This window comes from Equus asinus, chromosome 28 (assembly GCF_041296235.1).
Source record: "Equus asinus isolate D_3611 breed Donkey chromosome 28, EquAss-T2T_v2, whole genome shotgun sequence".
Lineage (NCBI taxonomy): Eukaryota > Metazoa > Chordata > Mammalia > Perissodactyla > Equidae > Equus > Equus asinus.
In genome coordinates this window covers 34,282,186-34,343,133 of record NC_091817.1, presented here as the reverse complement: position 1 = coordinate 34,343,133, position 60,948 = coordinate 34,282,186, and the positions used below count along the sequence as shown (strand labels likewise).

Sequence of the window (60,948 nt, the reverse complement as noted above, 5' to 3'; positions counted from 1 at the left end):
TCTGGTAACCACTTTCTCCGCTTGCCCTGCCAGGCCCGGGTGGTAATGGCTGCCATCTGTTGCCAACCCTGAAGTGCCTCACCATCCCTTCACCAGGGATCTCTTAACCCTGCCCACACTTCTGCAAACAGTCCCTTCATTAAATTCTCCTCAACGGTCCCTCTGGAAGGTGCCACTTGTTGCCCGACAGAAGTTCTGACCAATACGGGAGCCACGTCTAACTCACTGACCAGCTTCCCCAACAATGTGCTAAAGAATGTCTGGCATGTCTTAGGTACTCACTACATGTATTCTGAATAAATGAATGAATGACAAGGATACTGTGTTTTTATTTACATTTTTATTAAGATATAATTCATATACCGTAAGATTCACCCTTCTAAGGTATACAATTCAGTGGTTTTTAGTATATTCACAAACTTGTGAGACCATCATCACTATCTAATTCCAGAATATTTTCATTACCTCAAAAAGGAACCCTGTACCCATTAGGGTCGCTGCCCATTTCTCCCTTCCCCTAGCACCTGGTAACTACTAATCCACTTTCTGGCTCTATGAATTTGCCTGTTCTGGACATTTCATATAAGTGGAATTATACAATATGTGGTTTTCTGTGCCTGGCTTCTTTCACTTAGCATAATGTCATAGCATGTATCAGTGTTTCATTCTTTTTTATGCTAAACAATATTCCACTGAGTGGATACACCACGTTTTGTTTACCCATCCATCAGTGGTTGGACATTTGGGCTGTTTCTACCTTTTGGCTATTATGGATGATGCAATTATAAATATTCGTGTACAGGTTTTTGTGTGAATGTATGTTTTCCATTCTCTTGGGTATATACTGAAGAATGGAGTTGCTAGGTCACTGGTAGCTCTAGGTTGAATTTTTTGAGGAAGAATACTGTGTTTTAAATCCCCAGCACTACACAGTACTTTGTTTATCTTGTGGCCTCAAGTATTGGCATCTGCATGGGAAAGAACCCAAACTGACAAGGATGTGGAGCAAAGGAAGTCTCAAACACTGCAGCTCCACTCCTAGTCATTACCCAGGAGACGTTCTTGCACATACGCACCAGGATATACAAACAAGGATGCTCATAGTAATACTGTTGGCCCCAAATTGGAAATAATCTAATGTCCATTGACAGCAGCTTGGATAAATACATGGTGGACTATACATCAAAGAAAATAAATGAACTACAGCTACACATAACAGCATGATGGGCCTCTCATAGTGTTGAAAGAAACAAGTCACAAAAGAATAAGTATAGTACAGTTTCATTTACATAAAGTTCCAAAACAAGTAAAACTAAACCACGGAGTTTAGAAATGCAAATGCAGGTGGAAAAACTATTAAAAAATTATTTCAACAAAAAAACAGGATATTGGTTACCTCTGGCAGGGAGCGAGGGAGATGTGTCAGGGAGGGACACAGGGAGGTCTGAGCTGCAGCCAGTTTTCTAGTTCTTGTCCTGGGGGATGGACACAGTGGGGTTCACTCTGAATTATTTTCACTCTACATAGGTACTTACTGACTCACGTACTATTCTGAAAGTTCTGTTTCACAACTAAAGAACAGACAGACAGAACCCAGGTTTAGGTGTCAGGAGCACTGGATTCCAGGTCAGGTTTACCACTAAAGAGCTGTGTGACACAAGACAAATTACTTAAGCTCTCTGCCTCAACTTTTTTATCCCTAAAATGAGGATGATAATAACAACTGCCATTTATTCAGGGCTTACTATTCCTAGGCACCATGCTAAGTACTTTGACATGTTATCAGTAGTCATTGTGTGTCCCTTGGGCACAAGGAACACGTAACTAAAGCCAGCTTAAGTAAAAAGTATTACAAGGATACAGAAACGGCCTACAGACCCTCAGGTCAGGGTCAGCCGGGGAACAGACTCTGGGAACTTTCTCTTGTTGCTGCTTTTCTCTCTGAAATGGTTGCATTCTTCTCTTTTGCTATAAGCCGGTTGTCTTTGCATCTTGGTCCACGTGTGAGTAAATGACCACCCACAACTCCGAGGTTTGTATCTTGTCCACTCAGGACAGCAGCCAGACTGAGCCTGGAACCTCTCAGTACAAATTACAAAGCTCCTTGGGGGAAAGAGTTCTCACTGCTGTTGTTTGGATCCAGTGCCCACCCCTGATCCAATCAACTGTGGCAAAGCGGCAGAGTCATGCGAGCCAAAAGACCATGAACCAAGTGGGGACTGCGAATGGTTGGCAGTCACCCATGGAAATCTAATGCTGTAGAGAAGGATAGCCCCAAAAAGGCAGCTCCTAGAATGGGGGCAAGGGAGAGTGGAAGGACAGACAACCCAATATCAACTGTTATTTAATCTACTGTTTACAGCAACCCATCGAGGTAATGTCTATATCCCCATTTTATAGATGAAGAGACTGAGATTCAGACAAGACCCAGTTTTTCTCAATAGCAGCACTATTGACATTTTGAGCTGAACAATACTTTGTGGTGGGGGCTGTCTAGTGCATTGTAGAATCGTTAGCAGTATCCCTGGCCTCTACCCACTAGATGCTAATGGCACTCCTCCAGTTGCGACAATCAAAAACGTCTCCATATATTGCCAAATGTCCCGTGCAGTTGACAGCCACTGACACAGGCTAAGTAAATTGCACACCCCACTCCACTAAGACAGAGACAGGATTCAAACCCAGGTCTGTTGGCTTCTAAAGCCTGTTCTCTTAGTCGCTGTCTCTCTTATGGTCCTATCTAACTTACCTACCTCATAAGGTTGTAATGAGGATATGCTGAATGTAAAAGCACCTTGAAGAGTTAGGCAGGACATAAATAAGTCTCCACATTCTTCTGATGAGCTCCCACTGCTGTGGATCCATGTGGGTGCTCAAACAGGACAGAGCTCGACATCTCTAAGAAAGTTGAATTCCATGGACCTGGCCACCAACTAACCGCATTTCCCATTTAGTTTCGTGATGTGATTACTCTCTAAATCCTCTCCCTCATGAAGATTGATATTCCCAGGGTCTTGCTGCCGCAAGTCCAATTCCACTCTGTGAGCTACGATTTATGGTAACTTTCCTTAGCTGGCTTTCCTCTAGTGGAGGCAAGTCTTTCTCCAGATAATTTGGTCCCCAAAACCCATAGATTCTTCCACAAACAACTGACTAAGCAAGTTACACCTCTTCCTTCCTGAACTAGAAGCCTCAACAAGCTAGGCTGCGCGAGGTTCATGGTTCCATTATTCCAAACCCAGTGGTTTCCTTGGAGAGGACCATCCCATAACTAAAATGCCTCTCTGAGAATATTGCTTGGCGAAGCTCTACATGAACAGACTCCAATCTGTTAGTTTTTATTCTGGTTTTCAATCTTTGCTGTGACTGGATTCTAAAAAATGATCAAATCCTTCATTTGTCGGGCTTTGAGGCCTCCCATCCGAACAATAAGGGAAAACATTTTGGCTAAGGTTAGGGTGGGTTGGCCACACACTACTGACAGGAGGTCTTTACAACAATCTTCTGGAAGTTTATAAAAGCATATCCCTATAGGTTAATTTGGCTGCCTAATAAAGTGACCATGACATGTCATTCATATCCTTCCAGTCATAAAGATATAAACAGTTTGTATGGAGGTCTGGTTACAATATAATACATATGTATTCGTTTTGATGAGGAAGATTGGCTCTGAGCTAACATCTGTTGCCAGTCCTGCTCTTTTTTTCACCCCCAAACCCCAGTGCATAGTTGTATATCCTAGTTGTAAGTCCTTCTAGTTCTTCTATGTGGGATGCTGCCGCAACATGGCTTGATGAGCGGTGTGTGTGTCCGCACCCAGGGTCCAAACCAGTGAACCCTGGGCCGCCAAAGCAGAGTGTGTGAACTTAACCACTATGCCACCAGGCCAGCTTCACAACATAATATTTTTTAGTAAACTTTTTTTTATTGAAGCATAACTTAGATGCAGAAAAGTACACAAATCATAAGTACACAACTCAATGAATTTATCCCAAAGTAAACACACTCATATAACCACCCCCCAGATCAGGAAATTACCAGCATTCCAGAAGCCCCCCTCAGGCCCTCTTCCAGTCACTATCCCCACCCTCTCCCTAGACATAACCACTATAATTTTAATCTTACGACCCCCATATTTTTTATGTATCTGATGGCCCAGATAATTATCCCTGGAGGCCAGAGTTAATCAGAAGCTGAGAGGATTGTTTCCCCATGAGTCACTCCTTTAAAGATTATTTTATCAGTGAGGATGCTTCCAGCTGCAAGTAATAGAAACCCCAACTCAAAGGGCTTAAACAATAAGAAAATTTACAGCCTCCACATAAATGGAAGTCCCACTGTAGGGCGCCCTTCAGGGTTAACTGAATCAGCAGTTTGCATCAACAAAGCCCCATGTTCTTTGCTTCTCTCCACTCAGCCATCTTGGTTTTCCTTCATTCTCAGGCCAGCAGCAGCACAGCCACAGCAGTTCTTTCTGTGACTCCTTCTTTGGAGAGGAAACTTCTTCTAGAGGTCTCATCCCACTGGTGAGAATTGGGTCACGCGTGCAACCAACCAGACCAGGGGGACGAGATTGCCGCAAGTGTCTTAGACATCATCTAGGGTGGGATGGCTGTTGAGAAATCCACTCCAGTACTCCCTACCCATGTAATAAAAATAGAAAATGTCTGGCTCAGCTCATTTATAAACATGCTTTATACTGCTAAATGGTAACAAGGGTTATAAACTGTGGAGATTTGTGGCTGAACATGCTGTTGGAGGTTCAAGGTTAGAGGTAGGTAACGCTCTGTGAGGAAAGAATAAATTGACCATGGCAAAATAAACACAGCAGCTCTCGCCCTCTCTCCTCTAAATGTCAATGATCCTTCCTCTCTGAATTGCCCGTTTGGGCACTGAGTCATAAACATATTTTTGAAAGTTATTGGGATAGTGTCTGTTAGCAGTTATGCTAAGTACAGGACACAATGTTTCAGTATACACTTACGACAAATCCTGCCTCGTTACAAATCACATGATGGCAGGCAGTACACATGGGGCAGGACATTTATTTTTTTATTTTTTTCTATTTAAAGATTGGCACCTGGGCTAACAACTGTTGCCAATCTTCTTTTTTTTTTTAAAGAGTGGCACCTGAGCTAGCAACTGTTGCCAATCCTTTTTTTTCTGCTTTACCTCCCCAACCGTCCCCCCTACCCCCCCACCCCACCCCAGCTTATCAAGCCGTGCTGTGGCAGGCATCCCACATATAAAGTAGAGGAAGATGGGCATGGATGTTAGCTCGGGGCCAGTCTTCCTCAGCAAAAAAGAGGAGGATTGGCAGCAGGTGTTAGCTCAATGCTAATCGTCCTCAAAAAGAAAAAAAATCATAATGATTAGTTTTCTTGCATTACTTCTGTGATAATTTCTTCATTTTTCACTTCTAGATCTCCTATTAATTGGGATAGGTATCTCCTGGTATGAACCTCACATTTTCTATCTTTTCCTTTTGGTTTCACCTTGTGGGAGATTTCCTTGTTTTTATTTTCCAACTCTTCTATTGCTTTATTTCTGCTCTCATTTAACAAAAACCTTTATTTTGAAATAACTTTAGGCTTACAAAACTTGCAAAGATAGTAGAGTTCCCATATATTCATCACTCCACTTCCCTAACGTTAACATCTTACATAACCAAAGTACAATTGTCAAAACTAAGAAGTTTAACATTGCAACAACACCGTTAACTACAGACTTTATTTGAATGTCACCAGTTTTTCCACTAATGTCCTTTTTCTATTTCGGGATCCCACATTGCATTCAGTTGTCATGTCTCCTTTGTCTCCTCCAATCTATGACAGTTTGTTCAGTCTTTCCTTGTCATTCATGACCTTGACACTTTTAACGAATACCAGTCAGTGTTTGCAGAACGTCCACCACTTTGGGTCTGTCTGATGTTTTCTCATGATTAGACTGAGGTTATGAATTGGGGGGAATACAACAGAGGCGATGTGCCTTCTCAGTGTAGCATTTCAATGGTACATGATACCGATGTGTTACTTATTACTGGTGATGTTAACCTTGATCACCTGGTTAAGGTGCTGTCTGTCACCTTTCTTCACCGTAAAATTACTGCTTTTCCCTTTGTAGTTAGTAACTGCTTTAGGGGAAATACTTCGAGGAAATGTAAATATCCTGTTTCTTCTTAAGCTTTTGTCTAACTTTAGCATTCATCGGTAGCCTCAAATTTTGTAATTTCTAGAATTATTATTCTCTGAACATTACTTTTTAAATAGCATCCTATGTTTGTATTCATGTATACAATATCATCTCTCTTAAGTTATCAGGTTTTTTTCTTTTATTCTGCATTCTCTCTTCCTCTGACTTCCTTTTTCCTATTTGTTTTGGTCTCTTTTTCATGTTAAGGGTCAAAATGGTTGATAGCCCTTGGCTATCCACTCAAATTTAACTGTTAAGCAAGCAAGGCACTAAAAACCTTTTCGGATGCTTTGCATCAGCAGAACTCATTGACTGAAGGATTTCACTGCAGAGTGACCATGTGGAAGCTACCAAATGTCAGTATCTGTAGATCTTTTCTCTTGGACTGGTGAGTTTCTCCAGAGAGGAATCTTCCTAGCCCCTGCCTGCAGGTATAATCTTGGCTGCTGGTATTCTAGAAGCCAAGGGGGTGGGCTGGAGGGTGTCTCAGCAACTAGTATGAACTTCCATTTAATATCCATCTTCAGGTCCATACTCACCACTGCCCTCATCTCTGCCTTGTAATCACATCAAGATCCTCTCAGGTTCAACTTCTCCCAGGATTAAACCTCCAGCTTTCATCAGAGGAGAGGGACAGTTGCCTAGCTGCGCAGAGACGTGGGGTGAGAGTGGGGAAGCGAGTTTAACTCACTGTTTACAACACTGCTTACCCTCAGAGCTAACTGGTGCTTCCCATTGTATGAGTTTTTCAGGGATCTGTGGTGTGACTTCATTGTGTTGGCTTTTCCTCGTGTTTTTTCAGGCTTTTCCTCCTGTAGGCATTTAAATTTGTTTTCTATACTCTTCTAGGTTTATTGGCCTTCTATCTTCCAAAAATTTCTTGAGATCTTGCATCAACTGAGGTGTACTCTCATTCACTTTGTCCTTGTGATTTATGTCTTTGTTTATTCCTTACTCTCATCATTGCGTGACTTTTGGAAGGGAGCAGAAATAAACAAGTTTGTTCAAACTGCTATGTTCAATCAGAAACCTCTTACTGTTATTTTATTTAGGATGGTCAAAATCACTCTAAATATTAAGTATAAAGTTCTATAATACAATCTCCCATGCAGAAAAAATTCCAAATGATTTCTGTAAATACTCCATCTCAAGGAGGTGGAGCATAACTCCTTACTCCTTAAATGCGGGCTGCCCATAGTGACTTCCTTCCAGTATGGAACAGTGGGGAAGGTTCCTTCTAAAGAATAACTTCATAGTAGAGAAACCTAATGAACACTATCTCAGCCTGGTGATCAAGGTCAAAATAAACAGTCATAAATCATATTGATAGTATGTACCCTTGAACTGATGTGATAAAAATGGCTATTGACCTCCTGAGCCTCCCCCAACCCCAAACCCACAGCCTCAGTCCAATCACAGCAAAAATATCAAATTCAAATAGGGAGCAGCCTACATTGTACCTGACCACTACTCTTCAAAACTGTCAAGGTCATCAGCAACAAGAGTCCAAGAAACTGTCACAGTCAAGAGGAGCCTAAGGAAACATGATGACTAAATGTAATGTGGTATTTTGGAACAGAAAAGACATTAGGTAAAGACTGAGGAAATATGAATAAAGTATGCACTTTAATAATTTATCAATTTGGTTCATTAATCATAACAAATGTACCATAATAATGTAAGATGTTAATAAAAAAACTGGGTGTCAGGTTTATGGGAACTCCCTGTACTGTCTTCACAATTTTTCTGTAAATTTAAAACTGTTCTAAAAAATAAAGCTTATTAAAAATATTTCTATGAAACCAATAAACACTGACAGCTGAATCTATTTACAGATAAACAGGATCGGTCTGTGGGTGTGCAGGGGTGAAGGGGGTTTGGGGTTGTTAGTGATGCAGGCAACAATGGATGTATCTCATAATTCTACTTGGAAGTCCTAGATGGATCTTCAACAAATTTGGCTACGGTTCTTCATTCAGACACAGCACAATAATCCATACTGAATTAACTTAGTCCTTTCTTATGCCCAGCATAATGAGAGGAAACTCTGAAGGATGCAGAAGACCATTCCTTCAAAGAGTGTATAGTCTATTAGCAGAGACACTTAAATAAAATATACACACACACAAAGTATGTGATTATAGTATCTGCCTTGGGTAATTGCTTCTCCTATGCTCTCCCTCCCTTTCAAACCTGAGGAATGGGTCCCCATGCCCTTGATGGACCAGAAGCGGACACTCTGATGCTATGTGGCCAACCACACTCTCACTTCTAGGAATTAATTCCCATTAGGTGTTTGGACTGGAAACTAACGTAGCCACTTTAATTCCTATTGGTCTTCTGATTCCCAGTCCTAGTTCCTCATGAGGTCCAGCTGTGCTTCCGACCCTTCAGTTCCCTCAGATTCTCATTCATCACTGATTCAAGACAAGTTCCTATGAAAAGTTCCTTTTACCTATGTTAGCTTAAATAGGTTTCTGTATCTTATTCTACGACAAAAATAATGAGAGTGTGTATCTTAAGTAAAGAATATTCTTCTTTCCAAAGATAATTCAACTAGCACGGAATAAAAAACCAGTTTCTGCCCTATGAGAGCTTAGGTATTTGGAGAGGCAGAACCCTTACAAAGATATTAGCAAGGCACGCATTTTAAGGTCAGACAAGTTGCAGAGGCGATAGTAGTCAGGATATGTGTCTCAGAAACCCGAGGTGAACTAGCTTAAGACAAAAAGCAAATTTATTGATTCATACATGAAAGGTCCAGAGGTAGAATATAGCCTTAAATAACAGTCAATGACGATGCTCAAACAGGACTGCCTTAGTTTACATGGATGGTCCAGATTCTAAACAAATCAGCCTTATTTCTTCCAAATGTTTTCCAGGTCAGACCATTAGGTAAATTATTTTACCACAATACTTAAAAATGAGGGGAAGCAAAGCTGAGATGTTGTCATTTGAGTAAAACAGAAGGCACAGTAGTTCAAGAGGGGCAAAAGGGAGGTTGGAGTCAGAGATAAGGAAAAATCCAAAAAATTTTTTAAGAGACACAGAAGGACAAGTGGGTTAGATTGGGAGTCTTGGAAAGCTCACTTCCCTGTGCTATTCATGGTTGAGCTTCTCCCAACTTCTATCTTTATTTGTTCCTGATTAGATTTCATGGGTAATTAAATCAGACTGGGCAAGTTTGTGAGAAGATTCATTTCTATTGCAGACACCATCCTACTGTCCTGTAAGGTAGTGCCACCTCCCTTTCTGAAAAACTTAGGTGAGGAAACTAGAAAAAAGATAACGAAAGTTTAAGCTTCTTTAAGGAAAAACAAAATTCAAGCACCTCGATTTTAAAATTTCTTTTCCCAGGTCCATATGGTTCTAAAGTTAATATCAATGTTTCGGTCACAGAGATTAGGACCAGGGCAAACAATACGAAACTGTTTTGACACTGGCACTGATGGGTCAAAAATGCCATTTGTCACACTTGTAACAGACAGCATTTCTATCTGCATTATGTTGTGCTTCCTCCAGTGAACTTGAACCATCTTTTCATGATATGACAATCTCAAAAGCTGGAAATGACAGTTTCCAAATCTTGCTACATGGCACGAAGTAGATTTCCATTTCTCAAACTTCCACGTGACTTGTAGAGAGAGGTTCAGAAGCAGCGAAGGTCAAGCCAATCAATTAACAATTACTTCCTATTAAAAATTACAGATTTACATATATATATTACCAGGTTAAATCTTATCCAGGATCCTAGAGTGGGTGATGGGATGGGTGAAGTTATGCAAGAACTTCCCATCTACGCTGGCTAAGGCTTTCACTAATAGTCCTCAACTCTCCATCCTTATAGGCTAACTTTTATCAAAAGTCTTTTCTAATAACAATGGTTCAAATCTAAATTCTCAATAAATCGTTTCAAGAGACTGTTTTGCAAGGGACTGAGGGGCATTTTAAATAAGTGGTTTCCACTGAATCAATATGATTCTCTTCAACAACCAAGACTTTTCAGGGACTTCTGAGACAGCAGCTATTTTTAAGTATGAACTTACTTAAGAAAATGATTACGTTATTGATTCCATTTTATTAACCATACACAGAAACATCTAGATATGAGAATTAGTAGCAGACATATCAAGCATATTATTGGAGTACAGCTAGAGCTTAGATTTTATATGGGAACCACCGCAAGTGGAAATTGAGAGTTTTAGGGCTAGATTTGAGTTTAAACTCTAGCTCTCCTCTTAGCTGTGTGGCCCCAGGCAAGTCAAGTCATTGGTAAAATTTGGATACCCCATCTACTGTGTAAGGACACGCTAAGAGTCAGGATCAGAAACGTCTGTAAGCTATCGAAGACACTGCCTAGCACATAGCAGACGGCACCTAAATGATAGTATTACAACTGTCCTCATATTTCATCTGAAAGTGACTCTAGTCTCTCCTGAATGCTTCATAAAAGAATTAAGTTCTTAAAATGCTGGCATATATATGATTAAAAGCTGGGTGGTCCTTGAAATACACAGTATAGATATCTATTAAGCTAATTAATGTCGTTACCAATATTACCTATAATTACCAACAATTTAGTAAATTGTATTGGTATTTCTTACCTTAAATTTACATAGTTGGAATCACAATCTCCTACCTTGGGTTTTCAAGAATCAGCCAGGATTTGTCAAGTACCTGGCAAACACTCAGCATGAGGAAGAGGGCAACGATGTAAGTTATTAGGATTGAAGATTAAACACTAGATTGAAACACAAGTAATAAGAACAGGACCGTCCTTTCCTGTTGGTCATCCTCAACTCATGTGATAGTAAAATAACCAAGCCCTAATGAACGCTGCCTCGTTAGCAATGTTAGAAGGCTATCAGTATGCTTTAAAGGTAATTATCAAAAGGATTTATTTCCCTTGTTTTATTAACACAGTCACTAGAATTTCAATCCCAGTGTTTAATTTTCCCTAACAATTTAGCTATTTCCAAGAAAAACAGTCATTTGAAGACTGGCATTGCAGATAACAAAATATTATCACCCCCGCACTGGCTTCTCTTTACCAGACAGTTTCAGTGAAAACAGAACTCCCGACCTGTGTCCCTAGTTGCCACTTCACACCCATTAATACAGCAAAAGTCTTAATTTTTGCCTCTCACGATTATGAAATGAGCAACTCACTTCAAGGAAAGAGCAGCAGCAAGAATCCTGAAGAACCACAGAACTCCCCATCGAGTTACACTAGGCACAATATTAGCACAGACACAGGCGACTTTCACGCTTCTCAAATCTTTTCTTCCAGAACACCTGAGGATTATACAGCCAACACTTCTACTTTAAAAACAAAACAAAAACCAACTTTTCTTTTAATAACTGTAGTCAGAGCAAGAAAAGGAAAACAGTATCTTTATTGTGTGTAGTTCCAACAAACATTCACTGTGTGCACATTCCAGCAGAAAGAGACAAAGATCTTTGTTCAAAATATGCTGAAATAAAATAGGTAAACAAACTCCATTATTGAATACACAAAAGGAATGTTATTATTACTCGTTCATAGTTGAGGGTGAAGTAAAAAGAAAGGACACCAATAATCACAATTACGTTCTGCCCAAATAGCAAATGTAGAGCCTAAGTGCAGGCAAAGAGCAGCTCCTAAAACTCAAGAGTAAAATGCCAGACACAGGGTAGGTAACCTGACGACTACTTCTCTGCTTCTTGGAAACTCCCTCTGAGATCACCCCAAACTGGGCTCTTTCAGAGCACAGCAGCCAAATGTGACTAAACCTCCCCATTACTTTTGTGATATTTGGCAACAGAATGAGATGGTTAAAGAAAAAAATCAATCTCTTGTTGAGACAAGACATGTCTGAATCCATTTCTCCTGGGGAAGGAAGTAATAAACATTCGTGTTCAGCATTTCAATCTCCTAAAATGGAATTTAACCAGATAGATATCACCTGAGATTTTCAACATGAGATACCGTAAGTAATGACATACCTGGCCTGTAAAGAATTTTTCATTGCTTCATATCGGAACCAAATGAGCATAAACTCAATAATGATCTTATTTCACAACCTATGCATTTATGACAACTTGCTGGAAGAACTTTACAGGCTCATATTACAGGTTCCAATGAATTTTTGTTTCTGCTTAAGTTGTCTGAGAACTAAACACAATATAAACTTTGTCCCCACTGCTTTCTCGTCTTTAGAAACGTGGAAGTCATTCAGAAACCAAAACCAATTCCTGAGAGACAGGAGCTAAAGATTTTGGAGGCCCAGCACGAACACCCCTATTTTGGTGGCATAAGCTTTCCCTCATGCTCTCCTCTGGTGATCTCCAGGCGTTATGTGTACAGTAGGGGTGCAGTCGCAGTCAGTCTTCCTCAGGAATAAACCACCAAACACCCCCGAGACTAGCTCTAGGGGCCGGGGTCAGCCAACAGGGACGGGCTCCACTTGCTCTCCAGAGAGGTTTTCACAACCTACTAATGTGGAGACTGTTTTTCCAGAATTCAAGGCTACCTCCTAAAACAAAAGTCCTTTTTGATGGATTTGGCTAACATACTGTATTACTTTATTGTTTAGAAAAACCTCTGCAAACTCTCATACAAGCTCTACTTGTCACCTGGCTGTTTATGGAGGCAGCAGGATAATAGTAAATGGACCCCAAAGTGGTTTTTATAATACAAAGTGACATCACATCAGCATCAGATCAAAAGACGGCCTGGGTCTTGGATGGGTTTCAGGGAAGGCAGAGACAAAGTCTGAAAGTCTACTTCTCTGGCTCCAGCTATAAACAGAAAAAGACAACCAATATGAAATAGAAAAACATACTTTTTACAGTGGTTTATCTTAAAAATATCAAAAACACCAATTTTACTTAAGACTATCATTCTTTACCGTTTCTTATAAGCCAGATGTTTTCCATTCAGTTTTGGAGCCTACCAGCACACTTTTAATTGGTCCAAGTTATCTTCTGGCTTAGTTTTAGCTTGAATGCTCCCTTTCCAGCTCCTCAATACTCCTTTGTTCTTTATTTCTACTGCAAAATGGCCCCATGTAATCATGCAACCTAATTATTATAGCAATTATATACCACTTCTTATTCAAGGCAACCCTTCCTAGCCTTCAAACAGAGGAGCATCAATAGTCACATCACTTTTCTTATATAATAACCAAAGTTTTTTTTCAATAAATTGTCTTGAAGAGGCATCTTATAATACACACAAAACATTTTCTAAAGGTAAAAGTTTGACTATCACCATATCTGATACATAAAAGTCAGTCAGAAATCCCCTAAAATTACTCCATAATGTCACATTCAAATGTGCAAATACAAGGTTAATATTATTTTGATGAATTCTAAATTCACTCAACTGCTAAATCACAGGATACAAGACCTGGGTTGAACTTTTTCTTAAATAGTTTGCATGGGCAGACACTGGTTTGCTGGGCAGTTTCCCGTCTTGTCAAGTCGCTGGCAAGCTGGAAGCGGGGAGGAAATACTGAGCAGTGCCCGTGGTCCTTCTGGAGCGAAGCTGCTCCCTGCTGCACATGACAACCGCTCACAAGCAGAATGGTAATCCTCAAAGGATGGGGAGAAAAATCACCACAAACAGCTCTTGGCAGAAAACAGCCAGGACACTGAGGTCTCCTCAGGTGCTTCCACAGGAAAAAAAAAAAGTAAAGTCAAATATGCCAGAGAAATTCCTGAGCCAAGAAGAAATAGTAACATAATTTTAAATAATAAGCTACTCCTCAATGAAACACATCCGAGAAAAAAAACTCCGAGTTTTTTATTCTCACGGAAAAACAACAAAACCACAGCAGAATAGTAAATGGACCCCAAAGTGGTTTTTATAATACAAAGTGACATCACATCAGCAGGAGATCAAAAGAAGGCCTGGGTCTAGGATGGGTTTCACGGACGGCAGAGACAAAGTTGGAGCCACAGAGATAAAATACAGATGAAATGCAACACATTCTCTCGTCACAGTCTCCCCCTCTCAAATGCCGCTTTAGTGTGGAGGGTATTTTACTGGAGCAAACAAAAGATCAAATATTGTATCTTTGATCAATTTGAAGTCTCTTAATTTTGTAAAATGGGGAATAAAAAATTTGATAATCGATAAACAAAAAAGCAGCAAAAATCTATGGTAAAGCTCTACAGATATAATTATGAATTTATATTTTACCAGTAAAAGATGGTTGGGGGGGAAGACGGCGAGAAACTGGTGCCAAACAAAAGCAAAGGATGAAATCTTTGGTGCTTTCTCTAAAGCACTACTTTTCACAAGAAAGATTACTACGAATTTGCCCCATCACCTCAATTCACCTCTCCCTTTCCCTGTTTCTCTCTACTCCCCAGAAATAAAAGTGAAGCATGCTTCTGTCCAGCACCACTTGGTGGACCCAGGGGGTGGCGAGAGCTACCTGCCACACTCGCTTGGGAGGGCAAGGTTGATCACATGGTTCTTTCCAATTTCAACAAATAGAAACAAGGAAGACCATTTGGCGGCTGTGTTTTAAGTCTTGACTTCATCAATTTAAACCCCTTATGATAAACAACAGAATTAAGTCAGAATTTTTTTTTTTTTAATTTACTTAAAAGAAAAACGGAAAAAGAAAAGCTTCAAAAGCAGAGAAGGCTGCCCTGTTAAGAATGTCTGATGTGCAATCAAAGTATTGGAAAGCAGGCATTTTTACCAAAGGGCAATGTCACTAGGACATATGGATTGTAATTATAAAAGACAGTTTTGAAATGCAAAGGCGTTCGTGGAAACCAGTGGAGAGAGGAAACAGTGGTAAGGACACAGAACAATGGGCAGGTGCTTTGGGAGGAAGGCTCTGAGAGATGAAGGACACTGGCCCCGGCTCTGAGGTGGATGTGTGGCCAACCGTCTGGGCTCCAAGGGGGAAGAATAAAACTGGCAGGATTCGGGAAGAGGGCACCACTGCAGCCTCCAAACAAGTCTCTAGTTTCCACTTCCACGTGTGTATGCTTCCAGACTCCAACAAGGTCTCCTCAGGAGGATCTGCTTTCCGACGTGTAGTAACGATACAAGAAACCTAAGAGAATGGCGCCGACGATGGGGAAAATCCAATATATCCAGCAACTAGAAGCGGGGGAAAAAGCAGCAAAATCATGAACATTTTATCCCAAACGTTCGCTATCCTTCAACATTCACATTTTCATATTTTTATGAGCAGAGTTCTGATTTATTTGGGGAAATTTAACTGCTTTTATCACAGTAGGTGGAAACAACAACTATTTGGATTGGAGTGACAATATTTAATCAATTTTAAAAAGATTGAAAACAGAATGTATAGTGTGATACCAAAAAAAGATATATATGTATATGCACACCTCCACGCGCATTTTTACAAACCCATTTCTGGGTTCTGGGATTATGGCTATTCACATTTTTCTTCTTTGTGCTTTGTTTTTCAAATATTTTACAATTAACATTTTTTTAAACAGGAAAAAGCCATCATTTTATATATATAATTATAAATTTAGAAGCAATAACATCTAATACAACTATTGGCCATATTATTTCTGTCTCACATGTATTTTTTTAAATTTAATCCTCACAACAACTCTGCAAAATAGGTACTACTATTATTCTCATTTTAGACATAGGAAATGCAAGCTTTGCACCTAAAATCACAAAGTGAAGCAAGTCGAGTGGTTCCAAACCCATCCTCTTAATCTCTGCTTAACAAGGATATACACACACACAGAACACATTGATAGTTCTAATAAAGTAAATGGCAGGTGGCTTCAAAAGTCCTGTAAGTAAGAGACTTTCCTCAGGAGTTTGAGGGCAGTCACCATGGCCCTAAAACAATTCTTCTTCTCAAACAGCGCTTATTAGCACTGCTAGTTCCAAGGCGTCATTCTTCCACGATGCAAGTGACCTGCCTGTTCCTCTACTTAAGACAAATGCAGTCTTGATATTAAAAGACTTTGAAGCCAATAAAACCAGCTGAGGTTCAATAATAAAAATGATTCTTTTTGCCTAAACATGCCTAGCAGTTTGTACACTTAAATATGGCAAAAAGCTGCTCCGGACAAGTTTAGAATGTCAGCCAGGTACCTTTGTTTAAAAAAACAAGCAAGCTGGCATGTACATGAGCAATATGGCACACAAGAACTTTGAAGAAATCTCCCCCGAAGAATAATGAATTCAGATATCTTGGAGAGCAACCACAAGAGACAAAAGAGCTCAAAAGTAGGGTTCTTAAGAAAACACTAAAGAAGAGAAATTCTTCAGTACAAAACACTGAGAACGGCTGACGGTCAATCCTCAAATAATCCTTCACAGTACTGGACTGCCACTGAGAACAGAACCAGAGGAGATGCATTTATACTGTGCCAAAGGAGGCTCAGGATCAACATAACTCCCGGGCCATAGACAGAACTTCCTCTTGGAGATTCATTCAGGTTATTGCATGTAGACGTGATTCACTTATTTTACTGCTTTGTAGTATTCCACTGTATGAATACACCAGAATGAATTCATTCATTTTATTAATGACTGGTTATGTGGGTTGTTTCCAATATTTTAATATCTTGAGTAACGTTGCTATGGACGTTCTTTTTTTTGGAGGAAGATTAGCCCTGAGCTAACATCTGCCACCAATCCTCCTCTTTTTGCTGAGGAAGACTGGCCCTGAGCTCACATCTGTGCCCATCTTCCTCTATTTCATATGTGGGACGCCTGCCACAGTGTGGCTTGAGAAGCGGTGTGTAGGTCCACACCAGGGATCCGAACTAGCGAACCCCAGGCCACTGAAGTGGAACATGCGAACTTAAGGGCTGTGCCACTGAGCTGGCCCCAACAATGGACATTCTTGTGCATGTTTTGTGGTATACACGTGCACACATTTCTCTTGAGTATATCCTGAGAAATGGAATTGCTGGGTCAAAAGTTATTCACATTGTTAGATTTACTAGATAATGCCAAATTGTTTTCCAAAGTGATTGTACCACTTTACATTTCCCTAAGAATCTTGGTGATCCACTTCCTAAACAACTCTTCTTATTTTTGGAATTTTTAATTTTTGCCAATCCCGCAGGTGTGAGAAATACCCTCTAATTTTAATTTGCATCTCTCTGGTGACAAATGAAATTAAACCTTTTTTTCATATGCTTATATTGGTGTTTCCTCTTCTCTAAGGTACTTGTTTAAGTCTTTTTCTCATATTCTACAAAGTTATTTTTTAAAAGTTGATTTGTAGGAATTCTTTAAGCATTCTGCATAATAATTCTTAATAGTTTTATGTGTAGCATAAGTCTACTGCAAAATTCTCTATGGAGCACTTGGGGGAGCACAAGTCCTCAATATTAAGGAAGTTGAATTTACTACCAGCGTCCTTTAAGTTTGCACTTTTTTAACACTCTGTCCATCACCTCAAACAAAAAAGATGGGACACTTTTATGGGGAAAAAAAGACACATTTTTCTCTCTTTCTGAAATGCTTTAAGTGGGATCTCAGAAAGATAAAACAGATAGCTTTATACAATCTCTATAAAGATTTTTTACAAGCCAAAGATTCCACAGTTATCTTTAGTAGAGACACTTAAGGGATGGCAAATTTATACATTTCAGAGCTAATACCTACTGTATTACTAATATTAGTGTAAAGGATATTTGTAAATAAACCTTTGAGAAAACCCAAATTCCTGAAAATGACTGCACTACGTAATTGTTTCTTCCGTAAAAATGCAGTAATAGCACCTACCTTACAGAGCGGTTGTGAGGATTGAACAAGATTAAGTGGCAGTCGCAGAGCTAGGCTGAGCTGCAGAGACGGGCACTTGACTGAACAGTAGTTACCTGTCCACGCATACTGGCCTCTTACTGAGTAGGATTCCAATTTATGTCACAGCAAGATTGAAAAACTACTCAAGGCATGAAATTTTGAGATGACTCAAAAAAGACTGAAATTGTAAAAATTAATTTTGCTAATGCCAAGGAACTACTGAATTCTCAATAATTTTGATCAAAAAAGAATTCACTGTCAAACTGTACTCTTAAGTTATGTTATATATGTATGTTGATGGAAGAACTTCTTACTAGACATTATCTTGAGCATAAGGAAGTCTATTAAGGCAATACTAACCTTTTGCACGTGTTGTTTTTCGAAGGGTCCTGAAGAAAATGCATAATCAAAATTAACAGACAAAAAGAAAGAAGATTAACACAGAGTACATAAATCTTCTTGAATATCTACATAAACTCTGAAGCTAACATAACTTGACCTTTCATGCAATTTGATGCTTACAAAGCTATATGCAATGAGAGGACTGGGAATTCTATTCCTGGTAAGATACTGGTATTCCCTAGTGAAGCACCCTTAATGAAAGCATAGAGAAATGACCTAAACTTTTTTTAGATGTAAAAACAATGCTCTTGGTACCAACTATATTGAAATGGACTAATCTGCAGTCACAATGAGCCGCCTGGTTCAGCTGGGCTTGCCACTGGCAGTAGCTAAGATCACATCTTCTGAAAACATACATAAAAAAATTAAAACTCTCATTTTGTAACATAGGGTCAACTGTGAAATGCTCTAGAGCACGCAGATGATTGCTTCGTGGCTTATAGAAACCAACTAGTTTACTACCTGAAATCATAATAATTATGATTGGAGATGTTATGTCTTATTTTACAATGAAACGGGGAAGAATGGAGTTAAAGGGGAAAAAGGCCAAAATAACCTTAAAAGCAACATTTTGGCAATAAAAAGTAATGATGTACTGATACATGCTACAACATGGATGAACCTTGAAAATATTATGCTAAGTGAAAGAAGCCAGAAACAAAAGACTACATATTATACAAATCCATTTATATAAAATGTTCAGAACAGGCGAATCTATAGAGGCAGAAAGTAGATCAGTGGTTTGTTAGGGCTGTGGGGGAAGGGGAGTTGGAGGGAAATGGAAAATAACTGTTAATGATTATGGAGTTTCTTCTTGGAGTGATGAAAATGTTTCAAAATTGATTGTGATTATGGTTGCACAGCTCTGTGAATGTATTAAAAACCGTTGACATCATAAATACGTGAATTGGATGGTATGTGAATTACATCTTAATAAAGCTATTATTAAAATTTTTTATTCAATTTAAGTAAATATCAAATGAAGTTATTGATTCCATTAACCAGCTGTATAATAAAAAAGGCTTGCTAACTTACTGCCAGAGGACAATAACCCATCAGCATAGGTTACTCCTTCCCAAAATATCACCTTTCCCAATATGCAGAAGTATGCCAGGGTGCGAACACAGAATATCAACTCTGCCTAATCTCCAAGAATTTCCAAAAACTCTACATACTGGCCTAGATACTTTAGAGCAGACCATGAAATGAGTTTTAATTTCATATATCCAGAAATCTGTCATGCAAATGAATACACGCCCCAAACCTGAAAGAAATTAGCCTATAGGCAAAGTAAAACTTCTAATAAAAAGTTTTAGGTAAACCATACTGATATACTACCACACTTTGAGACCTTGATGATTACTGCTATCTGGGACATTTCTACTAGAAAGCATGGATCAGGCTAATTAAAACATATTATTGGTCAATCTTTGAGAAATACAACAAATGTTTTACAGATTTGGAAGGCCCTGGTGGCAGTGATAGCGATGGTGGTGTGTGTATCAAATTAAATTATAATGTTGCCTTTTTAAATATTCCATTACGGTAGCCAAGAAATAATTGAATTCCATCAATAAAATGCCCATGGTCTTTTATACTTTATCCACATATATACCAATGATTTATAGGACAAAAAAAGTAGAGTTAGTATTAAAAACAATGAGATAATTTGAAAGGCTTCATGAGAGCATTATGGAGTAGTATATGTATTATGATGGTTAATCTGTATCACATTAAAAGCCATATAGTTCACATAAATGGATTCTCAAGATTTCAAAGCTGCTAGCCCCTTTTACAACCAAAAGCTCTGGATGTGTGCTAACTTAGAGTGAGCCTCAGACAATGTAGTAAGCAAATGAGAGAAGAAAGAGAGGAGGAGAGAGACCAGAGAGAACCAAGACCACATAATATGCTGAAATTGTAATACTTTCTAATTAATAAAAAGTTAAAAATATACATTTAAAAAAAAAACACTAAATACCTCAACCTCTGTTTTAAGATCAATCCATCCCTGGAGGCAAAAAGATCAACTTCCCTAACACTGGAGGAAAGAGAAGAGAAAGAAGCGTGCCCTCTCTGTAGGATACTGACAGCCAAGTAAATGCCAAACTAGAGCGACGCCACTTTTCATCAACTATAATGAAGGAGTTGTTCAAGGCACTGCTCTCAGTCGCCAAGAATCTCAGCTGAGTTTGGAAAGAAGCCAGTTAGTTATTTTTAAAGTTACAAAATTAAAAAGAAAAAGGTTCTATTAAGAGAAAACCTTCCTTCACCCTCACCCTGCCATACTCTCTATGCAGAGTCCCCCAACTCGCATTTCCACTCCAAAGCTCTGTGCTGAATCTAACGGATGCTTAAGTAAAATTCCTACAGTTTATGACTAACTTTAATTTATCCCTTTGGGTGTTCAGCCATATCTGGCTGGTTATGTTCTTGCCCACATTTTAATTTACAGGCAAGATTTCTGGTCAGGAGAACAGTGACTGTTCTCAATCTTTGGCATGGAAAATAGTGATTGCAATATTATATGATTTCAGTTACAAAAGAGCAGATCAAATCCAGAGATCTTCCCACAAAAGCCCTATCAAGCCATTAATATGCACGCTTCTTTATTCTCCAAGGAGTTTGGAATACACTTCCAAACAACCAAATTGCTTTAAGTCTATTCTGATTTTAGTTGAAAATCAACTGTTTAAATAAACTGGTTCCTAAAGTTTAAAGTTCACTAAGGTTTTAATTCTCTCATAAAATAAATAAATAAATAAATATATTTACATACATATAAATAATTACAGGGGCTTTGTAGGATAAAAGGAAGTATTTCATTATACATGAGCAACCTTTTTATAAAGCTGCTCATAAGGCAAAGTTCAAAGATGAACAATGCCCTCTAAAACAAATTTCTGTATGAGTCTCTCAAGAACACACTATGTTAAGATATATAAGATATCACTGGAGAAAAAAATTAAAACACTCACAGAATAATTTCTACCAGGCCCTAAGAAGTGAAAAACTTGTTATAACATTGAGGGCTGATTTGAAAAGGATGTTACCTTGTCCTTCTGACACCTTATGCTGCACAATTAAATATTTCTAAACAGAGCGTTACAAGAGGATATTAATTCTTGAGATCCCTCAACAAAGGGTAGTCTTTGGAGAGTGACTTTGCCAGACAGTCTATATTTTATTTCAAAAGAGTATGTTACAAGTTAGAAATGCTAGACAAAAACAGGGAACAAAGAAAACACCTGACAAAATTCTTGAGCAAATGGCAATCGCTACTCATCTAAAGGGCATCTGCATCGCTATTCCCAACTTTAAAACTTAGGTCGTAAGTACGACAGGAACATTAAACAACTCTTGAAATTTTTAGTATAATGCAACCAACTAACTATATTACACAATTGTAAATAAGGTATTCTTTTTAGCTTCTCTCCCATAAAAGAGAAAGCAAACTGAATGTTATGTATCTATAATATGTTATGTATGTGTAACAGAAAACTATCTGTGTTGGGGCCGGCCGGGTGGCGCAGCGGTTAAGTTCGCACGTTCCGCTTCTCGGCGGCCCGGGGTTCACTGGTTCGGATCCCGGGTGCGGACATGGCACCGCTTGGCAGCCATGCTGTGGTAGGCGTCCCACATATACAGTAGAGGAAGATGGGCACGGATGTTAGCTCAGAGCCAGGCTTCCTCAGCAAAAAGAGGAGGACTGGCAGTAGTCAGCTGACGGCTAACCTTCCTCAAAAAAAAAAAAAAAAAAAAAACAACAAAAGACTGTAGCATCTGTGAGAAAAAATGTATCTGCCTCTAACTGCAATTTACAGATTGCTTCTAACATATGTGGACTTTACTAGATTTCAAATGTTAAACTTCTTAAGTTAAAAAATGAAGTTTAAAAAACATGTCAAGCCTTTATGGAGACAATCTTATTTGTTTAAAAAAAAGATTAAATCTTGTTGCAGCAAATGTCATCGCATCAAAACTTTAGTCTATGGAATACTAAATATTTATGAAAAAAGAATGAGGAAGATCTTTCTGAACTGATAAGGAACAATCATTAAGATAAAATTTTTAAGTAAAAAGAAGCAAGGTGCAGAACAATACGTACGAGATTTTTTTTAAAGGAAGAGATGGTTGGTCTGCCTATCTATCGACTGACCGATCCATTCAGCCAGCCAGCCATCTATCCATTTATATTTCCGTATCTACAGAATTTCTTTGGAAAAGTAAACAAAATGGTAGCTGGTTACCTCTGGGGAAGGGGAACTGGATGGGAGGAAGTCATCTTTTATCATACACTTTTTTGTACTATTTGAAATTTTTACCATGTACATCCTGTACTACCCATGCAAACTATTTAAATGGGAAAATGGTCAAGTTATTGGGTCTATTCATTGTAATGAGATCTGACTAGTGAAGCAGTTGAACTGTCACCTAGATAATACCTGTTGAATAAATGAATGAAATGGTGCCCACTTTTGTGGTCAGGTTAGCATTTATATGTACCCTATCTCCTGAACTGATGCCAGATTGAGTGATAACAGAAGCAACCTAGAAGCAAGAGCATAATCAAAAGAGAGACTTCATGGACCACAAATGCGTCTAGGATACTTGCAGCACAGTAGGCAGGCGGGCAGGCTGGCACAGGAAACACTAAGTCTGTTTGTAAGGTGAGTTTCCATAACCTAAAGCAGACCAGAAAAATGTGAACTCAAATATGAATAGAAGATTGATGGCTCTCAGCATGGGACTAATCTAGCCAGGAAGAGAATCACAGAGACAAAAAGGGTTTTAATTCTAGTTAATTATCTTTGACTGAAGCAGCTAAGAAAAACATCTGTTGCCAGACCTGTAGTTTCTAAGCTTTCAAGTTTTAGTATTGCAATATTGCAGGCCCTTGAACCTCAGGCATTACCAATCTAACAAGAAAACAATAGTGACTTTCAATTATCTACCTGTGTCATAGCAAAAGCAATATGAAAGGTAGTTTCAAAAAAACTGGGAAAATCTTCCTGATTTATATTCTGGAATAGCATGTTCTGGGGTGTTTTCTTTTTTTAATTTTGAGGAGGAGGAGACAGTTCAGGGAGGGAAGGAAGAGATACGGAGCTGTGGAGGGAGGAGAGCAGAAGTGGAGAAGAAAAGAAAAAAGGAAAGGGGGCCGACCCGGTGGCATAGTGGTTAAATTCGCCTGCTCCACTTCGGCGGCCCAGGGTTTGCCGGTTCAGATCCCGGGTGCAGATCTAGCATCACTCATCAAGCCATGCTGAGGCAGCATCCCACCTAAGAAGAACTAGAAGGACCTACAACTAAGACATACAACTATGTACTGGGTCTTTGGGGAGGAAAAAAAAAAGAAAAGAGGAAGATTGGTGACAGATGTTAGCTCAGGGTCAATCTTCCTCACAAAAAAAATAATAAAGGAAAGGAGATGAGGGAGAAGGGAAATGAAAACTCTGTCCCATAAGGAAGAAGACACCTCTTAATAGGCTTCAAAGAAATCACTTCTTCAGAGAGGTTCAGAAACGCTTAAGCAAAAGAAAGTATTAATGAAATGAACTTTACATCCATTTCTTCACAGTGGATGAAGAAAAATTAACAAGAGAGACACCTACATCCTAGACAGAAGGGCCTATTCAAAACTCTGTAAGAAATAAATCTGAGGGACCAAGAATTTCTTCCTGGAACTGAAATCAGGTTTGACTACAGCTCTATGACAACCTATGCAGGTGGTCTTGAAATTTTCTCCAAAGGTTTTCCTTGCCTAATCTGCCTGGAGTACAGCACTATGACTCGAAACACTCAATAACCAGCTCTCTACTTAATGAAGGCTGTCCTGTGGGTACAACAGCCATGAGGAAAACGGCCTCGACAACACCGCCTTTGATCACTGTTTCACCCAGGCAGGGGCCAAACTGCATTTGGAGACTTCCACATTATTACTGAATTTAGTGAACTAAAAGGGTTTCTTTCTCTATATTTCTTACCGAAAGTCCAAGGCTCAATAGTTTTAATTTAGCTGCCACATTTCTAAGTAATTCTTTGGCCTATAGAAGACAGACAGTGCTTTCCACAGAAGAGAATTAAAATTTCCTAAGTTTTCAAATGAAAAGATGGGCATATCATTCAGCAAAAAAGTCTTTACTTTACTTGAAAAGCAAATTCCCAAGTCCCACCTCCAGAGGTTATGAATCAGTAGCAGTGGAAGCCCAGGAAATACACATTTCAGAAAACATGCCAAGGGATTCCGATATACTATAGGTAAGACGAGGAACAGCTTTTGAAAAATACTGCTCTCCATTTCTAAGAATGGTCCTAACTATCTACTGTGCTACCAAGGAAGAAAAACAGCGACAAGAAGCAATCTGTGGACTTCTAGACATTATAATTCCAAAAATATTTTTTCTGCTTTTTTAATATAAAGGGTGCTCTCACAATTGCTATGCACAAGTGGGTTACGGCTCCGACATACAAGGTGCATCTCTGGTACAGATGGGACTAATCCTTGAATCAAATGTTGACCTCTGAGAGCAATGTCTTCTGGACATGTTCAATATACTAAATGAGGCCATGCTTAGTTCAAATTTTACCTTAATTATACAAGTGAGCATTTAAGAATAGACAGTACCTGTGTTAGAAGGGGCGGATGAACAAATCAACAGGGCTCACAAAGCATTTAAAGAACCATTTCATTTCCTGTCGTAAACAATCCAACCGTTCAGAGTAGCAGAGTGCAGCAAGACGGAAGAGTTAACTTACACAAACACTCTGGATTGCAAGGCAACAGATGGCAGACACTATCAAGCAATCTCTTGAGTTGAAAGAATTCTTGTGTTTAGGCCAACTTTAATTGCTGTGTCAAATGTGTTCAGTAATTCCAGCTCAATGAGAAAAGGAAAGCAAGAAGCCAGAAGGAGGGTAAGGGGAGGAAGCATCACCTCCATGATGTTCCAGGCAGTGACGAAAGTGCTGTCCCTTTAAATCAGAGGGTAACGTAATAGCTTTCTGAAGGACAGAAGTCAAGGAAAACTGTGAGGGAACAGAGGAGAGCAACCACCCAGCTTGTGGGAAGCAAAAAGGCTTTCATATTTTCTTCCTGGTACATTATGCAGTGCACATTAAGGTTTTCAAATATTTAATTTTTTGTTTTTATTCTATCACTGAGTAAATGGGAAGGGTGTAGGCCTATTTGAGCCTACACCATAAAAGGATTCAATTTGGGAATAAGGAAAGAAAGGTCTGTTCTGGTCAATTACTTCAGTCTACAACTCCTTCTAAGACTTCTAAGAGAAAATCAACTTTCCAATTCTTTTTCCAACACAGAAGCAATTATTATCACCTGTACTAATTAATGTAAAAACAAGGAATACTTCTCTACAATTAAACCCATAAACTAATTTCTTTCAAACCCATACAGGGCATGACGTTAGAGTTTCAGTTTTTTCAAAAGCAAACAGAAACATGAACAAAATATTTCCTACTGTTCAAGACTCAGCTGTTCTTTTTTCCTGAGATGGGACTGAGTCCCAATTCCTGAAAAATAGGATTTTTGCTTGGGGGAGAAGTAAACACTTCTTTTGTTAATTTTTTAAAAAAGTAATTCTATTTGAGTAAATAGAAATACAAACACTTGAAACACACAAGAGAAACAGATGTCTTCTTACCTTGCCACCACCTTCAGGTTTAAGGTCATTCTGTTAAAAGCGGAAAATAAATATTTTAAGATATATCCAAACGAACCCTCTCTATGTGCTTGTCTCTAACCTTGGAACATGAGAGCACATTCTGTTAGTAGCAAACGTATCATCAAGGTCCCTTATTAGAATGGTATGGTTTAAAAAGTCCATAGTTAACACCTTTTAGCAAAGAATTTGCAAGAACCACCAAACCACTATTTCAGGTAGAGACGTTATTAACTGCATTACAAAAACCAATCAATTAAAAAAAAAATCCACAATCAGTTCCATTTTCAGAGATATACAAGTTCTATGTTAGCACAGTAAGGCTAGATGATTTTGGAGAAAATTTAGCCTGCTGGCTAGATTGAATGGATTCCCATTTTAATAATTCATCCTCTCATCGCGTTCTGCAGCTGCTGGGTAGCTTACTCTCCATAAGCACTCCTAGCTCGGATAGTTCTTACCGGATGCACGTCACCAATATAGTACTGCTTCAGCATTTCTCTGGCATCAGAGGAGTGGCCCACATCTTCAAAGCTTTCACTTGCATCTGCACCAGCTTGTTCCAGCAGAACCTCTTCTCCTCCAGGATGCTACAAGGAAAGATGATTGACTGAACAGAGGGCTCTCTGAAAAGCAAAGTAATATAAGGTACTTTCCCCTCCCCCCTCTTCCTTTCCCTTTTCTCCCTTTAATGGGAGTAATGGGATGAACCGACATTGTATGCCACCTGATAGCATGCAATGGGAAGAACACAACATAACTTCTGTGACCTTTTGGCCAAAAATGCATAATATGAGTATAATTGTGAGGAAACCTAGGCCAACTGTAAACTGAGAGATATTCTACAACATGACTGGCCTGTGATCTCCAAATACCTCAAGGTCATGAAAGCCAAGGAAAGACTGAAGAATGGTTCCAGATTCAAGGAGGCTGGAAAGACATGAGAAGTGGAAACAACGTGTGCTCCCGACTTGATTCCCTTTGCCAGCATTGCTGAGACTGCTGCAGAAACCTGAATGGAGACTCTGGGCAAAGGGCATATGGAATGCTTTATTCCATTCTTGCAACTTTTCTGTAAGCTTGAAATGGTTTCAAAAGTTAAATAAGTAATACCAAAATAACTGCTCCTACACCTGGGAAGTTGATTCTATCTATAATTTACAAGCTATATGACCCTGGACAAGCTACTAAGAACTCAAAATGTCTTTGTTTCCTTAACTGTAAAATGGAGATAATGTGAGTACCTATCTTAACTACTATTGCGAGTATTAAATGAGATAGGATATGAAATACTTTGTACTCAAGAAAAGAACGGTATAGTTTGTATAACATGCTATCATCTATGATTCTAAAAAGCAGATACATATATGTGTGCATATGCATAAAATCTCTCTGCAAACACTGAAAGCAAACACTGAAGAGAAGCTGGTGGCAAGGAGACAGGGTGGAAGGACGACTTTTCACTGCTACCCTCTTGAAACTGTCTTACCAAGTAAAGTATTACCTACTCAGAAAATAATTTTTTAAAAATTACATTTAGTCCCTGATTTAAAGCAAAAACTCAATAAACATTTACTTATAACTAGTAAATTTAGAACTTAACGTTACTTGACATATGTAAACTTATTTGAAGTAATTTTCTGAAACATCAAGTAATGCTTTTAAGCAGGAATAATATTTTCATCCCTATTTTAAAGCCAAACTCAGCTGATGCACAAACACTCTAAATGTAACCTCCCTGTCAGTCACTTGCCTATGAGCTCCTGAGGATAAGGATGACTTCTATTTTTGTCTCCTAAAAGGTCTCCACCCAATATACGGGTCTCCTATCCCACTATTTAAGCATGCTGTTTTAAAGCAAGAGTAAGATAGCCCCACTCATCTGTCAGTACATCAGAACACGCTCAGGTGTAGTAAGCCATTAGTTTGGGAATTGTGTCCCAATTTGCTTTATGTATCTAAACTATAGAAGATATTTTTTCCATGTGACACACAGCAACTATTATGTTGCCTTTCAGAGTAAAGGAATAACAGAATTTCTTAGCAGCATGAGATATTTCAGGGAATGGCTGAACTTATAACTTTCTACACAGCTCTTTCCACAACTACAAAGTATTTTCATTGTCATCAATCTCTCACCACTTGTAAATAAGAGAAAATGAAACATTTAAAAATGCCTATTTTTTTCCACTGAATTTGGAAAAAACAAGAATAAAGAATCAACTCTAGTTGCATAACAGAAATAAGTAGAGTTAATTAACATTTTGGTGCGTGAAACTCCATTGTTTTTCCTGTACATTCAATCATTTCAATCATTATGCTGCAATTTTTATTGAGTATTTACTATGTTAATGTACTTTCGTTTGCAGTGCCATTGAGTCCATTCCGACTCCTAGCAGTCCTGTGTACAGCAGAGCGGAACCCTACCTGCCCAGTCTTTTTGTGCCACTCTCTCACTTTCTCGCACTATATGAGACAACACTCCACTGCTATTCACAGGGTTTCTCTTTTTTTTTGAGGAAGATTAGCCTTGAGCTAACATCTGCTGCCAATCCTCTGTTTTCTGAGGAAGACTGGCCCTGAGCTAACATCCATGCCCATCTTCCTCCACTTTCTATGTGGGATGCCTAACACAGCATGGCTTGCCAAGCAGTACCATGTCTGCACCCGGGATCCAAACCAGCGAACCCCCGCCTGCCAAAGCAGAATGTGTGAACTTAACCGCTGTGCCACCGGACCAGCCCCTATACATAGGGTTTCCATGGCCAATTTTTTTGGAAGAGGGTGGCCATGTCCTTCCTAGTCTGGCTAGTCTGGAAGTTCTGCTGAAACCTGTCCACCACGGGTGACCCTGCTGGTATTTGAAATACCAGTGGCATAGCGTTCAGCATCACAGCAACACCTAGCCACCACAGTATGACAACTGACAGACAGGTGGTGTGGTTCCCTAACCAGAAACAAACCTGGGCTGAAATGGTGAGAGCGGCAAATCTTAACTACTAGACCACCAGGGCTAGCCATTTTCATGTATTAAGCAGTGATAAATAAAAGTTTTGGTGTTTTTTATGAAAGTGAATTCATATAGTATATTCTGTTTTATAGTCTAGTTTTTTTCATGGAGGCAAGGAGGGTCAGAGTGGTGGAAAAACCCCCTAGGTTTAGTAATTCTTATTCCAAAATGTAGTCTTAAGATAGATGGTTGAGAACAAGCAAAAAGATGTCAGGCATCCTTAGTTTCTGTTTTAGAACTCTATAAACTTCAGATACTATTTAAAATCAAATGGCAGCCCAGATGCAGGCAGTGCACTAGGCCTGAGGCCATAGCAGAGCCCAGGCCAGTCCTGGGCCAAGATAATGCCCAAGCTGAGGGGCAGAAGAATGCCCTGAGAAGAATCCGAAGACGAACCCCAGAACCCCACGGAGGAGAAACCCTGCCACCTTGGCCAGGCTGGCTGTCAGAAAGATGTTGGGAGCTGTGCTCGACTCCAACAGGAGCCTCTGGGTGGTTTTGCCCATCTTTAGCATCACTTCTTTGCAGGTATGACCCACCACTGTGGTCCACAGTGCTGCAGAGTGACAAGAAGCTCACCCGGGAGCAGGTATCTGACAGTTAAGTCTTAATTTGAAGCATAGTCCTCAGGGAAAATGCAAATTATATTCCCAAATAGTCCTTCTTGACATGAAAATATTGCTTCAACAACCCAGAGGATAGATTTTTCAAAAAAAATGAAGCAAAAATAGTACGAACTTCTCCTATGACTGATCCCACTATGCTCACCGACACGATAAAAGGGAGTGCACCAATCTTCCTCCCTATGATTCTTATTGGTGGATAGATCAACACGATATTCTCGGGCTTTGTCACAACCAAAGTCCTATTTCCAATGACCCTGTTTTAAGCCTCTGATACAACAAGGAATCAAACTACTCACATTAGCTGCATCCTAGTGAGTTCTACATCCTAGTACTTCTGCTATGCATTTGGGCTTCAGAGCATTTACTCTCTGATTCTGGGAATGATGCAGGCATAGATGACTGGAGCAGCCATGGCCATGCCTGCAGACACCAACAAAGCTTTCAAGACAATGGGGCAAGTTTTGGAGCTAAGAGATCACCAGTGGGCAACAGATGATGTCAAAGAAGAGCTCATGGCCAAAGCCCTCCACTTTGAAGGCATGTTCAAAAAGGACTTACAGACGTCTATTTTTTGAAGACCAAACAGGGATTAGTCTGTCAGGAACTCAAAGGAGCCTTTAACCTTGTAACATTCTTCTGAGCAGGAGCCTCTCAGAATAAAAAGGACAATGCATGAGCTGGTGAGGGGGGGAAGCAAGGATCACTCTTGCTTGAGCCAGGTTCCCCTTTATGTTTGAAACTAGAGGAAATGAGGACTATGTGCCAGGTGATTTAGAGGGAAAGAGCTATTTCAAAAATGTTTTAAAATTTCCTGCTGGTGACTGTAGAAATGAAAGGCAGAGAAAGGAAAAAACTCAAGCTAGTGATAGTAGACAAAAAACGTAGCAAAAATTCAATCTTTGGAAAAATCATTGCCAGTTATAACTAATTATCATGTACAATCAGCCTGACTTCTAAACCACAGTAAACTCCTGTTTCCTTGGAATCCAAATACTCTGTATTTTTACATTTAATTTATGTGCTAGTATTTTAATAACTTCCTTTATAAAATAAGAAATTTCATTACTGAAAATTTAGAAACTATGTATGAACAAAACAAATCTCCCTATATTGTTCATTTTGAGCCTACAAAATGATATAAAGAGCAAATGTGTCAAAACTTTACTCGAATAAGCTCTTTTTCAAAGGGAATACTAAGGGCCAGGACAGACTTAGCAAACCGCCTATAACTCGTAATACTGTCCAGGGAAAATGGTGACCCTGAGACACTGCTGGATTCTCAAGCGCCTTCAAGATGATCACAGATAGGTTAAATAATGGGATATTCTTGATCTGGAGTCCAGAATACATCAAATCCACCGAAAAATCAATGGTTCTGTACTGTATATGGCCACTCAGTTGAACTCGAAGACACAGTTATTCTAAATAAGAAAGTTTTACATATTGTTATAAGAAGGGAGAGAGAGCACTTGCTGGCAGGTACATAGATAAAGGCTGCCCAGAAATAATTCTGTCTGGATCAAATGTCCCAGGAAAGTGCCAATTTCTGTAGCAAGAGGTAAACGTTAATTTGCATGTTGAGTACTGTAGTCCAGAACAAATGACTCTTGACTCTACCAATTAAACTATCCTGTTTTCTCTTTAAAAGACAAATCAGTTGTATGGAAGTAAAACTGGGGAAGTCAGAGTAAGATCTGTGGATTCTATCAATGTCAATATCCTGGTTGTAATATGGCACTACAGTTTTGTAAAATATTACTTTTGGAGGAAAAGGGGGAAAGTTACAAGAGTTCTATTATTTTTTACAACTGCATATAATCTATCATTATCTCAACAAAAATTTAAATTAAAAAAATCCAATCAGGGGCCAGCCCCACGGCCAAGTGGTTAAAGTTCCGCACGCTCCACTTCGGTGGCCCAGGATTCACAGGTTCAGATCCCAGGTGAGGACCTGCTCATCAGCCATGCTAGGGGGCATCCCACACACAAAGTAGAGGAAGACTGGCACAGATGGTGGTAGCTCAGAGCAAATCTTCCTCATAAAAAAAAAATCAAATCAAATTTCCTAAGTTCACACCCGAGAGAAACGTGCACAAATATATGAACTTATATATACATACCCACATTCAAATGAGTATAGTAGCATTATTTATTACAACCCTGAACTTTAAACAACCCAACGTCCATAAGTAGAATATGAATAAACTGAGGTATAATCATACAATGGAATCGTAATCAGCCATGAAAAACAATGAACCACTGCAACATACACAACACAAAAGAATATAACATACGTATTGAACAAAAGACACCAGACATTAAACAATATATACTGTGACATTTTTATTTGTAAAAAGTTCAAAAACAGGCAAAACAAACCTATAGTGTTAAAGTCAACAGAGTGGGTCCCACTGGTGATGAAGAAGAAAGCAGTGATTTGGGAGGGGGTTCAAGGAGAGGTTCCAGGGTACTATAAGGTTTCACACGGTAGTTATCCAAATGTGTTCACTTACTAGATTGACACCATAAAGCTAAATCTCAGGAGTACACAATCAGTGGGAAAATCAGTTCCAAAATATCACACACACAACTACCCTCAAGTATACAGTCAAATGATCTTCAAGAAGGGTGCCAGGAGCAGTCAATAGGGAAAGGACAATCTCTTCAACAAATGGTGCCGGGAAAACTGAGTATCTGCATGCAAAATAGTGAAGATGGACCCTTATCTTACACCTTAAACAAAAATCAATGCAAAATGCATTAAAGATCTAAAGGTAAAACCCAAAACTATAAAACTCCTAGAAGAAAATAACAGGATAAAAGCTTTATGACATTGGGTTTGATAATGCTTTCTTGGATATGACACCAAAAGCACAAGCAACAAAAGCCAACTTGACAAATGAGACTACATCAAACTTAAAAACTTTTATGCATCAAAGGACACAATCAAGAGAGTGACAAGACAACCTATGGAAAAAGAGAAAAGATATGTAAATCATAAAGGGTTAATTAGGTAGAATATGTAAAGAACTCCTAAAATTCAACAACCATCAAATATCCTGATTAAAAAATGGGCAAAGGGGGCTGGCCCAGTGGTGCAGCGGTTAAGTTCGCATGTTCCTTTTCTTGGTGGCCCGGGGTTTGCCGGTTCGGATCCTGGGTGCCGACATGACACCGCTTGGTACACCATGCTGTGGTAGGGGTCCCACATATAAAGTAGAGGAAGATGGGCATGGATGTTAGCTCAGGGCCAGTCTTCCTCAGCAAAAAGAAGAGGACTGGCAGTAGTTAGCTCAGGGCTAATCTTCCTCAAAAAAAAAAAGGGGAAAGGACGTAAATAGACATTTCTCTGAAAATGATACACAAGTGGTCAAAAAGCATATGAAAGGCTGCTCAACATCAGTAGTCACTGGGGAAATGCAAATCAAAACCACAATGAAATGTGATCTCGTACGTATCAAGCTATCTATTATCGGGGGGAAAAAGTGTTGACGAGGATGAGGATATATTGGAACCCTTGTGCACTCTTGGTGGGAATGTAAAACAGTGCAACTACCAGTACCATCCATCTCCAGAACTCTTTTCACCTTGCAAATCTGAAACCCTATGCCCATTAAAAACCTTTGTTTTTTGCTGAGGAAGATTAGCCCTGAGCTAACTATTGCCAATCATCCTCTCTTTTTGCTTGAGGAAGATTACCCCAGAGCTAATCTTCTTCCACTTTATATATGGGTCACTGCCATAGCATGGCTGACAAGCAGTGTAGGTCCACGCCCGGGATCCAAACCCACAAACTCAGGTTGCCAAAATGGAGCATGTGGAACTTTAACCACTATCTTATGGGGCTCACCCCTAAAAACTGTTTTTTTGATTTAAAGTCTCTCTCGTATGCTATTAGTATGGCCACTGCTGGTCTCTTTTGGTTGCTACTTGCATGAAACAGATTTTTCCATCCTTTCACTGTCAGCCTATTAGCGTCTTTGGATCTAAAGCGAGTCTCCTGTAGACAGCATAGAGTTAGATCATGTCTTTTTATCCATTCTGCCAAGCTCTGTCTTTTGATTGCAGAGTTTAATCTATTTACATTTAAAGTAATTACTGATAAGGAGGGACTTAAAATTAAAAACTATAAAACTAAAAAAACCATAAAAATTAAAAACTTTTGTACATCAAAGGACAAAAAGTGAAAAAACAACCTACACAATGGGAGAAAATATTTGCAAATCATACATCAAATAAAGGACTAATATCCAGAATATATAAAGAAATCCAACTTAACAACAAAAAGACAAACTTTGTCAATTTAAAAAGGGGCAAAGTGTGGCCGGCGGCCCTGTGGGTGAGTGGTTAAGTTCACGCGCTCCGCTTTGGCGGCCCAGGGTTTTGCCGGTTTGAATCCTGGGCGCAGACATGGCACTGATCATCAAGCCATGCTGAGGCAGCATCCCACATAGCACAACTGGAAGGACCCACAACTAAAAATACATAACTATGTACTAGGGTGCTTTGGGGAGAAAAAATAAAATAAAATAAAACGTTTAAAAAAAAATGGGCAAAGAGCTTGAACAGACATTTCTCCAAAGAAGATACACAGAGGACCAATAAGCACAGGAAAAGATGCTCAACATCATTAGTCATTAGGGAAACGCAAATCTAACCACAATGAGATACCACTTTACACCTGCTAGGATGACTATAATGAAAAAAAAAAAGAAAAAGAAGTGTTGGAGACAACTTGAAGAAACTGGAACCCTCATTCATTGCTGGTGGGAATGCAAAAGATTGCAGTTGCTATGGAAAAGTCTGGAGGTTCTTCAAAAAGGTTCTTCACAGAACTACCATATGACCCAGCAACTCCACTCCTACATATACCCAAATGAACTAAAACAACGACTCAGATACTTGTATGCCAGTGTTCACTGCAGCACTGTTCACAATAGCCGAAAGGTAGACACAACCCAAATGACCACTGATGAATGGACAAACAAAATGTGGTGTATACATATAATGGAATATTATTCAACCCTTAAAAGGAATGAAATTCCGATACATGCTACACCGTGGATGAACTGTGAAGACATGATACTAAGTGAAATGAGCCAGATACAAAAGGACAAATATTATGATTCTATTTCTATGTGGTACGTAGAATAGTCAAACTCATAGACAGAAAGCAGAACAGTGATTACCAGGGGCTGGGAGGAGGGGGCAAGGGGCAGTTGTAGTTTAAGGGGTACGGAGTTCCAGTTTGGGATAATGAAAAAGTTATGGAGATGGATGGTGGTAATGGTCACAAAACAACGTGTATGTACTGAATGCCACTGAACTGTATACTTAAAAATGTTAAAATATTAAATTTTATGTATATTTTACCACAATAAAAAAATAAAATAAAAGGGGCTGACCCCGTGGCCGAGTGGTTAAGTTCGCGCACTCCGCTGCAGGCGGCCCAGTGTTTCGTTGGTTTGAATCCTGGGAGCCGACATGGCACTGCTCATCAAACCACGCTGAGGCAGCGTCCCACATACCACAACTAGATGGACCCACAACTAAGAATACACAACTATGTACCGGAGGGGCTTTGGGGAGAAAAAGGAAAAAATAAAATCTTAAAAAAATAAAATAAAAATCCAAAACATTACACTAAGTGAAAGAAGCCAGACACAAAAGGACAAATATCGTATGACTCCACTTACACGATGTACCTAGAATAGGCAAATTCATAGAGACACATAGTAGGTGAGAGGTTACCAGAGGCTTGGGAAGAGCGATGACGAGGGAGTTACTGCCTAGTGATTACAGAGCTTCTGTGTGGGGTGATGGAAAAGTTTTACAAACAGCAGTACTGCTTGCACAACATTGTAAATGCAATTAATGTCACTGAATTCTACAGTTAAAAATGGTTAAAATGGCAGATTTTATGTTATATATATTTTACCACCATAAAAAAAGAATAAAGCTAGGTTTACATAACTATAAGCAATAGAAGCCAAAAAATATACTTTTATTTGAATCACAGCAAAACACAACAAGTAAGATCAAAGCAGTTTGGGGGTTACCCTTATTAATCTAGATTGGTTGCCTACACTATTCAAATCAAATTTCTCCCTATTTTTATTAAGTAAACCTAACACAAGGCAGTGCTTATTTTCCATTTTTTCTAGGACCTGCTTTGCTTTTACATCTCATATGAATTTGCAAAAAAGATTCTTTTAAGCCTTTCTGTTTTAAGACTAATGGACCTTGTCTCAGTTTATATTATGTAAGCAATTACACAATATTACAAGTAAAATGTTTCAAATAAACTATACTGCAATCAAGATCATAAACTTTCAAAAGAAATGAAACCATGACTATGTTTGATTCATTTCTACCTCAGTCCAGCAATAATCAAGTGAAAGGCTTTACAGATACAAAGGGAATTTTGTAATGTCCTCTTGTGAAAGATTTTAGTCAGTTCAACTATCCAAAGAACAGGTGGTAGGCAGCAGGGGAAGCCTTCTGGCTTTTCCTTAAGGTCATCTACTTTACTAAGTATCATTGAAAAGAGGACAGGAAATTCATGTTTCAATATAGAAAAGAAAGAGGACAAATTACTAACAGAAAATAATACTTCCAGATTACTAATTCTCTGGAAAGGATAGGGGACAGATGGGCAGAAAGGAGGAGGACGTGAAGAACAACAAACAGTTACAGAATAAAAATCTTGTTGGGAAAAAATTACACAAATTCTCTGTGAGTGGAAATTCCATACTGATGTAATACAACTAACAAGAGGATATGCTAAAGACCACCTGACTTGGAAAATGAAATCTAGAAACATTAAGTACGATTGCGGAAGCTGCAAAATTAGGCCGGGTGATGAAAAGAGAGACCTCTAGCCAAAGAGATTAGCAGAATACCTCATCAAAACAAGATATGGAGGGTAAAATTTCAGAAAGGATAAAAACCACTTCCTAAGAAACAGTCTGACAGGGCAGAGAAAGATAAGAGACATGAGTGGAGAACAGGAGGAAATGGTGCGTTTGCATTCGGATTAGAAAGAGCCCAGTGAGGCAGGGGTGTCACCTAGGAGAGGAATTTGATGGCTGCCAGAGAGGGTAACGTTGGCAGTCACTATTTCCCAGGGTCTGAATTTCAGGTCTGCAGATCCAAACATAACTTATCCCCACAAGATCAGACAGACACCCTTACCCCCACCAGATTAGGTCCCACTGCTATAGATTCTCACAACTCCTTCGGCACCCTCATGGTATAAATCATAACTGCAATTATTGATCTTATGTTTTTCTTCCCATGCTAGACTCTAAGCTCCATAAGAACAGGGACCATGGTTGTCTCATCCAGAACACAGCATGACACCTGCAACATAGTGACGTATAGGGAGCACTCACACTGCCCTCCTTCCCTCCCACCTGCCTTCTCTCTCTCTCTAGCATGTATGTCAGCATCCATGCCCACATGCAAAATGAATAAATGCAAGTTGATTTGTTGATCAGGGCATCTTAACCTGGACAGTGATGGAGGTTAAATTTTGCCTCATCTTATTTCTAGCCTTCTCTAGGACTAACCACTTGGGACTGCTCAAGGAAAGAAAACATTCCTTCTACAGATGTGTTAATTCTACAAGCTAAATAATGATCAAATTGCACTTTCTTTTGACTAGCCTTGGAGAAATCCAGTAAGAATTGTTATTAGTCAAACTCTGAAGCTTTCGGGGGTACCCTAGGGGTTCACTAAATAAAGCCTGCATTCCCAGTCTTCCTTAAGGCAGGACCACTCTACTTTGCACAACAATTACTTGGGCACAGATCTTATCCTTCCTGCAAATCCAAGGCATCGAATTCAACTTTTAAATCTTCAGAGCACCTGCCACTCAGTAAACACTCAAAAGATGCTGCAGGAAACAATGTCATTCCATTTTCTACCATTAATAAACATAACCACTAACACTTATTGAGCTCTTAATGCCAGGTTCCATGGTAAGTCTTTATGTGCATTATCTAAATTGTCACAACAACCCTGTGGAGTAGGTACTATTATCTCCATTCCACAGATGGGAAAAGGCTTTTACAGAGCTTATTTGCCCAAGATTACACAATTATTAAGTGGTAAAGTAAGAAACTGAACCAGAGACTTGAACCCCAAAGTCAGCACCTAGCCATTAGAATTATATTTCATATATACGTCACCAAAATTCTCTTCAAAAGACACTGTTAAGAAAATGAAAAGACAAAATACAGACTGGGAGAAAATATTCGCAATACATTTGTCTGAAAGGACCTGCATCCAGAATATATAAAGAATGCTTTCAAGTCAATAACAAGAAAACAACCGGATTAAAAATGGGCAAGATTAAACAGACATCTTACAAAAAGACACACAAATGGCCAACTAGCCCATGAAGATACTCAACATCATTAGTCATCAGGGAAATACAAGTTAAAACCATAATTATATACCAGTACATACTCATCAGAATGGCTGAAAGTAAAATGACTGACAAACACCATGTGTCAATGAGGATGTGAAGAAACTGGAAAATTCATGCATTGCTAATGGGAGTGTAAAATGATGTAGACAGCTTGGGGAAAAGTCTGACAGTTGCTTAAAAAGTTAAAGAAACACACGACTCAGCAATCTCACTCCTAGGTATTTGTCCAAGAGGAATGAAACATACGTCCACACAAAGATCTGTACGTGAAAGTTTGAAGCAGCTTTATTCATAATAGCCAAAAAATGGAAACAACTCAAATCTTAATCAACAGGGGAATAGATCCATTTTAGTACAGTCATTAAATCAAATAAAAAGCACTAAGTAGGAATAAATTGCTGATACAGAGAAAAAAAACACAGATGAATCTCACAGATATGTTAAGCGAAAGATGCTAGACACAAGAGTACATACTGTCCTATGGTGTTAGAAACCAAATCAACGGTTGCATGAGGACGGAGGTGGTAGAAATGTTCTATATGTTGATTGTGATGGTGCTTACACAGGTGAGACATTTGTCAAAACTCACTGAACTCTACATATAAAATCTTTACATTTTATTATAGGTACATTAGATCTCAACAGAGTTGACTTAAGGGGAAAAAAAACCCTAGATAGCAAACTAATTACTAACAATCCAAATGTTTATCAATAGGAGACTGCTTAAATAGACTATGATCGATACAACAAATTCCATGAAGAAGGAAGTGTTCCGGGCATGGATATGGAAAGACTCCTGAGATATAGAGTTCAGTGAAAAAAGCAAGGCACGGATCAAGAGTGGAAGGGACTACATTCACTTTTGCTTGTATATGCAAAACAAAACTCTGGAAGGATACCCAAACAAGAGCAGTTAACTTTGGGAGGCAGGAGCACTGGGCAGATGGGAAGAAAGCTTTTGCCGGTATACCCATACGACCTATTCAAAAAATGAAAAAACTACCTGGGTTCCAGGAAAAAAGGCACCTGTTCTAACTTTCCAACAACACATTCCTAGTGCTTCCAAATTATATCTAAAATGTGAAAGAAAGTGGCTGTAAGACAGATCTAATTCTATACTCTGCAGCCATGAAAAAAACTGAGGCAAATCCTAATGTAATGGGCATAGACTACAGGATCAGATTGCCTGAATTCAAACCCCACCTTATACCACCATTTAGCTTTATGACTCTGTGAAAGGCACTTCTATGCTCATCAGTTTTCTCTCTCTAAAATGGGTTGTTGAGAAGGTGGGTTGAAAGAGAAATTACATGTAAAGCACTTAGAATAATAAACATCCAATAAATACTATTATTTCCATTAAACCAAATCAATTAATAGATACTATAATTCAATGAAGGAATATTATGATTCTCTTCCTGTGCATATTTGTATATATTGGTATATATATGGAAGATGTAGAAGGATTCAAAGAGATTCTTGGGATTGAAAGAGTTTTACTTTCTTCCCTTCTGATTGCTTTTCCCTCCGACCTATTCTTGACTCCTCAGCAAAATAATCTACTTGAAAAATAAACTGCTTCGATGTCAGCCCCATCTTAAAAGACTTCTGTAGTTTTCCATTACACTTAGGATCAAATCCGTACTACCTACCCAGCCTTGCCTGTCCTGGCTCCTGCTAAGCCCTCTGGCCATTCTTGTCGTTCCTTCAGTCCACTACAGCCTTCAGTCCCACTAATGTGCAAAATTCTTGCTTGACTCTGAAAATGCTGTTTGAATGCTCTTTTCTCTAGTCTTTCCAAAGCTAGTTTCTTCTCATCAGCTCAATTAAAAGTCATCTTCTTGGGGCTGGCCCAGTGGCATATTGGTTAAGTTTGTGTGCTCCACTTTGGTGGCCTGGGGTTCGTGGGTTCAGATCCCAGGTGCAGACCTACACACCGCTCATCAAGCCATGCTGAGGCGGCGTCCCACATAGCACAACCAGAAGGTCCTACAACTAGAATATACAACTGTGTACAGGGGGGCCTTTGGGAAGAAGGAGGCAAAAAAAAGAAGATGAATGGCAACAGATGTTAGCTCAGGTGCCAATCTTTAAGGAAAAAATTCTATTATCTATGAAAAAAAAATAGAGGCACAGATGTAAGCTCAGGGACAATCTTCCTCACCAAAAAGAAAAAAGTCCTCTTCTCACAGAAGCTCTCCCAGATCATTCCTACTAAAGTAGATCTGCCCGGCCCCCATTTTCCTTTCTCAACTCCTTGTTTGTTTCCTTCATAGAAAGCACCACCATTTAACATTTGTCAGTTTTTGTCTTGTTTTGTCTCTCCTAGAAGGGTAGCTTCAAAAGGGCAGGACTATGTTTATTTTTATACACCACCAGGGCCTAGCACCACAGCACCTGACACAGTCAGCACTTAAATGCTTGTTGAATGACTAAAATGCCATCCCCTCTGTGAGGCAGGTCCTAAAGTAATATTTCCACTTAAGCCAACAGTCACTAAAAAAATACACAGAATGTTTTAAAATATCACAATGTGTTATTTTAAGTCACTCTTTTCAGAAATGGTTATTTATACATGAGACAATGGGCTTCCAAACTTTTGTCATTTATGATACACAGTAAGAAAGCAAGAATATTAATGGAAACAAAGGTTCAGAAAAATCATACTTACCTTTGCTAAGGGAGATGCACTTTGACATTTTCTAGTCAATGGCATAAGATATTGTAAACATTTTTATGTGATTTTTCTAAACTACTAAATAGTGGAAAGACAATGATATGTACTATTGCAAGGTTTTGGGTTTTCATGCATGACTTCAATAAATTAAACCAATACCACTGATGCAAAAATGTAAAATTAATCTGGTAGGGGAAAGATAATTCAATTATATTGTCAATTCTAAATTATCACATTCAAACTCCAGAATAACACTCTAATCATATTCATTAATAAAAAAAAAAAAGCAACCTACAGATGCAGGATAGTCAAATTAGGAAGCCCTTTCTACGGAGGAGCCCCAAAGTGATTTCAGGCTGGAAAGAGAACAATGAAAACTGATGTAAGTCTCCTCCATCTCACCTGACAGCAACCCTATTCTTCCACACCTGCAGGCCCAAAATCTTGGTGTCCGCCTGACTTTTTCTCTCGCTTCTCAAATCCACTGCATTATTAAATCCTGTGGGCTCTACCATCACAACACATTCAAAATCTGACCCTTCTCACTGTCCCCACTCCCACCATCCTGGTCCAAGCCACCACCTCTTGCCTGAATTACTACAGCAGGCCCCTAACTGGGCTCGCGGATTCCGCCCTTGCCCTCCTTCAGTCACTTTTCAAAAGTGTGGTCAGAGTGATTCTATTAAACCATTAAGTCACGTCACGTCACCCTTCTACTCCAGTGTGATTTTCCCTCTCAGAACAAAAGTCAAAATCCTTCCTAAAACCTTCAAAGCTGTACTTCACCTGCCCTCCCCTGTCATGCTGACCTCATCTACTACTATCCAGCCACTATGGCCTCCCTCGCTGTTCCTCAAACACACCAGACACGCTCCCACCTCAAGGCCTTTGAACTTGTTCCCCCTGCCAGGAATGCCCTTCCTTAGCTCCCTTCTGGCCTCTACTCTAGTCATCTTCTTAATAAAGCCATCGCTGGCCATCATATCTAAAATTTCAACCCCTGATCCTCATACCCTCACCCTATACACATCCACAGTTGTCTTTTCTGCTTTATTTTTCTTCTTAGCACTTACCACTACTTAACATAACATACTTTTTATTTACTCTGCTTACTGTCTGTTTCACATAGATTGTAATCTCCATGAGGACAGAAATGTTTAACTGTCCACTGCTGTATCCTCAGCACCTAGAACAGTATCTGGCACATAGTAGACACTTGATAAATATTTGAATGAGTAAGTGAATGAATAGGCTTGGAATGAACAGGAAAACAGAGATCGAGACTATGTGCAAAACAGGTAAGTAAGAACCGCTAAGTGCAGGTAAAGATCTGCAGCTCAAGCTTCAAGGGCATCCTCGACACACCTGTGATACACTCTGGCTCCATGAGCATGTGGTGAACCAGGTTAGCAACCACTACTCAAGACTGAATTAATGTCCACTGCAAGCACTGAGTGTTCCTTCTAAGTTCACTACCTACTCTGAATCAATCAGGAAGAAACCAGGGGGAAATGAAGCCACAAACGAAAAATATTATCTCCTACCCATTATGAACTATGCTTTAACATGCTACAACCCAAAATGTAAACTTATTATGAGGCATACACCAAAGAACACAGCTAAGGCTAGAATTCTGAACTAATGCTATGTAGACAAGAGAACTAAACCAGACTCCGCCGCTAGCCAACTCTATGACCAAAATCTGTCTGAACCTGTTTCTTGCACACCTGTTAAAATAAGGATCACTACTATCCAAGTCACTCTCAATGAGTTATTTTGAGGATGAAATACTGGAAAAGCACTTTTAAAAGCATAAAATGCTATACAAATTCTAAGATGCTAACTTATTGGCCACTAGGAAGATTTATTACAAACAATGTCCCTTTTTTGGAAATTTTACATTTTAAAAGATTTTATAGATTTATCAATCAGGACATAGAGAGTTCTCCCCTAGGCCCCAAATAAATAGAAAAAATATTTTACTAGTGTTTTTGCTTCAGAAAAAGAAGTAATAAAAGTGAACTTTTTTCTCAGTTACAATAAGGTTATGTTACACAAGCATTTTCAAGGAATTAACCATAAGTTTATTAATCTATTACTTAAAATGATACACATCAAAAAATACATGTAACATATATATGTACTATACATAAATATCTCAAAGCCTCAGGGATTGGCGGTGGTGGGAATGACTGTGAAGGAGGAAGAGGGAACTTTTTAGGGGTGGAAATGCCCTTTCCTAATTGGGGTTGTGATTACATGGGTGAATACACTTGTCAAAACTCATCAAACTGTACATTTTAAATGGGCACAACTTACTGTATGTAAATTACACCTCAATAAAGTGACTTTAAACAAATTAAACGTCTCATCTTGCCTCCTTAAGTAAAAACAAAAACCACTCAGTTGCACCATGGCCTCAAGGAGAACGTGGTAATGAGATCTAATGCAACATGCTTGAAGATTTGAGAGGATGCCAGAATCGAGTCAATGGCCCGAAAAAGGTCAACTCGTGACCTTCTGGCCTCAAGGTCAACTCAAATTGGAAAAAACAAAGGCAGCATAATTGGGGGGCAGGAGGAGGAATCTCAGCCTCTCATAAAAAACCGAAAATAGTATTACTTTAGAAGGCATAGTGGAAAGAGCACAGGTGTAGAGGCCTTCAGACCCAGGTTCGAATGGCTCTAGGCTGTTAAATGTGTGACCTTAAGAGTCCTCGGTCTCTCAGAGGCTCAGTTTCTCTTTCTGTAAAATGGAGATAACGATGGGTTCGAGTTCAGAGTTTAGCCTAGCACACAGTAAATGCTCAACACGTGATAAATAATACACAAAACCGCTCAATTCTGGTGCTGGCTGGAAATGCATGCATATACAAGCCACCCTCCCCCGCGTCCCCATGCATAGGACCCCCTCGGAGGGTCGTGGTCCATTTCGCACACCTCATCGCCCTCAGCCACGCCCCATTTCCCTCCTGCACAAACCCCTAGCAGCCTTTCCGGGCGACCACTCCCCACCCCTGCAGCTCCCAGGGGCCACCCACCTCGTTAAGAAAGCGAGTGACATCGTAGACTCGCCCGTGGATCACCAGCCATATCTCCTTCGAGGAGTTGCGCTTGGCCACCTCCTCCAATCGATAATAGGTCACGGAGGTCTCGACCCCTTGCCCTTTCCCATCGCTGCCGCTTGCGTCCACAGCCGCCATTGGGCCTAAGACACCTCTTCTCCACCGGTATCCGAGTTTCCTCCGCTAACTTCCTTGAGGTAGACCTTGCACTCAGCCCTCCCGGCTTCCGTATCCAGGGCGCGTAAGGCCGTCGGCAGGTTCCTGGCAACAGCCAATCATGCGTCCGAATAGTTCCTGGTTCATTTTCTTTCCTCTAATCAGACGAGGGATTCCGTTTTAAACCCCGCCCACTTCTCGCCCGATCCTCGGGGCGTAGGCCTGGTTCGAGTTCTAACTAACCAATCAGGATTGTCCCTCCCCTCCAGTCTCGCCAATCAGATACCGTGATTTTGGAAAGGCGCCCAGTGGAGACTTGTTGACAGGTGTCACGCCGGAGAAGTTTCCCGTTTGCTGGGGGTCCGCGCCTGCAGAGTTCTGGAAGCTGGGCCGAGTCTCCGTTTTCCCCTCCGCCTTGGATCCCTCCTGAGTCACGCGAAGCTCTTGTTCCCTCCCCTCTTGCTCAGCCTGTATTTCGGCCCCCGGTTTACGTCCTTGCTTTTGCAGCCTCCAGGCTGTGACCTGGCGAATGGCGTCCATCTAAGGCTCAGTTTCCTCACCAGTAAGATGGGCATGATAAACTCTACCTTACAGAGAAGTTTGGCTCTTTAAATAAGAAAGTGGATCTGCAGAGCGCTTGACACATAGTAATCAATACATAAATGACAGCGCATGTTAGGAAAGGCAGAGCCACTGGCTTAAGGCCTTGGGACAGAGATTGCAGGTAGGATATGGAGCCTTCCAAGTTTCCGTCACTAGTAAGAATCTGATTTTGTTGCATGTCAATTATATCTTAATAAAGCTTGGGGGAGAGAATCTGATTTTTTCTTTTTTTTTTGAGGAAGATTAGCCTGAGCTAACTTCTGCTGCCAATCCTCCTCTTTTTGCTGAGGAAGATTGGCCCTGAGCTAACATCCATGCCCATCTTCCTCTATTTCATATGTGGGACGCCTGCCACAGCATGGCTTGATAAGCTGCGTATAGGTCCACACCTGGGATCTGAACTGGTGAACCCCAGGCCTCCAAGCAGAATGTGTGAACTTCACTGCTGCCCCACCAGGCTGGCCCCAGGAATCTGATTTTTAAAGCAATTCTTTGGTGATCAGGATATATCTACACTATCGTTTGTATATGTTGTAAAATAGAATTTCCTTCAACTGTCCCCGACTAGAGGTTCCAGCATCTTCGAATTCCAAGTTTGGATAATGTGCAGCATTGTGAACTACCCATTTTTAACTGCCATCACAAATGACAGATTGGTCATGGTATAATGTCATTTTCATCGTGTCACTCCCCGAGACTGTCCATAATCCATACCCAACTTCTTTCGCTAATATTTTCCACCATTCCCTTTTATAAGCCTTGTGCACCAGCCCTGACTCCTACCCCTGCTGGTCACAAACCCACATCTGTGGTCATCCCGGGTCCACCCACTTAAGATATCCTCTTCCTTCCAATGCCTACTCACCTTTCAAGCTCCTCCTCAGGTCCTTCCTTTTTCACAAACTCACCTACCATTCTGAGCCCCAGTGATTCCATCTCCTTATAGTACCTAAGCATATTACTATTTCAGGAAACCCCCTGTATCTGTAAATGTTAGCTTTCTCTATCTTACCTCCCTAATTAGACTGGAGCTATGAGAGCAATCCCATATGATTCCTAGGATATTCCACAAACTCTAAATATTTGCATTCATTTCAGAGATATTTACTGTGCCACAGGTACTGTGATAGGCTCTGGGAATAGAAAGGTAACACAAGAAAGAAAGAAGTCCTCTGAAACAAAAACATTTACATTTATGTATATTTATTTATGTATTTATTTAAGTGCTAGAAATGCAATTTGTACCAAATGTAATGGGACACAGCTCTCAACACATATTTGTTAAATGAAGAATTCACGATTAACATGATGTGCGTGAGTCACCTGAGGAGCCTATGTTAAAAATGCAGTTTCCCTCCCATCCAGACATGGAGTCTCTTCCTCCCCTTGAATCTTGGCTTGCCTTGTTACTTACTTTGACCAATAGGTTGTAGCAGACGTGAAACTGTGCAAGTTATGAAGTCTGGACCTCAAGAGGCCTTGAAGTTTCCATCTTCACCATTTTAGAACACTACCCCGAGATCATGATGCTGTGTAGGCTGGGATTAAACACCAGCCATTTAAGCGGTCTCAGCTGAGCCTACCCCTTAATCAACTTGTCAGCTGAATGCAAACACATGCGTGAGTCCAGGCTCAATCAGCAGAACCACCCAGTCAACCCACAGAATCCTGAGAAATAATAAAACCTTGTTTTAAGACACTACAAAAAAAAAAAAAGCACATTCCCAGCCCCACCTCCAGAGATTCAGGTCCAGTGGGTCTGGATATAGAACTAGGAATCAACATTTTTAGCAAGCATTTTGGATGACTCTGATGCAGGTGGTCTGTGGACACCCTTGAGAAACACTGAACTCTTTTTTGAAGCATGTTAGATATGTCTTTATCTCTCATACAGTGAATCTGTAAAATTATGCAGCATTTCCTTCTCTACCTCCACCTCTAGGAAACTGAGTCCAATAGTGTTTTTAAAGACCCTAGGAGGATAGCATGAAAGAACCTCTTGGCAAAGGGAGGGGTAGGAGAAATATATATGGAGTACCACAAAAGCAAAAGTGGGCTCTCTGAGACTGGGAAGAGGAAAGTGGTTTGGAATTCCTCCTGTAGCAGGGACCCCACAAGCTTCCTGAAAGGGACCTGGGCAGGTGACGGGACCTCAAAGGGGAGGGGCTACTTGGTGCATGCAGGGAGATGGGACCCTCGATGCCAAGGTTCCCAGCTAGCACACATACTTCAGCCCCGGTGCAGAGGCTGTCAGCTCTGCAACACGTCTTCCAGGAAGTGACCAGTGTGGACTGGAGGTTAGAGAGCTCTTCCTGAATGTTTTGCACTCCCTCTGGGGTGGTGGGGGAGGAGGGGAACACATCCAAAAATGACTAAGACTGAATGTGCCCCCATAACGGCAAGTGGAACTAGGATCAGATTAAGTTGTGTTTTGTGTGTGTGAGAGAGAAAGATTCACCCTGAGCTAACATCCATTGCCAATCTTCCTCTTTTTTTTTTTTTTTTTGCTTGAGGAAGATTAGCCCTGAGCTAACATCTGTGCCAGTCTCCCTCTACTTTGTATGTGGGATGCCTCCACAGCATGGCTGATGAGTGGAGCAGGTCCATGCCCAGGATCCGAACCCACAAACCCGGGCTGGTGAAGCAGAGTGCATGGAACTTTAACCACTCGGCCTTGGCACCAGCCGTAAAGTATTTTTTAATTAATACTTAAATTTCTTTTTAGAATTTCAAATAGGTAAGTTGAAAGAATAATACAATGAACTCCCATATACTTTTCACTTAGATTCACCAATTGTGAATATTTTTCCATATTTGATTTCTCCCATATATTTATTATTATAATTGTTAATAATGTTAAACAATTTCAGAATAAGTTGCAGACATCATGACCCTTTACCTCCAAATAATTCTGTATCTTCTAATAATAAGAACATACTCTTACATAACCCCACTAGGATTTTCAAATTCAGGGAATATAACATTCACACAAAACAACTATCTAACATGCTGTCCATAGTACCTTCCAATTATTGCAATGATATCCTTCGTGGAATTTTGGTCTATCTCTGTGATCAAGGATCCAATCCAGGATCATGTATTGCATTTGTTTACGTTTCCTGGGACTTGTTTAATCGGGTAGATTTCTTCAGCTTTTCTTTTTCTCTCATGAAATTGACATTTTTAAAAAGTATAGCTTCAAACTGAGTTTGAGTCAGAAAAATATTGTGGCCGAAATGTATTGATTGTAAATTCATATTCACAATGTATAGTACATGTTAGCCAGAAAGTCTAGCTTGGGATCCCTGTGCCTGCCACTCACAAACTTGGTCACCTTAGGCAACCTCCTCAATCTCTTTTTTTCAAACTGGACACCCAGATGTTCCAATGCCATTTGATGGAAATACAATTCCCCATTGAATTGTTTTCCTGTCGTCGTTGAAAATTGACCATATAAGTAGGTCTTTTTCTGAACTTTCTATTCTGTTCCAGTGATTTATTTGTCTGTCTTATGCCAATTCCATACTATCTTGATTACTATAGCTTTATAGTAAGACCTGGAGTCAGGTAGTGTAAATCCTTCAGCTTTGCTCTTATTTTTCAAAACTGTCTCACTATTCTAGATCCTTTATATTTCCACATAAATTTTAAAATCAGCTTGTTGAACTGAGTGGTCAAGGTTAACATCCCCAGCGATAAATCATGTTGATAGTGTGTACCCCTTGGTATGTGATGAGAGTACTTTACCACTGTGGCATTCTTTCTCAAAACTCATAATCCCAGTCTAAGAGAAAACATTGGTCAAACCCAAACTGAGAGTCATTCTACAAAATACCTGACCACTATTCCTCAAAAATGTTAAGATCATAAAAACAAAATAAACAAAAAACAAGGAAACACCGAGAAACTGTCACAGACCCAAGTAGACTAAGGAGACATGACAACTAAATGCAATGTGGTATCCTGGATTGGACCCTAGAACCGAAAGAGGACAGCAGGGAAAAACCAGTGAAATCTCAATAAAATAACAGCAATGTACAGGGTTGATTTCTTAGTTTTGACACATGTACCATAGTAATGGAAGACGTTACCATTATGGGAAACTGGGTGAGGGGTATAGAGAATCTTTCTGTAGTATTTTTACAACTTTTCTGTAAATCTAAAATTATCCCAAAATCAAAAGGTTATTTTTTTAAGTCAGCCTGTTAATTTCTGTAAAAGAGCTTATCGATGAATTTATAGAGAATGAACATCTTAACAACCTTGAGTCTCACAACTCACAAACATGGTATACCACCCCTTTTATTTGAATCTTTTTTTAATTTGTAGTTTTCAGCACAGAGGTCCTCTACATCTTTTGTTAAATTTATTTCTAAATATTTTATGGTTTTTATGCTATTATAAATGGAATTATTTCATTTTCCAATTGTTTACAGCCACAATAGAGAAATAGAATTGATTTTGTACATTGCCTTAGTATCCTATGACCTTGTTAAATTCTCTTATAGTTCTAGTGGTTGTTTTGTAGATTTCTTACAATGATCTAGGTAGCAATCACATCAACTGCTAATAAAGACAGTTTTACTTCCTCTTTTCCAAACTGTGTGCCTTTCTTTTTTTCTTCCCTTATTTCACTGGCTAGGTATTCTAGTACAACATTGAATGAAAATGGTGAAATGAACATCCCTGCCTTGTTCCCAATCTTAGGAGGAAAGCATTCAGTCTTTCACAATTAAATATGATGTTGTCTGTAGATTCTTCAGTAGATGCCCTTTATCAAAGACAAGGCAGAATTCCCCTATATTCCTGGTTTCCTAAGGTCTTCTTTCTTTCTTTTTTTTTTATTTATTTATTTTTGGTAACATTAGTTTATAACATTATATAAATTTCAGGTGAACATCATTATATTTCAATTCCTGTGTAGATTACATCATGTTCACCACCTAAAGACTAATTACAATCCATCACCACATACACATGCCTCATCACCCCATTTGCCCTCCTCCCTCCCCCGTTTCTCTTCTGGTAACCACCAGTCCAATCTCTGTTTCTATGTGATTATTTATTGTTGTTTTTATCTTCTGCTTATGAGTGAGATCATATGGTATTTGACTTTCTTCCTCTAACTTATTTCGCTTAGCATAATTCCCTCAAGGTCCATCCATGTTGTCCCAAATGGGCGGATTTCATCGTTTCTAATAGCTGAGTAATAGTCCAGTCTATATATATATACCACATCTTTATCCATTCGCCCCTTGATGGGCACCTAGGTTGCTTCCAAGTCTTAGCTATTGTGAATGATGCTGCAATGAACATAGGGGTGCATGTATCTTTATGCTTTTGTGTTTTCATATACTTTGGATAAATACCCAGCAGTGGAATAGCTGGATCATATGGTAGTTCTATTCTTAATTCTTTGAGGAATCTCCATACTGTTTTCCATAGAGGCTGCACTAGTTTGCACTCCTACCAGCAGTGTATGCGAGTTCCCTTCTCGCCACATCCTCTCCAATACTTGTTGATTCCTGTCTTGTTAATTAGAGCTATTCTGACAGGAGTGAGGTAATATCTCATTGTAGTTTAATTTGCATTTCCCTGATAGTTAATGATGTCTTTTCATGTGCCTGTTGGCCATCTATATGTCTTCTTTGGAGAACTGTCCAGATCTTTTGCCCATTTTTTAATTGGGTTGTTGGTTTTTTTGCTGTTGAGATATATGAGTTCTTTGTATATTTTGGATATTAACCCCTTATCAGATAGATGGTTTGCAATTATCTTCTCCCAATTATTAGATTGTCTTTTCATTTTGTTGATGGTTTCCTTTGCTGTGTATAGCTTTTTAGTTTGATGTAGTCCAATTTGTTTATTTTTTCTATTGTTTCCCTTGGCCAGTCAGATGTGGTACTTGAAAATATGCTGCTAAGACTGATATTGAAGAGCGTACTGCCTATGTTTTCTTCTAGAAGTTTCATGGTTTCAGGTCTCACATTCAAGTCTTTAATCCATTTTGAGTTAATTTTTGTGTATGGTATAAGATAATGGTCTACTTTCATTCTTTTGCATGTGGCCGTCCAGTTTTCCCAACACCATTATACTGAAGAGACTTTCCTTTCTCCCTTGTGTGTTCTTGGCTCCCTTGTGGAAAATTAGCTGTCTATAGGTTTTCTTTTTTTATCATAAAAGAATATTGAATCCTGCTGAATACTTTTTATGCATCTATTGAGATGATCATACGACTTTTCTCCTTTAATGTGTTAATATGATGAATTACTTTGAGTGGTTTTTGAAAGCTTAACCATCTTTGCATTCCTGGGATAAACCCCAACTTTGTTATGATGTTAGTCTTTTTTATATATTGTTGGATTCAATTTGCTACTTTTTAAAAGGATCTTTGCATCTATATTCATAAGGAATATTGGTCTGTAATTTTCTCTTCTTGAATGTCTTTGATAGCTTTTTTCAAGCTCATTGACAAATATTTGCTGAGTAACTACAGCTAAGTACTGTGTCAACATAAGTATTACACAAACCTCAGCACAGTGCCTGCCACAGAGAGTCCTCCACAAAGGCTGGTTATTTTGGAGTTATTATTTCTAGATGCCATAAATGAAACCCAGCTCTTAAGGAAACTTGGAGGAAGATGGCACTTACCATATAAAACATTTTTAACATTAACATTTTACTTTTGCCACTTTTACATATTAGAAAGTCCTCTCCCCCCTGCTGTCCAGGTTTGTGCTCTGAAATTTATCTCAGATAACAGTAGGATCGTGTGTGAGATGCTGCTCCAGAGGAGTCATTATTTACCCTGCAAGCTGATTTTACTGCTTTTGTATAGAGAATGAAATTGGAACAGGAAACTGTCAAGGAAAACACTATGCATGCTCCTTGAGAATAGAGCAAGGAATACGGATGCTGTCCCATTTTCTACAGACATCAAACACACCTGTGTTCTCGTACTCTTTTTTTTTTTTTTTTTTTTGGTGGTGGTGGTGGAGTTCCCCTTTCCTCTTCCAGGAATGGAATATTACAAGGTGGGCCTCAAGTCTGTTTTGTTCTTCCTAAGGTATTATGTCCCCTGGCAACCTATTCTCTTCTCCTGCCAGACGGAAGACAAACTCTCAAAGTCATCACGGTCCAACACTCTCCTTCTCTTCCCAGGGCCAGATCTGGGCCATCCAGGTAAGGGAGGCTTCAGGAAATAGGTGCAAAGTTAGAGACCATATCCTCCAGGACATGGCCTCAGGGAGGGTTTGGTTGCAAGTATCCTAGAGTTGTTCCAACCCTCAGGTGAGCCAGACCTCCCTGACCCCTTAGGTGGCCTCTTCTGGAGCTTCTCCAAGGACTATCCTGTTGGGTCTTATGCCAGTGGGGCCCAACCTCCACAAGCCCAGCCAGTTTCTAGAAGTGAAAGAAACTATAGCTGTACCAACAGCCACTGACAAGAATGCTTTCTACCCTGCGCTGGTTTTCCTGGCTTCAGAAAACCCACTTTTCTTCCTTCCTGGGTTTGTTAGTTTGTTTTTAACAGGTGATAAATACATTCACATGTTCCAAGAAGAAAATATATGTATGTATAAATATATTTGTGTGTCTAAGTATATACATACATATATAAATATACACATACATTATATATAATAGACAGACATATTTAGACAGACATAAATATGTGTGTATATGTATTCAGTTCCCACCAGGTAACTACTTTCATTTTCTTATTTATCCTTTCCACACACCCTCCCTTTGTATACAGTGTAGTTTATTATACACACTTTATCCATATACCAGGGGAACCCCCAGCTTGATCAAAGATTTAAACATAATAAATGCAAAAATAAAGAGTATGATTCTACCTACTCAAAGTTCAAAAATGGGGAAGACAAATACAACAATAAAATCCCAAGTGACAAATGAAAAAAATAGATAAATTGGACTTCGTCAAAATTAAACATTTTATGCTGCAAACAATACCATTAAGAGTGAAAAGACAACCCACAGAATGGGAGAAAATATTTGCAAATCATATATCTGATAAGGGACTTGTATCCAGAATCTATAAAAAACACTTACAACTCAAAAATAAAGACAGATAACCCAATTTAAAAATGCGCAAAGGATTTGAGTAGACATTTAGCCAAAGAAGATATACAAATGGCCAAGAAGCACATTAAAGCATACTCAATATCATTAGCCATTAGGGAAATGAAACTCAAAATCACAATGAGATTCCACTTCACACCCATTAGCATGGCTATAACCGAAAAGACAGACGATGACAAGTGCTGATGAGTACGCAGAGAAACTGGTGCATGCACACACTGCTAGTGGGAATGTAAAATGGAGCAGCCACTGTGGAAAACAGTTTGGTAATTTCTCACAAAGTTAAACAGAGAGTTATCATATGACCCACCAATTCCACTCGTAGGCACACCAAGATAATTGAAAACGTGTGTCCACATAAAAACCTGTTCACAAATGTTCATAGCAACATTATTCATAATGGCCAAAAAGTGGAAACAACCCAAATGCCCATCTACTGATGACTGGATAAATAAAATGTGGTGTGTCCTTATAATAGAATGTTATATTATTTGGCAGTAAAAATAGCATGCTAAAACACGGAAGTACTTTGGAAACATCATGCTAAATGAAAGAAGACAGTCATAACAGACCACACGCTGTATAATTTCATTTAGGTGAAATTTCCAGAAAATGCACATCTATAGAGACAGAAAATAGATTTAGTGGCTGCATAGAGCTGAGGCGGTTGGGGGAGTGGGGAGTGACTACTAATGGGTGCGAGGTTTCTTTGAAGGAGGTGTGAAAATGTTCTAAAATTAGGTTGTGATAAAGGTTGCAAAACCCAGTGATTATACTAAAAAACATTGAATTGTACACTTTCAATAGGTGAAATATATCGTATATGAGTTATATTTCAATACAGCTGTTGAAAAAAAACAGAAAAAACTTAGATACAGTGCTAGAAATCTAAACTAGTGCTTAGGGGAAGGGCATGAAGAGGGGAAGGGAAAGGGATTAAAAAAACATAAAAAGGCTGTGGTACTTCCCAGATGAGCCAATGAAAGAAGGGATGTGAAAAGATGTTAAAATTTTGAAGTTCTATATAGTGTAAGAGGTTCTTTTTGATAAAGGTATTCTAGTACATAGACTGAATGATGTCACTGTTTTTGCTACAATCTACTGGGCAAAAGGCCACTTTGAAAAATCATAATGTTTCCATAAACTCAAAGTTTCCTTTAGGCTGGTTTTGCCCTCAGAATGCTCCAATTGTCTTTGGTGAAAGGCCTTTATCTAGTCTGTAGAGCGTGAGTAGCAAGGTGCAGAAAGGCCCTTTGCGATTAGATTGACCTCTAATTTATTTTTAAAATCAGCTTTATTAAGATATAATTTATAGGCACAAATGTACCTTTTACTAATCATCATCCACATTTATTTAAGTAGAAACTCTCTCAGGGGTGTGGCTGGAGGAGTGAATAACGGCTATGGATTAAGTGATAAATTAATAGTTAAGATAAGTTAATAAGATAAGGGATAGTTAAGCGGACAATTTGTAAATTTTTTAAGTCCATAATACATTTGCATGGTTCAAAACTAAAAATAATTAAAAGTCTGTTGCCCACCCTTTCTACTCATTTTCCACCCATTTTCCCTCTCCTTCCCTTTACCCACCTCAGATAAACAATAACTTAGTAATTTTTTTGTGTATCCTTCCTGCATTTCTCTACTCAAATGCAAGTATACAAATATTTATGCTTAATTTTACTCCCTTTTATATAAAAAGTAGCAAACAACACATAGTTCTGCATCTTGCTTATTTTTTTAATTAACAACATCTTAGAAACATTTAGGTAGTAACACATAGAGGGTCTCCTCATTTATTTTCACAGTTTCATTGATTTCCACGATTTGGAATTCATAGTTTGATATGAATGTCTCATAATTTACCTAGCCTCCCACTGATGGAGATTTGGGTTGTTTCCAGTCTTTTAGAATTACAAACAATGCTGTCATTAATAACCTTGATCATGGGTCATTATACAAATGTCCAAAAAGAAATGGGACTTCTAGGTCAAGAGCATACGCATTTGTAATGTTAGCAGTTGCACCAGTTTATAATCTCCCTGCCTTCCACGGCAATTGCACCAATTTATATTCTCACTGGAGACACGTGAGTGTCTTTTCCCATAGCCCCACAAATAGTGTGTTATCAAAGTTTTTGAATTATACTAATCTTACATTTTTAAAAAACCGCATCGCACTGTAGTTTTGATTTGTATTTCTCTTCTTATGCGTGAGGTCAAACATCTATTTCTATAGTTAAGAGTCAGAAAGGAATTTATCAACCTTCCATCTAGATCACCTCCTGAAAAAATCCCTAATGGCCAAGAATTTCTTTTGGGTTGAGATGGTTTAATTTCTATATGCCAAGCAGGAGCCTACCTCAGGGGATACTCTGGGTGCCTGGAATGGTCTCCCACCCCAACTTCACATTCAGATTTTATCATTCTAATCTCAGGTGAAATGTCACCCCCTTGGTGAGGCCTAGGTGAGCCACCCCATCCTAAGTGGCTCCTGAGTCTATCACATCATTTTGTTTTCTTTCTCTCCATAGAACACATGGCTACATGGTACTTTTCTGATTTATGTGTTGATTGAACTGTACATGTACCATTGTATCCCCAGTATCTGGCAGGATGCTTGGCACACAGTAGGTGCTTAATAACTATCAGTGGAATAGACGAATGCCCAACTTAAGGGGTGAATTTTCTAAACAGTTTCTAACAGAGTTTTTTGAAATTGCAGTGTGGGAAAGGAATGTGGCCTTGCCTCTGGGTTGAGAATGTCTCCAGGAAGCCCCGAACCCTGAACCTTTCTTCTTAAAGCATTTTTAAGTCTGGGCTAACTTGGAGCAGTGGATGTGAGACCCACCCCTGGTTCAGTTCGGGTTAGGTTTGGGACACTGGGATATTTTCTTTCATCCATAATCACTGGATCAAGACCTATAAATCAAATAGTTAAGACACAAAACACAAACAAGGTCGTAATTTGTTTCTTCCTGCCCTCTGTTTTTCTTGGCATGGAAAAACTCAAGCTTTTCCTGACTGGCGATGGGGAATGACACTGGGGGTGATTCATTAAAAGTAGCCTGAGTAACTGGCCTTTCATTTCTTCTCCTTTTTTCCCCTTATTGTCCCAACTCACGTAAGGAAACACATTGAATAAAATAATTCCCCTGCTGATAAAGAACTTTTCCTTGACTCCTTGCTCACTTGCAGCTATACGTTCCCAGAATCAAAATCTTAGAGCTGGGAGACCAACATGGCTAAGGGTGGTTATGATGGGTATTTTTGATAGGGAAAGAAGGCCTGGAACCCTGGCCTATGGAAGCCACTTCTTCTACCTCCTTTTCTCAACAAAGTTGTCTATTATGTCAGGAAATTGTTCCTGTCCCCAGGAACTTGGCTACACAAGCAGGAGTTGGCTGTGGCTATGGGTAAATCTGAGAACCTCAGTTCCCTGTCTCTAAAATGGGTGTCATAATTCCAGAACTTTCCTCTCAAATATTTGAGTACCACTAACGTCAACCATTCCTAAGGCCAGGAAAGAGAAAAGGAAGTGGTAACAATAAAAAACAAACATCCTATTTAAGAGTATATACAGATCATAATAGTAGAAAAATAGAATATACCATTTTCATCTTTTATACTATAGGCTGTATTTTATTTGAAATTTTTCATAATTTTTTTAAAGAAAGAGTATATTAAAAATATGTACAGAAAAAAAGACTGGACAATAATAGAACAAAATGCTGATGATAGGGGTTAGGGCTTGGAGCTGATTTTAGTTTTCATCTTTATACTTTTCTATATCTTTTAGTTCTTTTCAGAGATTGTGTATTACTTTTGTAATTCAAATGAAATAATAATAAAATGTTATTTTATTTAAGTTGGTTGGTGTGCCCCAACCTCCTGCACCTCTCTGTGGAAGTGGAACAATTTATTTTCCAAGAGGTGGGCATAGAAGGTCACAAGTGAGATGGGGAGGGGTGGGGGCAGATGTGACCATGATCCAGCTCAGGGTGAGGCTGTGGAAAAATACCAGTGATGTCACTATACCAGTGAGGCCATTATTAAATCACCCCTCTGTTGGTTTTCTTCCCCCCTCCACGAAATAATCCCGGGTCCTCTCACCTGCTGTTGTAAATCTAGCTTCCTTGCCTTTTGTCATTTTTGTGACTTCCCTCAGCCTGCTCCTTGGGGATCTCTGTGGATCCCCAAGGCGACCAGCTGTTCCAGCAGGGGCGCCCCTAGGAAAGGGAGAGTGAGAGGATGAATCTGTGGGTCGCCAATACTCTAAATTGGTGGCTCGTTGACTTTGACACGACAGTGATGTAACTTTCCATTATTCATGGAGCAAATGTGTCCTGAGCACCATCAACCAGCCAGCAGAGAAAAACACATACGTTAGCAAACGCCTTACAGGGTAAGAGCTTCTATGCGATCCGTCATCCGATGCAGCGCGAAGGACTCGGGGCAGACTGGAGGAGCAGGGTCATGAGAGGCCTTGTGGAGATGAAGTGTCCCTGAATGCGTACGTGAAACAAGTCGTAGACTGTACTCAACAAACAGGAAGCCTCCTCCCTACTCAGGCTCTGAATCAATTAGGGATGGGTGGGAGGAGTCAGGAGATGGATTATCTTCTGATAAGGTTTAGGATGCAGAATGTGGCAGAGTGTGTGGGCCCAACAGGCTTCCTTCTATCCGAATTAAACATTTTTCCACCAGTCCCACGCAGCAGTGGACCAGAGTGCCCTCCCCGTATGACGCGATAGAACTCGTGCTCCTTCCCGGGATCTTAATCCTAAGAGACTAGGAAGAGGAAGCTGCTGGGCGACTGATGCCCAGTTTCGCCTAATATTCTCCCTTCCCTAAGTGCAGAAGAAGGAATGTGAAAAAAGGAGCCTGAAGTATTAACTTCAACTGATGACTCTCTACGGAAAGAAAGAAGTGGAATGGAGAGAAAGCATTTTCCTCTCCAAGATTTCTTACCATTCCTTGGACTATAGAATACTTTGAGGCTATGAAGTAAGCTATAACCCATCACCTCAGGAAGGTGCACAGAAGTGCTGCACTTTGGTCTTAGTGATTTGTATCTGCCAGCCTTTCCCTTTCTCCTGGTCTCAGTACCTCCATCTTCCTCCCTGGAAATTCTAGTCTATGTGAATCTAGTGGGGGAGCCAATCAGTATACTCCCCCTCCCCCTCCACATGGGTCATGTGATGTAATCTGTCCAATCAGAGAAGCTCATTTCCCTGTCCCTGTTGTTTCAGGAATGGGCATTTGATTTAAGGCAGCCAATCAGGGAAAGAGAACTAAGCGGAGGGCGGTATTGCTTCTTTGAGGAACACTAAACTGGAACAAAGTATTGTTTGGGGCTCTCCACTGCTGTTTTGTCTGCCAAGTGGAAAGAGTCTAAAGAATTGAGCCCAACAAAGCAGAAAGGTACCCTGGGGACGTTGTTGAACCCTTGAATCTAGTCATAAATGAAATCTAGTCTGGTGGTTACATGAGCCACTAAATTTGCCTTTTTTTGTTCTCAAGCTAGTGTGAGGTAGGTTTCTGTTCCTTGGTATGCACATACACAGTACTTAGCCTCCACTTTCCAGGGGTGCTCAGACTATGAAGCCCACACCTCCATTGGACGTTCAGAGCCCCTTCTGTTAGTGGTGCCCATTGTAAATTGCAAATTGATCAAGTATTCTAAAAGATTCAAATAGATCTGGCTATTGCATTTAGGGCAGCAATACTTGCTTCAGGTTGGCACCATTTCTGCTTGCCAGCAACTTGGAAACCGTACTGAAAGCAGAGGCTGGAGGGCATATAGCTTAAGAGAAAACAAGGAACGTGGGTGTGTTAGAATGCAGGAAATGGCTAGGAGAAAGTGACTAGTGCTCTTTTTCCTTATATATTATGGATGAGAGTTGGCAGTAGAAAAGAGAGAAAGAGAATCCCAACTAAACCAAAGAGGATGTGTGGGCAAGTTATCCTGCAAAAGGGCACTAGGAATTTGATGCTGGGTGGCAGAGGAAAAATTATGGGATTATAATAGCTAACATTTTCTTACCCACGTTCTCTAGACTAATGATACACTAAACACTTCACATGCATTATAACAACGCTAGGTGGTAGGCACTAGCGTTATTCCCATTTTACAGATGTTAAAATTGAGACTGGGAGGGACTTGCAAGAGGGTCCCACAGCTCGTGGAGCCAGGATTCCACATCGGGGCAGGCTGAATCCTGCACATCATAACCTCCACGCCCTCCCTTTCTTGCTAAAGACCTGGGTTAGAATCTACCTTCTGTCACTCACTGATCGAGTGACCTTCAGCACATCAGCCTCTCTCAGCTTGTTGCCTCACCTGGAAAATTCAGATATTAAACTAGATAACCTTTTAAAAAGCTCCTTCAAGTCAAAAATTTCGAAAAAAATACTCAAACATTTCAAAAACTTAAAAAATCCCCAACTCCCCAAACTAGGATTTGTATTCCTGGCCTGAGCGTTTCCCCTCAAGACTGTATAAATTGGTTTTCCCATGGATTTAGGATCAAAGGGCTCCTTCGGGTTATGTATTCCTTTGAAATGGATTCAAAGGCAGGCGTTTTCAAAGTGCAGGGGAAACTGGATAGCCTTCATCATTGCTGAGTGAATCAGCATCCCAGGAGCACAGGTGACAAGTCCTGACCCATCCCTTCACTGTCTGATAAGCCCAAAGGTCACAGCTCTGAACTCAAACCCACTTTTCCTTCTTCCTGCCCCTTTTGTGATTTTTCTGATAAGGTGCCCTAAGTCATCTGTAATACTGTTTTCTCTCTCTGCAAACATAATCCCCAGGGCGGGCACTCTGCCTGCGAGCTCCCCAGCTGCTTCCAGCTCTCCCTCTGCCCACAGCCCTTTAATTGCTGCATTCCAACAAATTAGCCATGTGACAGAAGATTATTTTTAACTTCAATAGAGCAGCTCCCTCTCCTTTAATATATCATGCTTGGCTCACATTCCCTCGGTGAAAAGGGCACCATCGGCTACTTCTGAGAACTTTTAATTACTCCAATTGTTTGCAAAACTCTTAGAAGCTTGGAAAAAATACATTTCATTCTCCTTTCCCAGTTTCCCCAATTGCTATTTAATGGAAACTGAGGCTGAATCCAACCTGGGGACTTACCAGCTTTAACGGGTCTCCCCAAATCCCCTTTAGCCCCCTCCCACTGGTTCTCCACGGGATGGTTTTTTAAAGTGCAAATCCACTGGGAGGATGAAGGGAGGGCAAGTTCCAGAGGGACAGAGACTCCCCTCCCAATCCCACACAGAGCCCCAGAAGGTGGCAGGAGGGGGGTGCTGGTGGCCCCACGAAGACTGAGCACTAAGCACCTCCTAGGTCTTGGGACCCTCCAAGAGGTTCTTTATGATTGAGCTTGACACGGAGTCTGAGGCTTTCACCTTCGAGTAAACCACACAACAATGAGCGTCTCAGTGGCCACCACGTGGACCAAAGTCCTTCTCCAATTTGTCTGAATTTCCGAAACCTCAGATACTTCTCTAATCTCAGGAGGCCAAGTGAGCAGTGTGGCCAAATATGACTGAGATTTTATCACCCACCATCATGGAAAGGTAGAAAGTTGCATTTCAGTTTGAGTCTCTCCCAAAAAGAAATGTGCGATTTCTTACACCTGAGTTTTGCAAAGTAATTCATACAGATTATGACAGTAAGTGTATCATTCCAGCCATTTTCAATGCTATATGTATTTTGATGTACACCGAATTATAAAGATAGGTGTGTGGGGGTGGGGGTGGAGGGATGAATGGTGTGGTCTTGTGTTGGTAAAAGGGAAGAGTGTTCCAGGCAGTGAGAACAGCACACATACAGGTTGTCAGGTGGGGAAAAGCATGGTGTGTTTGGGGAGTTGAAAAAAGGCCAATGTGTTGGAACCTACAGATAGTAATATGTTCCACTCTTCACAGCCCAGTTGTTTCAAGTTTTTTAATTGAGGTATATTTTATATAAAATAAAATGTCTATATTTTCATGTACAAGTCAATGAGTTTTGACAATTGTAAACATTCATGTAACCACCAACCAAATCAAGACATAAACTTTTCCATCTCTTTAGAAATTTCCCTAGTACCACTTTCCAGTCAATGCCCCCCAACCTCAGGCAGCTGCTGTTCTGACTTCTATCACCGTGGATTTGTCTTGTTTGTTCTTGACTTACCAGCATATAAATGGAATCCTGCAGTTTGCACTTTTTGGTATGCATCTCTTT

The 60,948-nt window shown here is 39.7% G+C and overlaps 1 protein-coding gene and 1 pseudogene across 2 annotated transcripts; one reads left to right on the top strand and one right to left on the bottom strand.

Annotated features, from left to right (window-relative positions):
* Nucleotides 1–11,568: 11,568 nt before the first annotated feature.
* On the bottom strand, nt 11,569–44,707 carry CYB5B (cytochrome b5 type B). 2 transcript variants are annotated; one of them, XM_014827697.3, is made up of 6 exons: nt 43,822–44,103; nt 26,496–26,624; nt 26,017–26,046; nt 22,968–23,037; nt 18,311–18,339; nt 13,959–15,298 (listed from the first exon to the last, which is right to left on the bottom strand). In XM_014827697.3, coding segments are annotated over exons 1-5 (393 nt in total). In that variant the 5' UTR covers nt 43,984–44,103; the 3' UTR covers nt 13,959–15,298; nt 18,311–18,337. The 2 variants fall into 2 exon arrangements, with proteins under 2 accessions (XP_014683182.1, XP_014683183.1); XM_014827696.3 differs by lacking the exon at nt 22,968–23,037 and having other exon boundaries at nt 11,569–15,298; nt 43,822–44,707.
* Nucleotides 29,350–30,388, top strand: LOC106822477 (ER membrane protein complex subunit 3 pseudogene; annotated as a pseudogene).
* Nucleotides 44,708–60,948: the final 16,241 nt, after the last annotated feature.

Bases quoted from the DNA above. Each gene is read 5' to 3' on its own strand.
- CYB5B (XM_014827696.3), bottom strand. From the start codon at position 43,983: ATGGCGGCTGTGGACGCAAGCGGCAGCGATGGGAAAGGGCAAGGGGTC. The intron at 18,340-26,016 runs GTAAGAAGACAT...CATTTTCTTCAG, and splicing joins AACCTGAAGGTGGTGGCAAG to GACCCTTCGAAAAACAACAC. The intron at 15,299-18,310 runs GTTAGTATTGCC...CCCCGCTTCTAG, and splicing joins AAAAACAACACGTGCAAAAG to TTGCTGGATATATTGGATTT.